This window comes from Sesamum indicum, linkage group LG6, assembly GCF_000512975.1.
Source record: "Sesamum indicum cultivar Zhongzhi No. 13 linkage group LG6, S_indicum_v1.0, whole genome shotgun sequence".
NCBI lineage: Eukaryota > Viridiplantae > Streptophyta > Magnoliopsida > Lamiales > Pedaliaceae > Sesamum > Sesamum indicum.
Genome location: NC_026150.1, coordinates 6,108,688 through 6,173,369, shown reverse-complemented (window position 1 = coordinate 6,173,369; position 64,682 = coordinate 6,108,688). Strand labels below are relative to the sequence as shown.

The 64,682-nt window shown below is 36.8% G+C and overlaps 5 protein-coding genes across 5 annotated transcripts in view; 2 read left to right on the top strand and 3 right to left on the bottom strand.

The window, feature by feature from the left end:
- The window catches only part of LOC105163877 (acyl-coenzyme A thioesterase 13), a 2,787-nt gene extending 1,975 nt beyond the window's left edge, over positions 1 to 812 (top strand). Inside the window, exon 3 of the mRNA XM_011082386.2 lies at positions 350 to 812. Coding sequence (XP_011080688.1) covers positions 350 to 493 — 144 coding nt within the window. The 3' untranslated portion in view covers positions 494 to 812. The remainder of the gene's footprint in view (positions 1 to 349) is intronic.
- Positions 1,296 to 3,441, bottom strand: LOC105163878 (sugar transport protein 8-like). The gene is made up of 3 exons (XM_011082387.2): positions 3,101 to 3,441; positions 2,705 to 3,024; positions 1,296 to 2,516 (listed from the first exon to the last, which is right to left on the bottom strand). The coding sequence occupies exons 1-3, from the start codon at positions 3,228 to 3,230 to the stop codon at positions 1,449 to 1,451; spliced, it is 1,518 nt and encodes a 505-aa protein (XP_011080689.1). The 5' UTR covers positions 3,231 to 3,441; the 3' UTR covers positions 1,296 to 1,448.
- LOC105163876 (sugar transport protein 8-like) lies at positions 13,959 to 15,899 on the bottom strand. The gene is made up of 3 exons (XM_011082382.2): positions 15,767 to 15,899; positions 15,371 to 15,690; positions 13,959 to 15,179 (listed from the first exon to the last, which is right to left on the bottom strand). The coding sequence occupies exons 1-3, from the start codon at positions 15,894 to 15,896 to the stop codon at positions 14,112 to 14,114; spliced, it is 1,518 nt and encodes a 505-aa protein (XP_011080684.1). The 5' UTR covers positions 15,897 to 15,899; the 3' UTR covers positions 13,959 to 14,111.
- LOC105163984 (protein NUCLEAR FUSION DEFECTIVE 4-like) lies at positions 24,996 to 26,697 on the top strand. Its single transcript, XM_011082520.1, has 2 exons — positions 24,996 to 26,098; positions 26,265 to 26,697. The coding sequence occupies exons 1-2, from the start codon at positions 24,996 to 24,998 to the stop codon at positions 26,695 to 26,697; spliced, it is 1,536 nt and encodes a 511-aa protein (XP_011080822.1).
- LOC105163873 (DExH-box ATP-dependent RNA helicase DExH11) lies at positions 33,517 to 58,581 on the bottom strand. Its single transcript, XM_011082380.2, has 23 exons — positions 58,307 to 58,581; positions 57,734 to 57,991; positions 55,772 to 56,032; positions 55,586 to 55,654; positions 55,348 to 55,423; positions 54,175 to 54,374; positions 53,453 to 53,560; positions 52,965 to 53,066; positions 52,586 to 52,786; positions 52,340 to 52,450; positions 50,986 to 51,053; positions 49,319 to 49,700; positions 48,997 to 49,152; positions 48,815 to 48,925; positions 47,335 to 47,388; positions 45,081 to 45,338; positions 43,622 to 43,731; positions 41,176 to 41,329; positions 40,242 to 40,689; positions 37,950 to 38,164; positions 37,585 to 37,823; positions 35,839 to 35,965; positions 33,517 to 33,946 (listed from the first exon to the last, which is right to left on the bottom strand). The coding sequence occupies exons 1-23, from the start codon at positions 58,439 to 58,441 to the stop codon at positions 33,734 to 33,736; spliced, it is 4,056 nt and encodes a 1,351-aa protein (XP_011080682.1). The 5' UTR covers positions 58,442 to 58,581; the 3' UTR covers positions 33,517 to 33,733.

The window sequence follows — 64,682 nt, the reverse complement described above, 5'->3', positions numbered from 1 at the left end:
GCAGTCAAATAATTTCGAAGAACTAAAGCGAAAGGTTGACAGATGAGAAGTGGCCAGGAAAAAGGGGAAGAATGCAAGTAAGCAAGGAACTGAGAATTAAAGAAAGGCCAGAAAACAAGGATCAAGAAATTGTTTGGGATGCTGGTAAATATCAAGAGAACTTGGTGATTCCATTTGAATGAATATTTGAAAGGGGCGTCAAACCATTACCTTAAGATAATTTCCATTTACGGGGCACGAAAGGCTCGAGTCTGAAGAATTTTTTGTTTTTTTTGGTGAATCGAGCTCAGAATCGAAACTAAAATCGACTGCTTTTAATCTTTCTTTCTATATATTGGTTTGTTGGCAGGATGAATTGGAGATTACCTCGAGGTGTTTAGGTCGGGTTGGTCGTTATTTCGGAACAACTGTTCTTATTCAAAATAAAACAACTGGGGAGGTTGTTGCTGAAGGGCGGCATTCATTGTTCAGGGTACCTGCCAGCAAAATGTGAGTCTACATACTGCAATAGGAACATCCTCAAGGCGCAACCCCTCTCTGTAATTCTCTGTAATGTTAACTTGTAACGTAGATGTGCTGATTGTATTTTCTGCAGCCATATTGTTATTCAATAAGATGCCTTAATGTATACCTGGAAGCTTCCTGACTAGGACTGACTGCTCTAGCTAGGGCACGGGTCCTGCGGCCAGCCGAACCCGATCCGGATCGGGCCGAGCCGATGCCTCTGGCTGACTCAATAGACATGTTGCAAGGACTAAGTTATTTTGTACATAAGCATGTTACAAAAACTAAATATATATATTTTGACAAAACTATTAGGTTTTTTTTGTGGCCATGCAAAAATATTACTTTTGATAAAAACATTTTTTTTTCACATGCAAAGATTACAGTAAAAAATATTTTGATAGAAATATTATTTCTTTCTATGCAAATTTATGCGTAAGGGACTAAATTTCAATAAGGTAATTTTTAAAAGGGTAATTAGAAAATTTATATAATTTGGGACTAAATTTCAATAAGGTAACTTTTTAGAAGGATAATTTTCGAAAAGTTATATATATGATTTGGCCAGAAGTTTGTTGGAGGGGTTTAATCTGAAGTCAATTGAAAATATATGGATGGTTTTAAATTTGATCTGAAATATTAGGCTGAATGAAGTTTATCCACTTAGAAGGTGATTACTTTAATTTTTCGAGTTACTAAAAGTAATAATAAATTCATTAATGATACAAAATTTCATAATGATATATATATTTTTTAATTCTAACATATATAAACTATTTTATTGAGGCTGATTAATCTCTGAAGTAACTAATTTTAATTGTCATAATACTTATTGACTAAAATATTCTACAATGTATCTCTAATTTCTTTAACTAGATAACTATTGACTAAAATATTCTACAGTGAAATTTTAAGGAAAAAGGCGTAGGAGCTGCTGCTCTTCCTCAACACTTGGCTTGTTCCTCATCTTCAGGCTTGAAGAACCTATGCCAGAACCAGTGTTTCTTCCAAACTTGTTCGTTCATTTCATCAATGGGAACTCCCTTCGTTTCCGGCAGCAAGAACACAGCAAAGCTGCCCATTACCACGATCCACGCCGCGAAGAAGAAGAAGATGCCCGACCTCATCTGGCACAGCATTGTCAGAAAAGCCTGTGCTATGATGAAGGTGCATATCATGTTGCTGCTCACCGCAAAGAAAAATCCAGCCGGCCGCGTTTCCAGAGGGAATATTTCACTCGGAATCAACCATCCTAAAGGACCCCATGACCACGCAAACCCCATGACGAATACACAGATTAGAAACACCGTCAAGTAAGCGTATGGCAAGGGTATCGCGTTTGTTGTCTTCAGATGTTGTGTGAGAATTGTTCCTACTAAAACCTGAGAAATAAGCATTTGGACAGCAGCTTGTATGAGCAATTTCCTTCTTCCAAACTTATCGACCCCAAAGACTGCAACCAATGTGGAGACGGAGTTGATGGATCCAGTGACGACTGCTGACAACAAAGACGCATCTGCACCGAGGCCCATTGTTTGGAAGAGCACCGGAGCATAAAACATGATGACGTTGATCCCAGTGAACTGCTGGAATACCTGTAGTATAGTCCCACAGAACAGCTGAGGCCAACTCGATCGTTTTATGATCAGGTTCCTGAAAGGATGCTTAATCTTCTTGGCAGTCTCAGTGGCTTTAACTATTTCCTCATACTCTTTCTGGACATCTTCTACACCCCTGGTTGTCTTGAGAGCCTTGAGCCCTTCTTCTGTCTTGCCACGCTCTATCAGGCTGGTGGGAGTCTCGACGATGAGAAGAGATCCCAAGCCGAGGAATATGGCTGGAAATCCAGCACCACCAAGAGAGATTCTCCAGCCGTTAGGGTGTATCTTGGAGGTGAAATAGTTCACCACATTGGCAATCAGAATCCCAATTGTGATCAGCATCTGAAAGCAAACATTAAGGCCTCCACGGTACTGTGCCGGGGCGATTTCTGATATGAATAGTGGCACTGCCTGCATCATCACAGTGCATATTGATTCAAGTTTTCGTTAGTCATGCAGATACGTGCGAATATGAACTTCGGCTAGTCAGTTAGAACGACCAAAAACTTCAAGATTTACAATTTAAGTAGTTGAAAAGTAGATTGTTCACAGCACCAACTCACACCACCTATAATTTTGGATGGAGATGATGAACATACCTGATTTCCGAATCCGATGCCGGCACCCAAACAAATCCGCCCGGCGATGAGCATGTAAAGATTAACTGAGGCGGCGTTGAGAACAACTCCGACCAAGAAGAAGGCCGCCGCCATCTGCATGGTGCGCTTCCGCCCAAACCTCTTGCAGCAAAACGCCGCAGCCCAGCTGCAGACGACCGCCGCCAGGTACAGCGACGACGTGAACAGTTGGAGCAACTGGTTATCGTATTTGCAGTAGTTATTCTCCTTCGCTCTGTGCTTCGCTTCTTCTCCACTTGGGAAGAACTCCAACAAGAAGTCATCCATCGACGTTACTCCGCCTGCACCACACCCATCAATTCATTACTACTGAATCGAAAAAAGAAAACCAAAGCGTTCAACCATTCAAGAATGTACCTGATATGCCAATGTCGTAACCGAACATGAGACCCCCGAACGCCGCGATGAGGGAACAAAGGACGACCTGTTTTGTGAGCATGGCCGGAAAATTCCCGCCGGAGCTTGGCGCCACGATGTGATTTGCCATGATGGAGATATATTGTATTCGGGTGGATTGGATATATATATCATGAACTTCTACAGGTAACAGATACGCGTGTATATATATATATAGAATCGAAGAAAGAAACAAAGACTAACATTTGAGTTATGACTCAACTGGTAGTAGGAGTAGGACTTGAAATAGGATTGGAGTTCTGTTGCAGTTTTGATTCTTTGTAAGCCAATTCAGTACCTAATTAATCATCCTCTCAACAAGTTTAATTTCAAACGAATTTTGCAATTCAAAATTGAATACTTTTATACATTAATTTACATTTCTATGGGGGGATGTTAATTTTGTCCTTTAACTTTGCCCCTAATTATTTTTCCCACCAATTTACAAATCTTGTGAAATGTAGTCCTCCGATGATGGGATTTCAAATTTTAACAAATCAAATCAGCTATTTGGCAAAATTACACTTCTGGCCCATAAGTTGGGGGTCGACAGATTTAGTTCCACACTCTCTGACATTTTCCATAAAAATACTTAACGGCATACCCAAATGACCTGCGGGTGCCCATTAGTGGGACTAATCGGGGTAACAGTCAGTCATGTGATAGTTAGGTGTGGCATTTGAAGGAAAAAAATGGCGCCATTTTTAACCCCTTTCACCTATTTCTCTTTGATTTTATTCTCATTCTCAACAAACATTTATGCATGGGCAAAGTCTGTAATTGCTAGATTACTTGTAAAGTACGTATTGTTCCAAGTTCGAAGCCAAGGTCTAGAAATTGGGGAAGCATGAGGATGTGGTTGATGAGTGATCCTGCTCGAAATCAGCGATCTGAAATGAGAGACCTCACGAGAGTTAACCAACTCCACCAAGATCAAGTGTTGGGCTCCTGAGAGTAAACAAAAAGAATGAGCTCGTCGGGCACGTCCTCGACAACAACCCTCCGACGCTCAAGTTAGGTTGATTGAGGTTAAAGTGTGCGATTAAAGGCGTAGATCGAATAGAATTAGCATTAATTACCTCGTAATTTGGCGTCTCGGGGTATTTATAGGGCTTAGCCGATTACTGTAGAAGGGGCCACGTGGCCTCATCTGGCTAGCTTACGTCCTCGATCGGACGACTGATGTTGCCTGGGTCTTCAAAGGGGATAATCGGGCCCGGGTCAAGCCGAACCCGACCCTGTCGATGGAAAGATGCGAATTCTGCAAAAAGGACTAAAATGCCCTTCATTAAGGGTATTATAGGTATTTTTGTTATATACCTATCATTACTCCCTCACTTATCCAAAGTGCAAGACATTGCTCTATGAAGAAGTAGAGCGGTCGTGAGCGTTTGATCAAACTGGAGACGAGTCCACGTGTCATCATATGGTTGCTTCTGTTAGAGGCGCGTTTGCCTGAGCGTATCGCCTATAAATAGGCCTTCATTTAAACAACATGACTTACCCCACTTGCAAGCTTCAGCGATCAATACCCAGAATATGACTTCAATTACAACCTGCAACTTTTTGAGCCATCCTGCTTTAAGGTACGATGTCTTCAAGCTTTAGTTCTAATTCTAAGTCTCTGGGTCTGGCTCGAGGTCACCTGCGACCTCGCCGAACTCGACTGAAGCCCCTGCACCTCTTTCATTGCATCTCCTAAGAGGAATAAAAAGTTCGTAATTCCCAAGAAATCCCAAAAAATCACGAAAGCCCTAGATGAGCAGGCTGGTCCTTCCACTATAGAGAAGTTCCAAGATAGGATGATTAGAAATCCCTGGGAAACTGTGGTTAGTGTAGTCAAAACTCCCATTCATAAGATTAGGGATCGCTACTTCATTCCCCATGATTACGAAATCCTGATTCCCAAATCTTTTGATCGCATGCATCGGCCTCCGTCAGGCTTCTGTGCATTTTCTATCAAGCACTTTGACGCCGGTCTGAGGTTCCCCTTGTCTTCTCCTTTAGCAGCCATTTTTCATAAGCTCGGGCTTTTGCCTATGCAGCTATCCCCTAATTCAATAAGCCATATCATTCTTTTCATAATAATAATAAAATTTTTGCGTTTAGAACCCAATTTTGACAATTTTTGGTCTCTATACTCCTTTACCACTTCCAAACGCTCAGAGGATAGGGGTTTTTTCTATCTTTCTGCTAAAACGGAGTGTAGGTATTTAGAACCCTTAAAATCAAACGTCGGCCCCTGGCGTGAAAAATACATTTTTGTTCGACCTCCTCCTAGAGTAGTGTGGCCCTTCCGCCTAGAATGGAGTAAATATAAACCTTCACCGAAAACCAGTGGAGGGGGGCTGGAAGATGACCAAATAAATAGCCTTAGGGCTTTTAAATATGATCCGAAGAAGCTTCTAACTGAGAAGGTACTGCGGCTCGCGCGTCTATCTCTAGCACCCCTCCACATCAAAGAGACCCTAGGTGATTCCTGATTCTGGTGTTGATTCATCATTATTCTGTGCTTGGATCGCTAACTCAAGTCTTTCCTGTTTTGCAGACGAGTTAGTAATGAATTCACGGCTAGCCCTACGGTTGAAGGCCATCTAGAATAACACGAGAGGGCCGCCGGTCGCTCCTAATGCTGACACATCTACGACCGCGACCATGTGCCCATCACCTCTTCGAGCTCAAGTTCCGACTGGTCCTCCGGAGGCCGAGCAAAGCCCGAGACCTAATGCCCCCATCCAGATCGATAGTGAGGGGACTCCCCTTCATGAATATAATTCTAAAGACCTGGATCTGCACCTCGATGATGATCTAAGCGAAGGTCAAAATATCAATCAGGGAAAAAGTTTGGGCGACCAAGGCGGAGAGGGAACAAGTTCGAAAAAGAGGAAGATGCAACATAAGCATAAGGGTAAGAGCCCTGCCGAGCCCTCTGACTCGTCCAAATCTTCTAAGTCTTCTCTGCACGAGGTGAACCGATGGGTTAAGTCGCAAAGCAGGATGGCTAAAGAAGCTGCTGAGAAGTCCGATCAGCAGGAGGAACGTGAGCGCTATCTGCGGTTGGAGAGGTTCTCAGCCTGTTGGGAGCAAACTCGAGAAGAGCTGAAGGGAGCTCACCATCCAACATCCGAGCTGAAGGGTGATCATTTGGTCCCATGCTGGAACATATCTGCTAACAGCTTGATCCTTTATACTGAGCTCGGGCAAGATTCTTGGGATCTATTTGATGCCTGTATCCTTCCTCGCGATCATGCTTCCTTGTTGGTGAATGCTCCTACCAGGATCGAGGAACACGGGGCCCACACTCTGATGCAGGTAATGACCTTGGGAATTTTCACTATAGCACCTCAAGACCTGACTTTTGATGCATCTGCCTTCTGTTCGTTCCTTTAGATAGCGACCTTCTTCAGAAGCTAATCTATGAAGTGTGCAAGCTACAATAGGAACCAGATTGCTGCCAGTGTCAAGGTAGGGGAACTCTTGGCCAAGTTAGCGGAGAGGGATAAAATGGACCGAACTCACATCAAGGAGATGCAAAGCCTGATCGAAGAAGTGCAGAAATTGAGAAGCCAGGTCGCAGCAGCTACTGAGGCTAAAGAGGTCCATTCTCCAAGGGGAAAAAAGAGGGGTTCGATGCTGGCAGAGAAGCCGGGCTTGTCGAAGGTCGCAAAGAAGACTTCCAGTCTGGTCATACACAAGGAATTGAAGAAGGCTAGGCTGGTCGCATTACTCTTGAGGAATATCACCAGGCTCTCGTTAGCTCCCGAGTTTCCATAGCTCGTGATTTCTTGAAGTCCGGCTAGTTCAAAACCACGGTTGAGATCAAAGCTGTCGACTTCTTCAACAAGGGCTACAGAGCTTGCGAGACCCAGCTCGAAACCCTAGGCGGCTTTGCAGATTCCTTCGACCGAAGTCGAATGGACATAACTTTAGATGGGAAGCTGCAGCCGTACCCTAAAGAGCCTGCTCCTGCAGATGATGAGTTCTCCGCTTTGCTTGACGAGATAGAACCCGACCCACAGTTAAGTGCTTATAGTTCTTGGGATATTTTTGTAAGATGGGGTCAACATCAAATATTTCTAACTCTTTTTATACTAACCCCCAGAACAGAAACAATTCTTGATGTAATCACATTTTTGTCAATACAACACTTTTGGGTTCGACTTTTAGATTCGCATATTTAAATATCTGCTTCATTTCTGTCATTACGAATATCTAATTTTCTTGAGCTTAATCTTAGTTAAGTTTCCCTAATGCATCTTTTTCAGATCACACTTTGTTGAATGCCTCTTTTTCAGTTGGCATGTATAGTGCATCTTTTTCAGGTCGCACTTTGTTGGATGCCTCTTTTTCAGTTGGCATGTAGAGTGCATCTTTTTCAGATCGCACTTTGTTAGATGCCTCTTTTTCAGTTGGCATGTAGAGTGCATCTTTTTCAGATCTCACTTTCTTGGATGCGTCTTTTTCTGACTGGATTCTCTCTTAAGCGACAGGTTATAGCATTTTCGAGCCTCCTTCTGGTTGCTGGTTACTACTCCTATTCCATTCTCCGTGGGGAACTTCATCTTCATGTGATACATGGAAATAACCGCCCTAAATAGGTTCAAGCTCGGTCTGCCAGAATCACGTTATATGCGAACGGGGTATCGACTACTAGAAATTTTACCATCAAGGTTTTTCGCTTTGGTTCTTCCCCCATGGATACCGATAGCTCGACCATGCTTAGCGTGCTACCTCACTTCCCCCGAATCCCACAAGGGGGGTCTTCACCGACTCGAGACAAGCGTTTTCCAATCCCATTTTATCGATCACACTCTTGAATATAATGTCCGATGAGCTCCCGCTATCAACAAGCACTTTATGAACCGTGAAATTTGATATATCCAGCTTTATGACCATCGGGTCGTTCCTTACACCATTGCCCACTGGTCTATCAGAACTGTCAAATGAGATAGCTTCTTCTTCTTCAACCTTCAACACAAACTCCCTATCCTGGCTCGATCCTAGGGTTCTGGAGCATCTTTTCCTGGTCCTTTGCGAGTCTCCTGCACTCGAACCCCCTGCAACGTATATATAACCCCTTTGATCCGGGCATTACTCGTATTCACTGGGCATTGTCTGTTTTAGGGCTAGGGTTGCGATCCTTACTTCTCGATCGGCTCCTCCTCACTTCATCTCTTCAAATCCTGCATTCGTCGGGAATTTGATCGCGGAAGTACCCCTGGCGTACCAATCTTTCTATCTCATCCTTCAATTGAAAGCACCACTCCGTGTTGTGACCCCTTTCACGATGGAACCTGCAATACTTGTTAGAAAACTTCTTAGAAGGCATATACCTGGTGTGTCTCGGTCATTTCAGTACATCGGCATTTTCCACCATCATCAAGGCCTTTTCTCGCATCATGGCCAGTGGAGTATAATTATGATAATTAAGTTGGTATTTAGGCTCCCTTGGTCTGTCAGTTCTTATCCTCGACCCACCGCCTTCGATGGGTTCCTGCGGCTTCTTACGCGCTGGCTCCCTATCTCTTCGTTTTGCATCTTTCATTGCATTCTTTTCCTCCTCGTTAATATATTTCTGGGCCAGGGCCATCAATTGCTCTACATCATGGGGGATCGCGTGCGAGCGCGGACGTGAACGAGCCTTCTTCAGTCCATGTATCAAGATACTGACCATCATATTAGTGCGCAAATCTTGAACTTCCAACGTTTCATTATTAAACCTTCCCATGAAACTCTTCAAGGTCTCTTCTTCTCTCTGACGTATGTTGAAGAGGTGAGTGACCGACCTCTTCTGCTTCCTCTTACTAGCAAAATGGAAGAAAAACTTCTGAATAAGTTGTTCGTATGACTCAATGCTACCCCGAGGTACGCTGGTGAACCATTCCCGTGCTTTCCCTGCAGGAGTAGTGGCGAACAGTTTTGCCATTATGGGACCCGGCTGTCCGTACAAGTTCATCACCATTTCGAATGCGGCGACATGCTCGTGAGGATTTTTCGTTCTGTTGTATCTCTGTAAATCGGGCACTCGGAATCCTGGTTCCACCACTTGAACCAATATGTCGTTATTAAACGGGAAATTTTTGTTATTGGCGACAATCCCTCCTTGCTTTTTTAACTTGTCAATTTGCTTGCCCAAAAGTTCTATCTGCTTTCCTACACTTTCCATCTCAGCTCGGGATATCACTGGTTCTCTTGCTCTGGTGCGAGCTTGGCTATTTGAACCTGCTTCCTAGATCTGTCTTTTGCTTCGGTACTCCCGTTCGCTCGGTTCCCTGGACTCTCTCCGGTGCTCCCTGTTCTCAAACAGTTGCCTCCTCGCCGTCTCTTTTTCTACTGGAGTCTCAGTCCTCCTCTCATACTCCACTATAGCATTCCCGCTTGCTTGGTCAAATGCCCATCAATCCTCATCCCTTCCTTGCTGTTTCCTCCTCTCCAGCATTTCTCCTCGAAGAACCTTCCATGTCACTCGCGATTCTCAGGCCTTCCCACAGACGGCGCCAACTGATCCTGCTCGAAATCGGCGATCTGAGATGGGTGACCTCACGACAATTAACCAACTCCACCAAGATCGATTGTTGGGCTCTTGAGAATAAACAAACAGAATAAGCTCATCGGGCACGTCCCCGACAACGACCCTCCGACGCTCAAGTTAGGTTGATCGAGGTTAAAGTGTGCGATTAAAGGCGTAGATCGAATAGAATTAGCATTAATTATCTCGTAATTTTGGGTCTCGGGGTATTTATAGGGTTTAGCCGGTTACTGTAGAAGGGGTCACGTGGCCTCATCCGGTTAGCTTACGTCCTCGATCGGACGGCTGATGTTACCTGGGTTATCAAAGGGGATAATCGGGCCCGAGTCAAGCCGAACCCGACCCTGTCGATGGAAAGATGCGAATCCTGCAAAAAGGACTAAAATGCCCTTCATTAAGGATATTATAGGTATTTTTGTTATATCCCTATCAATGAGAGTTGCTAGCATTTGGTTAGTAGTGTGAGAGTGTTTTGGATCTTTGTAATAATGTATGTGTAGTTTATGTAAGCATTATTATGCATATTTTTCCTTTATGGATTTGAAAGTAACAAACACTCAATATATAAATCTATGTATATTATATGGTAGAACCTTTATAAATTAATAAACTTTTTAAAATAATAAAATTATTATGTTCTCCGCTTTGCTTGACGAGATAGAACCCGACCCACAGTTAAGTGCTTATAGTTCTTGGGATATTTTTGTAAGATGGGGTCAACATCAAATATTTCTAACTCTTTTTATACTAACCCCCAGAACAGAAACAATTCTTGATGTAATCACATTTTTGTCAATACAACACTTTTGGGTTCGGCTTTTAGATTCGCATATTTAAATATCTGCTTCATTATGTCATTACGAATATCTCATTTTCTTGAGCTTAATCTTAGTTAAGTTTTCCTAATCACACTTTGTTGAATGCCTCTTTTTCAGTTGGCATGTATAGTGCATCTTTTTCAAGTCGCACTTTGTTGGATGCCTCTTTTTCAGTTGGCATGTAGAGTGCATCTTTTTCAGATTGCACTTTGTTAGATGCCTCTTTTTCAGTTGGCATGTAGAGTGCATCTCTTTCAGATTGCACTTTCTTGGATGCGTCTTTTTCTGACTGGATTCTCTCTTAAGCGACAGGTTATAGCATTTTCGAGCCTCCTTCTGGTTGCTGGTTACTACTCCTATTCCATTCTCCGTGGGGAACTTCATCTTCATGTGATACGTGGAAATAACCGCCCTAAACAGGTTCAAACCCGGTCTGCCCAGAATCACGTTATATGCGAACGGGGTATCGACTACTAGAAATTTTACCATCAAGGTTTTTCGCTTTGGTTCTTCCCCCATGGATAGCGATAGCTCGATCATGCTTAGCGTGCTACCTCGCTTCCCCCGAATCCCACAAGGGGGGTCTTCACCGACTCGAGACAAGCGTTTTCCAATACCATTTTATACATCACACTCTTGAATATAATGTCCGCTGAGCTCCCGCTATCAACAAGCACTTTATGAACCGTGAAATTTGATATATCCAGCTTTATGACCATCGGGTCGTTCCTTACACCATTGCCCACTGGCCTATCAGAACTGTCAAATGAGATAGCTTCTTCTTCTTCAACCTTCAACACAAACTCCCTATCCTGGCTCGATCCTAGGGTTCTGGAGCATCTTTTCCTGGTCCTTTGCGAGTCTCCTGCACTCGAACCCCCTGCAACGCATATAACCCCTTTGATCGGGGCATTACTCCTATTCACTGGGCATTGTCTGTTTTAGGGCTAGGGTTGCGATCCCTACTTCTCGATCGGCTCCTCCTCACTTCATCTCTTCGAATCCTGCATTCGCCGGGAATTTGATCGCGGAAGTACCCCTGGCGTACCAATCTTTCTATCTCATCCTTCAATTGAAAGCACCACTCCGTGTTGTGACCGCTTTCACGATGGAACCTGCAATACTTGTTAGAAAACTTCTTAGAAGGCATATACCTGGTGTGTCTCGGTCATTTCAGTACATCGGCATTTTCCACCATCATCAAGGCCTTTTCTCGCATCATGGCCAGTGGAGTATAATTATGATAATTAAGTTGGTATTTAGGCTCCCTTGGTCTGTCAGTTCTCATCCTCGACCCACCGCCTTCGATGGGTTCCTGCGGCTTCTTACGCGCTGACTCCCTATCTCTTCGTTCTGCATCCTTCATTGCATTCATTTCCTCCTCGTCAATATATTTCTGGGCCAGGGCCATCAATTGCTCTACATCATGGGGGATCGCGTGCGAGCGCGGACGTGAACGAGCCTTCTTCAGTCATGTATCAAGATACTGACCATCATATTAGTGCGCAAATCTTGAACTTCCAACGTTTCATTATTAAACCTTCCCATGAAACTCTTCAAGGTCTCTTCTTCTCTCTGACGTATGTTGAAGAGGTGAGTGGCCGACCTCTTCTGCTTCCTCTTACTAGCAAAGTGGAAGAAAAACATCTGAATAAGTTGTTCGTATGACTCAATGCTACCCCGAGGTACGCTGGTGAGCCATTCCCGTGCTTTCCCTGCAAGAGTAGTGGCGAACAGTTTTGCCATTATGGGACCCGGCTGTCCGTACAAGTTCATCACCATTTCGAATGCGGCGACATGCTCGTGAGGATCTTTCGTTCCATTGTATCTCTGTAAGTCGGGCACTCTGAATCCTGGTTCCACCACTTGAACCAATATGTCGTTACTAAACGGGAAATTTTTGTTATGGGCGACAATCTCTCCTTGCTTTTTTAACTTGTCAATTTGCTTGCCCAAAAGTTCTATCTGCTTTCCTACACTTTCCACCTCAGCTCGGGATATCACTGGTTCTCTTGCTTTGGTGCGAGCTTGGCTATTTGAACCTGCTTTTGAGATCTGTCTTTTGCTTCGGTACTTCCGTTCGCTCGGTTCCCTGGACTCTCTCCGGTGCTCCCTGTTCTCAAACAGTTGCCTCCTCGCCGTCTCTTTTTCTACTGGAGTCTCAATCCTCCTCTCATACTCCACTATAGCATTTCGACTTGCTTCTTCGATCAAATGCACCATCAATCCTCATCCCTTCCTTGCTGTTTCCTCCTCTCCAGCATTTCTCCTCGAAGAACCTTCCATGTCACTCGCGATTCTCAGGCCTTCCCACAGACGGCGCCAACTGATCCTGCTCGAAATCGGCGATCTGAGATGAGCGACCTCACGACAGTTAACCAACTCCACCAAGACCAATTGTTGGGCTCTTGAGAATAAACAAACAGAATAAGCTCGTCGGGCACGTCCCCGACAATGACCCTCCGACACTCAAGTTAGGTTGATCGAGGTTAAAGTGTGCGATTAAAGGCGTAGATCGAATAGAATTAGCATTAATTACCTCGTAATTTTGGGTCTCAGGGTATTTATAGGGTTTAGCCGGTTACTGTAGAAGGGGCCACGTGGCCTCATCCGGTTAGCTTACGTCCTCGATCGGACGGCTGATGTTACCTGGGTCATCAAAGGGGATAATCGGGCCCGAGTCAAGCCGAACCCGACCCTGTCGATGGAAAGATGCGAATCCTGCAAAAAGGACTAAAATGCCCTTCATTAAGGATATTATAGGTATTTTTGTTATATCCCTATCAATGAGAGTTGCTTGCATTTGGTTAGTAGTGTGAGAGTGTTTTGGATCTTTGTAATAATGTATGTGTAGTTTATGTAAGCATTATTATGCATATTTTTCCTTTATGGATTTGAAAGTAACAAACACTCAATATATAAATCTATGTATATTATATGGTAGAACCTTTATAAATTAATATTTTATAAATTAATAAACTTTTTAAAATAATAAAATCTTTCGGTTTCGACTTGAACCTTTGTAACATTTTTTTTTCACATGCAAAGATTACAGGAAAAAATATTTTGATAGAAATATGATTTCTTTCTATGCAAATTTATGCGTAAGGGACTAAATTTCAATAAGGTAATTTTTAAAAGGGTAATTAGGAAAATTATATAACTTGGGACTAAACTTCAATTAAAATTTCAATAAGGTAACTTTTTAGAAGGATAATTTTCAAAGAATTATATATGTGATTTGGCCAGAAGTTTGTCGGAGGGGTTTAATCTGAAGTCAATTGAAAATATATGGATGGTTTTGAATTTGATCTGAAATATTAGGCTGAATGAAGTTTATCCACTTAGAAGGTGATTACTTTAATTTTTCGAGTTACTAAAAGTAATAATAAATTCATTAATGATACAAAATTTCATAATGATATATATATTTTTTAATTCTAACATATATAAACTATTTTATTGAGGCTGATTAATCTCTGAAGTAACTAATTTTAATTGTCATAATACTTATTGACTAAAATATTCTACAATGTATTTCTAATTTCTTTAACTAGATAACTATTGACTAAAATATTCTACAGTGAAATTTTAAGGAAAAAGGCGTAGCAGCTGCTGCTCTTCCTCAACACTTGGCTTGTTCCTCATCTTCAGGCTTGAAGAACCTATGCCAGAACCAGTGTTTCTTCCAAACTTGTTCGTTCATTTCATCAATGGGAACTCCCTTCGTTTCCGGCAGCAAGAACACAGCAAAGCTGCCCATTACCACGATCCACGCCGCGAAGAAGAAGAAGATGCCCGACCTCATCTGGCACAGCATTGTCAGAAAAGCCTGTGCTATGATGAAGGTGCATATCATGTTGCTGCTCACCGCAAAGAAAAATCCAGCCGGCCGCGTTTCCAGAGGGAATATTTCACTCGGAATCAACCATCCTAAAGGACCCCATGACCACGCAAACCCCATGACGAATACACAGATTAGAAACACCGTCAAGTAAGCGTATGGCAAGGGTATCGCGTTTGTTGTCTTCAGATGTTGTGTGAGAATTGCTCCTACTAAAACCTGAGAAATAAGCATTTGGACAGCAGCTTGTATGAGCAATTTCCTTCTTCCAAACTTATCGACCCCAAAGACTGCAACCAATGTGGAGACGGAGTTGATGGAGCCCGTGACGACTGCTGACAACAAAGACGCATCTGCACCGAGGCCCATTGTTTGGAAGAGCACCGGAGCATAAAACATGATGACGTTGATCCCAGTGAACTGCTGGAATACCTGTAGTATAGTCCCACAGAACAGCTGAGGCCAACTCGATCGTTTCATGATCAGGTTCCTGAAAGGATGCTTAATCTTCTTGGCAGTCTCAGTGGCTTTAACTATTTCCTCATACTCTTTCTGGACATCTTCTACACCCCTTGTTGTCTTGAGAGCCTTGAGCCCTTCTTCTGCCTTGCCACGCTCTATCAGGCTGGTGGGAGTCTCGACGATGAGAAGAGATCCCAAGCCGAGGAATATCGCTGGAAATCCAGCACCACCAAGAGAGATTCTCCAGCCATAAGGGTGTATCTTGGAGGTGAAATAGTTCACCACATTGGCAATCAGAATCCCAATTGTGATCAGCATCTGGAAGCAAACATTAAGCCCTCCACGGTACTGTGCCGGAGCGATTTCTGATATGAATAGTGGCACTGCCTGCATCATCACAGTACATATTGATTCAAGTTTTCGTTAGTCATGCAGATACGTGCGAATATGAACTTCGGCTAGTCGGTTAGAACGACCAAAAACTTCAGGATTTACAATTAAGTAGTTGAAAAGTAGATTGTTCACAGCACCAACTCACACCACCTATAATTTTGGATGGAGATAGATGATGAACATACCTGATTTCCGAATCCGATGCCGGCACCCAAACAAATCCGTCCGGCGATGAGCATGTAAAGATTAACTGAGGCGGCGTTGAGAACAACTCCGACCAAGAAGAAGGCCGCCGCCATCTGCATGGTGCGCTTCCGCCCAAACCTCTTGCAGCAAAACGCCGCAGCCCAGCTGCAGACGACCGCCGCCAGGTACAGCGACGACGTGAACAGTTGGAGCAACTGGTTATCGTATTTGCAGTAGTTATTCTCCTTCGCTCTGTGCTTCTTCTCGTAAACACTTGGGAAGAACTCCAACAAGAAGTCATCCATCGACGTTACTCCGCCTGCACCACACCCATCAATTCATTACTACTGAATCGAAAAAAGAAAACCAAAGCGTTCAACCATTCAAGAATGTACCTGATATGCCAATGTCGTAACCGAACATGAGACCCCCGAACGCCGCGATGAGGGAACAAAGGACGACCTGTTTTGTGAGCTTGGCCGGAAAATTCCCGCCGGAGCTTGGCGCCACGATGTGATTTGCCATGATGGAGATATAATTGTATTCGGTGGATTGGATATATATATCATGAACTTCTACAGGTAATAGATACGGGTGTATATATATATATAGAATCGAAGAAAGAAACAAAGACTAACATTTGAGTTATGACTCAACTGGTAGTAGGAGTAGGACTTGGAATAGGATTGGAGTTCTGTTGCAGTTTTGATCCTTTTGTAAGCCAATTCAGTACCTAATTATTCATCCTCTCAACAAGATTTGCAATTCAAAATTGAATATTTTTATACATTAATTTACAAATCTTGTGAAATATAGTCCTCCCATTGATGGGATTTCAAATTTTAACATATCAAATTAGGTATTTGGCAAAATTACGCTTCTGACCCCATAAGTTGGGGGTTGACAGATTTAGTTTCACACTTTCTGACAATTTCCATAAAGATACTTAACGGCATACGCACATGACCTAAGGCATTTACTAATCCAAAGACAAATGTAGCACTAAGGGAGACAAGGAAAGTGTTGAGAAAAAGGGTAGCAAAATAGAACTCCAGACCAAGGAAAACAAGCTCAGCTGGAGTCATCCCTAAGCCTATACTCTGCCCTAAGAACTTGACGCTAGACCATGGCCAATATCTCATGACCCTGCAAACACCTTCCCATTGCCATTTCTATAAGACCACAAGCGCAATCATGGTTCAATATATCGGATATCGGCCAATACGTAATGAGAAAATCGATCAATAATAAATGTTACCCAAAATTATTATGCATCGACGATATTATCTGATATCATTCGATTTATCAACGATACAATAATATTATCGTTCGTATCCAATATTGTCGTTGATAATATCCGATTTTACTGGCAATTTCTTTTTTTAAAATCCTCTACAAAATACTTTGAAATTCTATTTAAAACAGTTTGAAATTGAATTAGGCATAACTAGTTTTGTGGTTTATTTTGGTCATTTAAAGTGTTGAAAACATGAATTTTAGTTTTCTATTGGAACTCATATAGTTGACACAAATCTGAGAATGTTTGTGTCTACTTAAGATTGTTCGTTTTGGCTAATATTTTGTATGGATTTAATATGAAATTGATCGATGGCATCAAGCTTGACGACGGTGAGGAATTATATGAACTTACTAAACATCCTAAAGAGCCTCTTATCATTATTATCGGACCTACACTCCTAGATAACCTTGACAGAACTTTCTAAACTATCGTTAATTTGAGAAATAAATATAGTCAAGAGAACCCTGACGCACAGTGTGTTTCGTGTGCTTATATTTTAGTTTTATATAAGTATCAATTTCTTAAGCACTTGTATGATTAATTTAACAATACTTGATACCATAAAAGTTTTTGTTAATATTAAATAGTTTTTATAATTTTACTAATTTTTGTAAAAAAAATTAAGTCTATAACATATTTGTTTCATAATATCCCAATACGTCGTGAGGTGGAACAATGCCCGTCGATATTATCACCAATACTGCAACTTTGAAGCATGAGGTGAAGTGGGTGAGTAAAAAGAATTCATAGCCATGATTGTCCAAGTTATGTGAAACACCCTTAATCCAGTCCACTGGGCTTACGGTGTTGTTGGAAATCGAGTGCCAATCGAGCCCCCTCTACGCAGCAGATTAGAAAACGGGTTGGCAACGAATTAGTGCAGGCAGGACCATCCCCTGGTAGTGCCGGTCAAGCACACGAGAGCTTGCACGCACTGCGGACTAGGAATTTCCCACTCTTCTCGTAATGCCATACCACAACATTCTGCCTTGAATGCATTGTGAGTGATTCTCATCCCGACTTTCTAAATTCATACACAAGTGCAAGTGTGTGAGGCAAGTCTGAGTAGCTTGTGCGAAGCTAGGCTTGGTCCCACCGGTTTATGCCTGGGCCCTTGTCTGAGTTGGGCTATGTTGCTTCTTTTGAGTTGTCCACACGTGGATAGGCTACATGGGCCGTTCCATAATTTTTCTATTTCACGGACTTTTGGATCTCTTTGGGCAAGCTTATTTTTTAGAGCATGAACTATAAAAATATTGCTCTAAAATATAATGTTGTTTTTGGTATTATCAGATTTTGATTAATTTAAATTTTACTAACTTAGGCACATTATGCAATGTAATTATTTGTCACCCGTGATAGTGATAAACAAATACTAATTTCCATTATTACTAAACTCGTGAGAGCTTGTTTCAACAAAACAAAAAAGTTATTATTATGTAAGGGTATTTGGAACAATTGAAAATAAGTATTATCATATTTTATTGAAAATTGAAAAAAATATTTTTAATTTACAACTTTTGCTCTTAAATAGTTTAAACTAAATTGATTTAAATTAAAAGTACATAGTTTCGTACTAATTTTTCAACTTATTAGGAACATTATAAATATTAAATATTTTCCGAACATCTCCACTATGTTTGATTTCATTTTTAACTTGTTTTGATGTGTTTTGTGGAGATATAGAGAGAAAAATAAAGATAAATAAGTATGTATTAGAGATAATGTGTATGTTTAGATTTATTTTTGGAGATAATATAAAATAAGTATGGTATGTTTGATATTTTTTAGTAGGAGACGGAAACTACTGTTCATTGTCAAATCATGTCTCTTTTATATATATTTATATATATGTATGAGTATGTATATAATTTTTTTAGTTGTAGGGCTTATAATTAGTGTAGATTTATTTTGACAAAACACTAATAAGGTACTGTTCCACAACATCTCAAAACACTACAAAAACTTCCAAAACAAATCAAGACAAACATTGTCCATGTTTTGAACTATGAAACCAAACATTATGCTCAATTTCAACATCTTTCCACTTTCCACTTTTCACTATTCAGTTTTCTTTTCAAATAATTCCAAGTTTCACTAAATTGATTTTTATTTAAAACGATAAACTATTATTAATTAAAATAATCAATTACTCCGATCAAATATCAATATTTAATCAAAATTATATAGTAAAATACCATCTCTAGCATATAACGGGATTTGACTCCATAACCTTTAAAATCATGGGATGTTAAAGGTGATAACTGAACCAAACCTCGTTGACTCGATACAATTAATCTTATAATTTTTTCTACCATTAATTCTCACCGCAAAAACATAAATTATTACAAAAACACCCCATTAGTACACATTAATTATTCATATATAACAATTTTCCTAGCTATTGCCACTTTTCGCTTTATCATTTCGTCTAACCGAAGCTAGCTTGGCATAGATAATTTGACGCAGGTACATGCACGACGTGGTCTCAATCCTCGTACCCAGAAGCTTCTGCAATATTTCTTGCCCAATGCAAATACACATCGAAAGATGGTATATAAGTACGTTGTGTATAAATTCTTGAAAAATATAATCTTTTCATCGTACTTATAAGTTGATTAATTATATTAATATTTTAACCCACATGATTTATTAATTTTACTTTCGATCTCGTATGAAAAGGTGGTTTGATCTATTCATAATATTATATTTTCTAGTTTCTACCATGCATGCATATATAACTTCACGAACGAAACAAAACACGAGGAAAAATATTTTTGTTGTCTTCCCGAATTAATTAACTCAGCCGACCTAAACTTTTTTTCGGGATAATTTCACTCTTTTCTCTTAAACTTTGATGTAATTCACGTAAACTTTTTGTGGTTTGAAAAATCACATCTAGTATCTCTGAAGTTTGCTTTCGTCTAACAAATAGGTTCCTCTGTTATTCAAAATTTACTAAATTTGTGGGTAGCAACAAAAAATTGAATGAAAATTAATATTGACATTCGACTGACTTATTATTGATTTGTTGCAGGTCGAATAAATTTTTTCTGACTAAACTACTCTTATAATTAATGATGAAATATACCCCCTCAAATGCATTAACGTGTGAAGATGTATAAAGGTAATTGATTATAAAAGATTTATTTGACTTGTAATAAATTAGTAATAAATCGGCCGAAGGTAAATATAGATTTTTATCTGATATTTTTTTGGTAAATTAGCTAATTCGATATATTTTGACTAACGGATGGACTTATTTATTAGGTAAAAGTAATCCTCAGAAGTATTAAATGCGATTTTTCAAATCATATGGAGTTTACGTATAATTATACTAAATCTTAGGAGAAGGGATTGTGATTATCCCTTTTCTTTAACTAATAGTAGTGGCAAATATGATGTATGTGCTTGAATTTATTGTATACTAAATTAAAAATATTATTTATTTTATGTGATAAATGCTTTTCTATTACTTAACTATTTTCATTTGAAATAATTATTTAAAATACATAGTTTTTAAAGATTTTTTTTCTTTTGAAGGAGAAAAGTTGGAGAGGAAACAAGAAATTAAATTATATGATCAAAGAACGAGAGATAGATAAGCAAATACAATTTGGAGGAGTAAGAAAAAAGACCGCAACCGTGGTCGTGCACATGAGATGTGACATTGTTGAGAGCTAATGTGGTTCTATTTTGGAGTCATGGTCAACTGTTAAAATCTGTACGTAAGAAGACAATCATTGCTTTAGGACAGCGACAAGTATAGTGACTCTCCACCAGTGCAGCTTTCTAATTTGTTAAGTTTATTTTGTTTATTTTCTTACTATGTATAATTATGATAAAATATGTAATGATATTTTATATGTGAAGTTATTTTGAGATATAATTATACATACAAATAACATAATTTCCATAATATCTGTTGCGATAAATTCATATTAAATAAGACAAAAATCTATTTTGATAAACTTACACTAAGTGAGATCAATACTCACACACTTGATGTGACTCGAACTCATGATCTCGAACTTATCAAACTTCAGTCTTAAATAATATGACCCAAAATAATTATTCTAACTTCCTCTTTTTAATTAATACAAAATATACTTTTTTTTTAATATAATATAAGATAAGATATTACAACACATGCCATAATTCCTATTAATTAGGATCGCAAGAGGACAAAAAGTTTGGGAATTCAGCCTACATAGCCTTTGAGTCATATATAATTAATTTGTCATTGAAGAAAATGAAAAGTGAGAACATCTAGATTACGGAAAATTTCATTTTATGTTCCATAATATTTTTTTTTTTTTGAGATAATTACACTCTCTTTGTTTTAGGTACGGTGTAATTACACTTAAATTCTCTGTGGTTTGGGAATTATATCTAGTATCTTTAAAATATGCTTCTATCTAACAAATAAGTTTTTTCGTTAGTCAAAATTCACTGAAATTGTTGATATTAATAAAAAACTTAATCAAAATTGATATTTACCCTTGATTGACTTATTACTAACTTATTGCAGATCAAACAAACTTTTTCGTCTAAACTATCCTTATAATGATAAAGATATATTTCCTCATATGTATTAACCCGCGTAGACGTATGAGAGTAATTTGGTCATAAAAGGACTTATCTAATATGCAATAAATAAGCAATAAGTCAATTTGAGTTAAACACAATTTTTCTGCCGATTTTTTTGTTAATATCAGCAAATTTGATGAATTTTGACTAATGAATAAACTTATTTGTTAGACGTAAACAAACCTCAGGATGCTAAATATAATTTTCCAAACCATAGGGGATCTAAGTATAATTACACCAAACCTTAGAGGAGAGGAGTGTAACTATCCCTTTTTTTATGATTTTGATTCCATTATTTTTTTAGCTCAAGATATTGTATTTTATAACCTTTTAAACAATTTACAATTTTAATCTCAAGTCTTAGTTCGTTAAACTTTTACCGGAAACACAACGAGCGTGATACAAACACCGTTAACTCTTAAGAAGCATAGACTGATATTTCTGTCATAAATTTAGCTAAATTAAGACTTGGAACTTATTTGCCTCTCCATCTTCGAGCAGTCCATAAGAAGTCAGTAGCCCAAGCTCTTTTGGCCTCATGTGTGTGCTATATCTGGCGTGAGCGCAACATTAGGCGATTTGATAGAGTATATAGAGATACACGCACAGTGGGTGCGCTGATGGTTTGAGATGTGCAGCAGAGGATTCTTAGTGTAGAATTACCTATTGCTATTAGCACTTGTGCGCTGGCCTGTTGAGAAACCGCTTAGATTAAGCAAATTGTATTGTACTATTATATTTTTTTTACTTAATAAAAATTACCTTTATCGAAACAAAAAAAAGTTATAAATTTCAAAATTCTAAAATTATGCGAATGCAGTGAGTTAAAAAATTCCTCTAAAATATTAATTCCTTTGGATTTATAATGCAGTTCATCCGTACACATAATTTTGTAATAATAATTCAGATATAATTGATAAATTAAATAGTGTTTTTTTTTTTAACAAAAAAAAAAAAAAGAATCACATGTACATGTCTCCTAGTACTTAATGAAAAAGTCGGGTACGTCGATCTCTAGGAGGCACTTCTATTGCATACATTGTTATGTACATTATTAATTATATACAAAAAGGAGTCAAAAAAATAGGGCTGTAATAGTGAAAATAACACGGGAAGTTGTTCACTCCGCAAGGAAATGTGCCACATCCAAATAGCATATCTTTTATCAATGATAATAAGTGATATTATGCATTGACTATATATATTATTTGGTAAGAGTAAATATTATTTAATGGCCCTCGTAAATCATGAAAATAGTAAAATAGCGTTAAATCGAAGCTACCCGTGAAAATTGAAATATACATAAGAAAAGGTCAAAAAGAAATTCGTACTATTTTGAAAAAGAAGTATTTAATCCTCCTCGGTGATGTTGTGTTCTTCACTCACACGAATTGTGGTCTTTTTTTCATGTTTGATTTGTATAGTATCTATTTTGCTCTTATTTTAGTGCTAACTATGAACATCGAGGCCGATTCAAGGAATAGTGTCAATTTTGATCTAATGCTTTATAGTTTTGTAGTTCGTTTGTGTGATACGTGGTTGTTTTGCCGTTTGATTTTTATTGTACTAAAATGACTTTCTTTTTTTCTTTTTCTTTTTTTTTTTGGAGGGGGGATGTGCTCCAACATTCGGAATGATGTCATCATAGTACGAAGGATGCTTGTGCTACGTTGTTTTTTTATCCATGTGGTGTAGTTTGGTGGTCTATTACTTGGTCACATAGTTGGTAATCACATGTGGTGTTAGTAATGTGTTGATACTAACACTGGAGATGGAGGGATGTGGTGCCCTATGATTTTCCAATCGGTATCTTTTTTTTTTGTTTATTTTTGCTGCTCTAATAGTTAAAAGTAAAATAAAAGAAGAAAAACAAAATAAGAAAAAGTATTTGTGGTGCACTTGTTTTTTGTTGGTCTGTCTTTTTTCTGTTGAGGTTGTATTTCTCTTCAACATTGGAAAATATCTATATTAGATCTCTCGTAAAAATCATATGGGCACAGATTGAACCTACAGTACATACAATATATCACTAGATGTCAAAGATGATACAATACAATTGTACAAAGGCCACCCATTTTCAATAAAAGAGATACAGAACGAGGGTATTGGTAATGGTACTATAACATAACATGAAATTTCGTGTCGTCATCTACTGATAGACATGTGGAAAGCGGGTACCAACCAGGAGACGCACCTGTGTTGCAAGGTGTGATACATATATAATATAATATACTTTATTTTAAATATTTTTTTACAACACAACATTAATTATTTTTCTACATTCTTCAGGCAGAAGAGATAAATGCCCTTGAAATTTTGTTTTAATGTAGACCACTAAGTATTGAAGGGTATAGCCAATTGGTGGACAAATTCAAACACAAGTTACATATTATCAAGAAAGCCCTAACCCATCAGCCACAACAAATTCCTACGCCATCCGATGATGCTCCCAACACATCCCACAAGCAGAAAAGAATTTCTAGCCGAATGTCTATTGGTTCAGTTGAACGTCATGATATTAGAGTGGATATAGCTGGTCCTTCTACAGTGTATACAGCTCAAGATTGCTACGTGCTCCAACCGCCTCAAAATTATTACATGCCTCAACCGCCACAAGATGATTGATTTCAATCGGCTCCATATATGCCAACCCATGCAAAAGATTATGCTTCACACGTACATCTTGACATTGGCCTTGGCATTAATCGACCATATGCACTAGGATACAACATTTTACCAATTCCATTTCCATCATTTAGTGCATATCATAATAATGTGGAGTATAGTTCTGCAACAATATCAAGTCGGTTGGACATTAATCCCAGTGGTGACAATAATGAGGCACAAAATGAGCCAATATAAAATGTGGGCGAGAAAATAAGAAGACCTCGGCATCAACGATACAAATGCAATTATGGAACGGGTGGACATTTTTTACACTTGTATTTTTTCTGTAATATGTTTTAACACATTGATTGTAATTATAATCATACAATTTTAACATTATGATTTTTTCAATTTTATTATGTTGTTAAAAATTAATTGAATATAATTAATTTATGTAAAATAAACTAAACGAAAAAAAATAAAATACAAAAGTGGTGTCGTGGATGACATACATGATTAATGTTGCATACACGACTAATGTTGGGAGTTTGAAACAAAAGTGAGAAACAAAATTTTTTTAATATAATAATTTAATTAATAAACTGCCAAAATTTGATGGAAAGTTGCTTATAACTTTTGACTTCAACCATGTTAATTTAACTATTTCAAAAACAAAAATTATGAGAAAAAAATAATTTTGAATAATAAGTTCCCTCATTTATTTTAAACCATTGATAACAATCCTGATTTGTTTCCATATTCATTCTCCTATATATCACACGCCTCTCTCCCCCGTCTTGAATTAAATTTTCTATACTTATAAATTTTAATACATCATTCTGTTCCATTAAATACATACATACCATATATATAATATTTTTTCCTTAAATAAAATAAATCATAACTATACATAACATACATTATAGCAAATAAAATAAAACTATATATATAATAAAAAAAATTAAAATAGAAAGTCCAATTCATGCTCCGCCCCCCACGCCGCCCCTTCCAATAAAAGAAGAAAGCATCCCCCAAACGTTATTCCTCAGAATTCCATGCACTCAGTCCAGACAACATTCACCTAAAATTGCAGCCACCAGCGGTACACACCACTCTCTTTCTCGTCAATGGCCCTCCAATGGCTGAGTCTTGTTGCCACAATGTGGCTGCAATCTATCAACGGTACCAATTCAAATTTCCCTGCTTACTCAACCGAGCTCAAGCGAATCCTCTCCATATCACAGCTACAACTCAACAATCTTGCTTCTGCTTCCGATGCCGGCAAGCTTCTTGGCTGGATTTCTGGGATTGCAGCAGCCCATTTCCCACTCTGGCTAGTCCTGCTCATCGGTTCCATCCTCGGTCTCGTTGGCTACGGAATCCAGTTCCTCTTCCTTGCAGGCCGAGTCTCCTCTTTATCCTATTGGCACATTTTTTTACTAACTGTTTTGGCAGGAAACAGCATTTGCTGGATTAACACAGTCTGCTACATTATCGCCATACGTAACTTCCCCCTTGATCGCCAGATTGCTGTCAGTTTGTCGACCAGCTACGTGGGATTGAGCGCAAAGCTCTACACCAATATAGTGGACGTTGTGGCTCCACCTTCAGGCGCTGAGAGGGCCAAAGTGTTTCTCCTTTTGAATTCCGTGTCACCGCTAATAGTTTGCACTGTGGCGGCCCCGTTAGCAAGGAGTGTCGATGGGGGGAAATCAAGGAAACTTACAAGAGGGTTCTCTACCATGTTTGTGATCACAATTGTCTCCGGACTGTTTGCTGTGGTCACCAGTTTGGGGTCGGTGGGTTCGAGGTTTATGCCTCAGTATGTGGTTCTTGTGGGCATGATTGCGGTTCTGTTCTTGCCGCTGGTTGTTCCACTGGTGGAAAGAATCAGAGAAAAGCTACAGCAGAAGTGCTTGATTGTTGTACATGATGAGGGTCTTGCATCAATTGAGAATGGGGAGAAATCTTCAGATATTCAGAGGGATGTTGTTGAAATTGGAGTGGTGGAGGAGATTGGGGCAAAGCTGATGGTGAGAAGAGTGGAGTTCTGGCTCTACTTCTTTGTTTATTTATTCGGTGCTACACTTGGCTTGGTGTACCTAAACAACTTAGGACAAATTGCTGAATCACGAGGCTGCTCTGGGACTTCTTCACTCGTGTCCTTGTCTTCTGCTTTCAGTTTCTTCGGCCGTCTCCTGCCATCTCTTCTTGACTATTTTTTCCCAAAGTATGTTTCTCTCTCTCTCTCTCTCTCTCTCTCTCTCTCTCTCCTTACAATTTACAACTACAAGTACTCTTTCTCTATGTATGTGGCTTTCGCTCACAGCCAAGCAAGATTACATAAACACACACAATACTTAATATTTCTAACGTATCGCCATCAATTGATTCAGAAGCAAACACGTGGTTTCAAGAGCTGGAGCCATGGGAGCCGTGATGGCCCCAATGTGTGGAGCATTCTTCTTCCTACTCAACATGCACGACGTTTCACTCTACGCCAGCACAGCCATTATAGGCATATGCACTGGTGCAATCACCTCGATCTCGGTCTCGACAACCACCCAACTCTTTGGAGCCAAGAACTTCGGCGTGAATCATAATATCTTGGTTTCTAATATACCTATAGGGTCTTTCTTGTTTGGGGACTTTGCTGCACTGCTCTACAACAGAGAGAGGAATGCCTCTGGAGAAGGGGATTGCATTGGTCAAAAATGCTACCAGACCACATTTATCATATGGGGTTCTCTATGTGTATTAGGGACAGTGCTAGCCTTCATCCTTCATGCACGAACAAAGAAATTAATGCATTCACATAACAGACTATAGAGTGCAGTTTGTCTTATTGAATATGATTAAGTTCAGATCATCGTAGAACTTATAAAGAATTTAGAAGGTTAATCAACTCTTGTCTATTACCTTTCGTGAAGATTAATTAATTATATAAGTGGTATTCTGTATATATTTGTACTTGTTAGAAAATTCTGTATTGTAACAGGAAATCCAAGAAATCTGTCGCAAAGTGTAATTCATAATGCATGTAAGGACGAGTTGGAAAGAATATTCACAATATACCTCGTAGTAAGAATAATTGCAAGGGAAAAGGCCATCCATCGATCGCAAGAATTTGCAACTGATGTCACATCCATGCAATGTCTGTGTTTTCCAACAAAAAAGAAAAACTATTTTGCAAGGGTCTTCTGCTAGGTTGCGTGCAGGTTGAGAGTTGAGGTGAGTGGAGTGTGGGCACTAGGTAGTGTAGTGTGTAGCCATTGGATCCCAAGGTACTGCAGCATCATCAACCCCACCATTTGTTGGTGGTCTTAGAGCTCGTGTTGCATCTCTTATATGGCTTGACTTTCTGATGGAGGTGGTGCAATTGAGGCATTTGGCACACTAGTGAAAAGGGAATAGGCCTCTAAGCCTATATATCCAGCAGTTGGAGAAAATCTTATATCAACTTCAGTGGCTTGCCTAGCTGTTTCTTTTATCCAAATATTATAAAATAAAAAATAAATCATATATATAAGCATTAATTGTTTACTTAAATCAAATTAGAATTAATTAAAGTGTTAAAACTTATCAACTTCCTCTTGTGCTGGCTGTTGGAGAACAACCTACATCGGTATACAGTCCTAGCGGACTATGTATAGGCTACACGGTTCGCTTTGTTCTTTAAGATGGTCGGAATTAGGAGCAATGCCACCCAAATCTCGTCCGTTAGTCAGTCGCTCTAGCTTCTTTTGGTCTTTTCGAGCTCTGTTCATGGCACATTAAAGCCATGTAGCTTCCTCTTTGTTGAATACCTTCTTGGTCTCGTGGTTTACGGCAATCCTAACTGTAATTTTTTGACAAAAAATGAAATAAAGTTATATAAGTTTCAACAAATATTATGATCATTGTAGAAATTTTGGGTCAGATTCAAACATATGGTGCCATAGACGAGACTGAAAGATGTTAGGAATTTGAGGAAGATTTTGAGAAGAAAAAAAAATATTGACGTATTGGAGAGATTTTTGTACTACAAGTATTTTCATTCACTCATTTATTGCCACAACTTCAAGATTACAAGCCTTTACATAGAAGAGCAAACATTAAATTTGTAACATATTCATATGGATAAATATTTGACTAACACTTTCCTATGATAAAATATTAATTTCTTATGGATAAATTTTTTAACTTGATAATTTTGAGGAGTCAAATACATGCATAGTACTTTGAGAATTGCTAATTATACTTTCCAACACCCCCTCTTAATTTATAATTCCAACCCGATTTCGAAACTGCTCAATCTTTTCCGAACTTACAACTTTAGTGAAACTATCAGATAACTGCTCATTTGTGTAGATGAGGTTCAATGTGCTTTGACCGTGCATGATAAATAGAATTCTTCCTCATCACAATAGTAAACATATTATCCCACAAAATTTTAGGAGCTTCCCCTTTTTGCTCCATATCACGTAAAATTCTTCTTAATCAAATTGTTCCACAAGCTACGTCAGTCGCGGCAATGTATTCTGCTTCTACTGATGAGAGTACTATTAATTTTTGTTTTTAGATACCCATGAAATTATTTTCGTTCCCAAGCAAAACACGTAACTGCACGCACCTTTCAGATCATCTATGGATCCAGCCCAATCACTAGCTGTATATCCAATAATCTTATTTTCTTTCTCTTTGAAATATTTAATACCAAGCTTCCTCGTACCTTGAAGGTAATGGAAAATTCTCTAAGCAGCTGGAAAATGCAATTTGTTTGGTTCATCAATGAATCTTGTGCATACATATTTTGTTCATCCTGCAAGTCATTGCCCTATTTTTCCTATTTTTTTGAAATATTTACTTTTCCTTGAAAAGCTTGCTCCAAGTCTTGAGTTGTAAATCTGCTCATCCTTTTTTCATGAGTTTCAAGGGAACATATGAGTTTGTAAAAAGTCAATAATAATAAATCTTTATATTCTTCGATTGTTGCAACGATATGCTCGAATTTCACCGATAAGCATCGTAGAACTTTCTCAACAATTTTCTTCTCTTCTAAAATGTCTCATTGGCCTCTTATTTGATTTACCAAGGAGGAAACTCTAGAAAGAAATTCTTGCACATTGTCCGAGTCTTTCATGGATAGATTGTCAAAATTTCGTTGTAAGTTTTCTAGCTTGATCATGATCGCTTTCTCATGTCCTCCAAATTGATTTTTCAAAATTTGTCATGCCTCTTTGCGGTCTTGGCACTAATAATACGCGGAAGAATTGATTGACTCACTCCTTGGTTCATAAAAGACAAGGTTTTTGCATCCTTTGTCTTGTTCTTTTTATGCTATTTTTTTCCTATGCATTTGTTAATGCGACTACTTTCACCAAAGTATGAGAAGTAAAAAACCCTCTTCAATAATGTCCTAAAAGTTCATGTGAGATGAACTGAGTCTTCATTAGAACACTCCATAATTCGTAATCTTAGCCAACAAAGATGGGAATTCCTTGTTGGGAATATGTTAATGCAAGCTCTCGGTTGTTTGATGATGTCATAGAGATAAAATAGAGTAATCAGAACCAAAGATGACTCTGGTACCACAAATATGTTAGGAATTTGGAGGAAGATTTTGAAAAGGAAAAATCATTGATATATTCGAGAGATTTTTGCACTACAAGTATTTTTCATTCATTCATCTATTGCCACAACTCCAAAATTACAAACCTTTATATAGGAGAGCAAACATTAAATTAGTAACATATTCCTATGAATAAATATTTGACTAACACTTTCTTATGGATAAAATATCTATTCCTATAAATAAAATTTTTAACTTGATAACTTTGATAAGTCAAATACATGCATAATACTTTGATAATTATAAATTACACTTTCCAACAAAATAAAATACCCAAGAAACCACAATTGGTGGAGAGGTTTATTTTTTTCTAACCAATGAAACCACAATTGTGATAAAACTCCAATTTAGCTCAAAGATCACTTGTTTCAATATCCTATACTAATAAATGAAAAATTCTCAATAGAATCAGATTTGGTCGATCACAAAGCAAGTGTATTACACTTTCTATATATGTAATTTGTCCCTTTTTCTGATGAACTGTGCACCAATCACAAGACAAGTATATTGTACTTGTCATATAATTTGTTCAAATTTAAATGAATCGGGTGTTGATTAAAATTTTTCCTGGTAAATAAGGGGGAGGTTTTCAAGGTTTTGACTTCAATAAAGAACCCACCCTAATACAAACGAGACTTCAATTATTCTAGTTAATCTAGTGCAGAAAGTCCAATCCTTAAATCTCCGAAATTACATTTAGTGTTAGGCATAATGAGTATAAGGTCCTCAAAAAATTGTCTCTTCCAATTCCTTTTTCATTCTAAATTCAATATAATGATACAAAGTGGTTTTTTCTATGTCAAAACTGTGAAAGCCCAGAAATATGCATACCCAGATGTAATGTGATATGATTCTTGATGGAATGCAGAGACAGGGTATGTTGGTTACACCCTTCATGACCCATTTAGGAATAACCAATTCATGTTCAATTTATGGAACATTAAAACGTGACTAAATTGGTCCTAATTACTCTTCCGAGCAGAGCGGAAGAAGTGAGGGGATTCTCGAGCTTGAACTCGCTGTTCTTGGCCTCAAGCACAACCAACAGCGATTCGAACTTCTTTTACTCATAGGAGTGCATCTTGGATCTGTTGTACCTGTGAACCAACCCCCTAAAGCGAAATAGGCACAATGAAAGAGCAATAAGTCGGACCAACTTCTGATTTAAGTTCCAATTATTGGATTCATATAACCATTATAGAGATTTTGGAACTCAATAGCCTGAAATTCAGCATCCATTTTTGTATAGTAATATATTGATTTTGAAAGAAGGAAGGTCCCCCGGCAGCACTAGAAACTGGTATGGGTTGTGCATATTGACATTGTAAAATCATAGCCCCAAATATTTAACCTTAAACTAATAGTTTGTTTTCTTGATCCTCTTTAGCTGGTTTGCCAGTTGAGCATTAGGTCTCTATTGGCCTATTGTTTGCATAATTAGTCTCCAAAGTGTTCTAACCACTGCTCCCTTATTGATCTTCAAATGTGATTTTGAATCAGTTCTAATTTCCGTTTGCTCTTAGGAGTACTCTAGATCAAGATTGTCAAAATTGTTCAACCAACTAGGACATATATGTATATATATATAGGGGTGGACGCAGGTCATGTATTTCGAATTTCAGATTTTTTGGGTAGGGTATGCGATTTTGTCGGACAGTATATTATGATACTCGACACAAATCAAGTAAAATTGAGTACCCGCTAAAGTCGGGTACCTGAAATCGGATACCCAAATTTATTTTTTTTTATTTTTGTTAGCTTAAAAGTGAAGAAAAATAGGGGCATCAAATATCTATTTGTTTATTTTTTATAATTTTATACTTATAATTGTAGTTTGTATGCATAATATGACTTTATTTAAAATATTATACAAAAAATTAATATTAACTATGATATCAATTTATTAATGTTAAAAGACACCATAACATCACAGCTAATTCAAAATTGATAGACAGATAAGCTAATTCCTAATATCAATAACTGGATAAGTAGATCAACCAACTCAAATATTATTCTCCTTTTAACTTTACTATTTTACTAGTAACAACAAATAATTCTATTTTTTAATTTTTAATTTTGTCTTTTTATTATTCTTTAATTAAATATCGGGTACTTGATTGACCTGATCAAATATTTTTTTAACCTGACTACTTACCTAATTTATTCAAAAGCAAATTGAGGTAATCCAAAAATTATAAAAATTATCCAACCCAATCTACCGGAACCCACTTGAATCGGATCAAAACATGAACAACCCGATCCGAATGTCTGCCTATATATATATATATATATATATATATATATATATATATGGTGCGAAGATGGTAGGTGTTCATTTTTCATTAGTAGGTGGAGTAGAGAAGTTGTACAAGTGATGAGCACTAATTTCACAGTTTATTAGTAGGTGGAGTAGAGAAGTTGTAATATGACATTAAAGGAACTATATACATTACTAGCCGCCTCTAGTTTTGCCAAAATTTGCATGCATTTTTCATTTACTTCCAAAATTGAGTATAACCCATTAGAATTTTGTCAAGATCATCCGACAAACGTCTCCAGAATGGGCTTTCGGATGATCTTGACAAAATTCTAATGGTAGTAGATGAGTTCTACATCGAATTGGTATATTTTTTTATGCTTTTAACAATGATTTTCGGTCATCGGGCTTCTAAATTTTTTATATTCCAACATGTATTATGATCTATACAGAAGGCTATTTTTTTAATTAATAGTTTAATAATCTAAATTATTTATCATATCAACAAGATTGTACGAGTTGATCCAAAAATCATATCAAAAATTGACATTGCATCTAATGTGGGGGTACATTTTATGAAAGTCGTATCAAGATCTCTGCACAGCATATCTATGATTTTCAAACAAGCTTTAAATTCATTTTGTAAATTTAGGTTCTTTATGACCCGACCCTGGGTACATACTAAAACCTAATATGTATTAACTCATGATAATCATCCAATCATTTTGATGTATGTGGTTTACATAAACTTATACAAATGAAAGAAATTTATAAATAGTCATCCTCCATCCACAACTTATGTTACTGTAGCATCGTTACGACATTTACTTATTTTTTTCTTATGGTCTATCTAACTTAAGCATTGACGGGCTGTAATCAATACTATCCTGATATAGTTGTGATAGTGGTTTATTTTGCAGGCTTTACAACTAAGACAATTCAAGAAGTAACTTGCTCATTGTGGTCAGCAATTTCCTAAATTCACTCTAAAAGACCTTAACTCAAAAAATCAGTACAACATTTGGCATATACTATGAGAAATTGACCAGATTATTAGTATTAGGCACAAGATCAAATCGCGATGGTTGGCGCAATTCTGATGCTTGATCGTTTTCCATGTTTCAATTGTTGAGAAAGTAGTTAGAATGCTACACTCCAAATCCCACGGTCTATGACAAACCAATAGTGAAGTTGAAAGGACAGAGTATACGAAAAAGAATGAGACGAGACTTCTCCAAGATTACCATCATACTGTAGGCTTGTAGCATGTACTTTCCATCCGTTTTAGACTAGTTCTTCCTTAAGTTTGCAGTAATCACAGATAAAACAGTTCTTTCTGAATAGTTATGCATACCAATACCAAGATTAACTAATAACATGATCCCATCGATGCGGGAATATCGGTACCAGAGACGATTTTCCCCTTATGAAACTTACAACGGAAAAGCCGTTTGATGAGTGAGAATGAGCGAATGCAACCATTTCACGGACACCCAGCACATCCAGGGCAGAAATCATCGATCAAGGAGTTTCTTGATGGAAAAAGATGGAGGTTGCATCCCTCCAATTGATATTTACTCGTTCGACGTGCACGCAATTGGAAACCCAAACCATCATCTAGCTATCATCTTTTGTTTTCTGAGAGCAACCTCTTGCATAGTCTTTGCTTGACCAACCGAGTATACAGCTTCTAAAAACCATCGCATCACTGATAGTTACGAATGAATTCAATTGAAGAGACTCAAAGAAGCGAGATTTCAGTATATACTGCTGCAATGCCTTTCTCCAGAAAAGTAATCCAATTTAATAGCACAAAAATTAGAACATCTCCGTCAAAGAGCTAATATTTCTTTCCCTGTTCTCTCAAACTTAAAAAATATTTTTCACATGATAAAAGAAGTCTCACTTTGCACGAACTTAGCAAAAGCATTCATAGTGTACAACAAATAGCTAATATTAGAATTCGCATGAACCAATGCCTTTGGACTTGGATAGAACTAAACGCCCGTAATGTACAAGCTCGCAGCAAAAACAATATCCCTCTTTATTGCATTAGAAGCAGTTTCCATTTTCTTGTAAAGAGCAGAATTACCCATGATTGCTGCTGCATTTCTGAATTCACGGCATGTTTCGTCCAACCTTACTATCGTCCTGACAATCATGCCTTCAGGAACATCGGTAAGTTCACATATATCAGCAAATGGGGTACCCTGTCAATTCACAAAGCAAGTAGCATTACTGAATCTGCATAATCAAATGGGTTAAATTCATTATGAACCCTAAACCTTGGCTTGATTGTTCATGAGATTAGACATGCTTGATGATTTTGGGTTGTGCTGCTGGCTTCAGGTTTTGTATAGGTTTTATAGTCTATCTTGCAAATTTCTCCTTTTGCCCTGATAATACTGAGAGAAACTTGACTCCGACATTTATTTGTATCTAAGTCCAGCAGGGGAAAGGGGTGACGATTGAGAAGATACATAACATAACGGCTAAAGTCTACATCAACAGCTTCCCAAACATCCTGACGTAAAAAATTAGAACTACAAGTCTGAATATTTTGGTCTCAGAAAATTCGATCAGCTGGGCCAATCTTCTGATTTGCAGGTATTAAAATGTCCCATTCAAAATTCTAGTGGAAGAGAAAGTTGTGAGAGCAGAAGAAAACATGCAAGGATGTTTTGGTATCTTTGATGAATTTAGGTCTAGTCAATTCTTTAGCCAACTCCTAGGACATCCTAATTATCCTTCAATCTTTTATTAGAAACCTCAAAACTCCAAGAAGAGATGCAAGATGAGCCAACCTTGGTGGGAAAAAGTTCAACTTCAGGTTGAGGTGTTTCAAGCACTCATGAATTTTGAGCAATGAACAATAATTCCACTGCTACTTTAAGGCAAAACTTTAAAAATACACAATCTCTGTCATTTTAATTTTGACCCAGAACATATATATAATAAGATAGAGGGGATATATTGTTAATTATCTAACGTATTTATTGTTATCATGATAAGTACAAAAATAAGAACATTTCATAAATTTGACTATAAAATGAATACTAAGGAAATTTTGGAGGTTAAGAAGAAAAAATATGTTGCGTACTTCGAAAAAGATGCAACTTTATTGGATTCTCGTAGGATATGATACTTCCAGTTACTCTCAGATAGACTTCAACACACATCCAAAATATTTACAAAAGAATATTTCAAATAAAAACTCACACTCAACCTCATCGGCACATGTATTAGACGTCTTAACATTAATAAAATGTTAATTATGTGACAGAGGAATATAATTAATTAACATTTCATGAATTTGACTATTGAAAATTTATATCATATATATTTCTAATTACATATTGTTTTACTAGTATGAGATGCACATAGTCCGTAACTATTATACTATTTTTTCTTTAATCTAAATAAAATTATATGTGTTTTAGTTAACATATCCAAGGCGTATCTTATAATTTTTCATTTTTCTGTATCCGTGTACTATTTCATATTGTATCAGTATCCACACAGCCATGGCCATACAACATAGGAGATGTGTGAGAGGCGAAACAGAGAAAAGAGAAATAAAGCTTACATGCAGCTCAAAAGGAATGCAAGGACACCAACTCTACAATAGTCAAATTTTAAGAAGAGGTTAAAGTAATAGACAAGAAAAGACATACCCACGTTGTCCCCTCTTCAATTATATATATAGCACATATTATTATGTACTTAAATATCATTTATAGCCTAATAAATATGTAACCATAAATATATTAGTGGGAAACTAATGCACCTACAACTTCAATCATCCAATGGGAAACAGGTAGAAAAACTTAAGGCAATAAAAATCCGAACCTAAAAATCGAATTTGTAAGTCAAGCATGAGCTTGAATTTTTTTCGGAACTTCTGCTTGACCTTGCCTTATTGGCACTCATACCGAAATATATTCCTACTTTTGTGCAATTCATCAACAGCATCCCAAGCTTCCATTTCAGGGTGGTCTTTGAAACAAATTCAACCTAAACTAAAATGACATGCAAAAGGCGAAACCAGACGTTGGGATTAGGAGCCAGGGAAGGGAGGAAGCAAAGGGAAAAGAAAGAATACCTTTGCCCATTCATATACAACTTCAACTAGACCAAACTTAAGATTCTCTTGGGCATATTCCTGAGGATCAACCTGCAATTTGAATTTTGCCTGAAGCTCTCCAAGTCTTATTGCCGTATCGTACAATCTGAAAATACAGGGCACATATTTAATTAATTATTTATCCCTTGAAATAAATTAGAAAAAATTACAAAACAAAAACCTTTAAAAATAAAATTTTGCATCCAAAGAACCCATTCCACAAACTTTATGTTTCAAAACCCCAACTGTTAAACTTTACCCCACATTTTGATGAAATTACCTTAACTACTTACATTAATAAATTATGTCAACTTACAATTAAAAATCTCATTTATTACACAAAACTTCTACAAGAAATTATCTATGAACTTTGATAATCCAATTTTAAAAATTAAAGTCATCTTTAAAATAATTCAAATCTCTAAAGTTTCAAGAAATTATTTTTTTCCAAAAACTTAAATCTATTAGAATTAAAACCATCTCTGATACAAATCAATCAGGACAACCTAAAGAAAAAGTTTCTATGGGAAACAAATTATTCCTTAATCCAATAAGTCAAAGGTAATTTTGTAAAAAATCAACTATGGGCTTTTCATAATGAAAAGTTGAAGAAATGAATTCTCTACATTGGAAAAATTTGTGGGTTTCATGGACAGTTTAGCTTGAGGTAATAGTAATTTTCCAATATAAGAGCAATTAAGTTTGTGATATAAGTAATCTAACTCAACACACCAGCAAAAAGGTAAAATTTTTTCAAAAACTTTGGTGAAGTGAGTTTAAACAAATCTAATTTAGCAGAAACAATCCAATCACATTATATCCTTCAAAAGCAAACAACGACCAAAATAATTTTGGATTGGAACACTAACACTATGTTTGGACCTTGGACTTTAATAAGATATGTTTGGTTGCAAAGGAAAAAGTGATGGCTATGTTTTATACAAACATGATTATGGTATGCATTGCGATATCTATTTCAATGCTTTTCTGACAAGACAGTTAAACTAGAAACAGTACTTCAACTATGAGGAAGGCAATGTCGAAATACCCATTCCTGTGGGTACTTCTCATTTTCCTCACCTTTTGTGAGGAAAATTAGATTTCCACAATTACTTAAAATTTTCCCTCAAATTTTGTTTTTGAGAGAACTTTCCATGCCAACCAGAGAACCAAAATTATTTTCCTATACATTTTCTTTCCCACACCAAATCCTTGTACCAGAACAAGGTGTTATTTTTCCATGCTTTCTTCCTCTGCTTCATTTTCCAACTCAAACCTTTGATCTTAACACGGTGTAAAGAACTATTTGGAATGTTTCAACAACATTCCTACAGAAAATTGCTGATGAAGTTTGTTAGCATTTTAAACCAAGGCATCTTACCTACTGAAGCAACAATTAGTAGGAACAATAAACACAAAAAAATTAACTGTTTCTTTATTTCCCCTTAACAGGTATCGTATTATCAAGATTGTTGCATTCCTTAACAAGCTTCAGGTTTTGTCAAGGAAATCGTTTGAGATAACAGAAAGCTAATGTAAGGAAATGCAATAAAATATATAAATCATAATACTAGGTATAATAAACAAAAAGAAAAACGACAAAACTGACAAAGCACATGTCATGAAAATGTCAGCAAAGATTATTGTGAAAACTTCAGACATACAATATCCATGAAACACTTTGCGAGTATATGCAAAAAGTGAGCTGTTGAAAAATTAGGATACCTCTTTTTAGCTTGAGAGAGCTTTGGTGTAAGAGAAGGTTCAGAAGTGCTCTTCTGCTGAAAGACAAAGGCGGACATTATTGCCACAGCTTCTTCTGGTTCCAAATCATTCAGTTGATTCTCAAATAAGCACTCTGTACATATCAACTCCTCCCCGGAATTCATTTCACAGGCAACACGACCTTTAACTTGCACTACAAGATCAGAATCTATACATCCAATTTCCTTCAAAACATCAATCTACATTGACAGGACTAGTGTGTTAAATAAAATCATTAGGATTGACATAAATACTAAAGTAAGCAACCCAAACTAGTGTATCAGTTGCTCAGAAAAGTATTGATACGGAGAGATGAACCCACTTACCCGACCCTGGAAGTCGGGCATCTGCTGAAGTGCTTCATCTGACATTTGAAATTTAAGAGCATTCACTTCCTCCCTATGTCGTTTCAATTCCCGAGCTAAAATAATGTTTTCCTCCAGTTTGACACAACCATGGCACTTACTTTGTGCCATCTTCTGCAATAAGTTAGTCCATTTGTAATAATCTTCAACAACCTTTATGTCTCTCAGCTTCAAATCTGCCCAAGGATTTCTATTGTCAAGTAAACCATTTAGGAAACCAGAAAAGAACAGGTGACAACACAGAGTCAACTTGAACAATTACTTGACCGATTTTAGGTGTGGTGCGTTTTTGGCTATACATATATTATCACAAATAAACTGCCAAAGACTCATTAATATAGATGTTTTTTCACAATAATTGGGGTGAAGAAAATACCAATTCAAATTGAAAATAATGTTGCTGAACGGATCAGGTTTATAAACTTTTGCACTTTTTGACCCATTAAATAATATGTAGAAAGATTGATTAGTTGAAAAGTCTGTTTTAAATTGTCAAGTTGGAAATAGTTATTTACCAAAATCTGATTATGAGTTATTAAATGGTAATTCCTAAAGGCCCCGGCGAATTCTTAACTGGAGTTAGAGTTTAGTTCCAGGAGACTGAACAAGATGGCCAACCTAAAGGCTCGGCCCAGTATGAAAGTAGACCTTGTAGAAAAGTGGGTAGGAGAGGAGCCATAACTCAAGCGACCAGCTTGATGCAAACCCACCCCCATTCCATGTAGGTCAGTTGAGTTTGATTCGACCAGATCCACCTAGAGAGGAACCTGCTTATTTTTTAGGTTCTCTTTGGTGTGGGGACATTACAGAAGAGGAAACCAAGACTCTTGCAAGAAGAGGGGGTTACAAAAGTAGAACAGTAGCAGTCCTTCGACGGGATATTAGCTTGGTAGTTCAGAGTCAAAAACAAAGAAGAAGAATATAATGAGGTAAAAGATATTTGGCTGGCCTAGTTGAATCGGAGCAGCTAAAATGGGTACTAAATCGTATTGATACAAAATTCTTTATCTTTAGATTTGCTCATCACAGGAGATATATATAGCAGCATTTGGCTCTGATCTCCATTAAGTCTAACCTAATTATCCATCACAGAACAGTAAATAATCCATATTAGAAACTAAAAAGCATAAGACCGGCTTCATTTGACTGGACACCTAAAGTATGTCATCAACCTGATCGCTAGAAAACCTAGACGAAACTAATAAGCATGAAGTGTTCGTTTTCTCCCAAAAGACAATATTTCTAATTAGAGTAGATGCTAAATGCTTCATTATATATTGAGAAATCAACGATATAAATATAGTTTAATAGGATGACTGCATTTGGACACCATCAAGAGATTGAACCAATATCTACATCCTTAAACATTCTCTCCATTCATTTTCATTTAATTTGTCTTTCATCTTACCAAGAGGTTCAGCTTCAAGATTCATTAATCACCTTTCATTTCCCCTATGGCATTTCAAGTCTTCATATCTCTCATCTACTCTCCATAGAAAGAATCAGAAGAATATAGTAAATTAGTTCAGGGAGCCTTAGCTTCAGGTTATTTTAGAGTCAGATTTGGGTGTTAGTGTGAAATCAGAATAGGTCACCCATTAGAATACCAAGTCCGAAGTGCAATATGGACAAATTGATACACGTGTTGGAGTGACCTCTTTGGTTAGATTCATTGATTTCATGTTTCAGAGCAGGAAAATGTGGGTTCGGTCCCAGATCCTACCAAGGTAAACGGGGCAAATCTCAAGTTTGTCAACCCCGCTCCAGAATCCAGACCTGCCCCACGTCCATTCTTAAGTAAAACTATGTTGGCTCGGGGTATTGACAATCACAGAGAGGCTTGAGCTTGATCAGCCCTGAAAAAGCAAGGTTGGTAAAACTTAACCTGAGCTCAAAAAAAAAAGACTCTAGTACTAGCAGCCTTACTTAACCGGGCTCGCCAGGCTTTTGAGCTAGCTTGGCTGACATGCAAGCACGCGAGCCCTTTGAGATAGCTTCACTGACATGCAAGCATAGCCCATAGAATAAACGAGTCATCAGTGATGACATCAATTTAAGTAGCTCAATAGCTATACTCTTTAGCTGTCACGAGAATTCATAATTTTCCCTATTTAACTCCTGGATTTGGAGACTTTTAACATGCTGTTAAGAGAACAATGAGTCTTCGCATTGGCCATGTGGCCCAAGAATTCATTTATTAACTCACCAAACAAACCAATTATAGACGTAAATGCGAAGTAGTATTTTGCATACCTTTCACAGGATCCAGAGCTGGCGGATACTTATTTCCATCAGACTTCAGAGTCAACAACTGCTGCACTGTATTTGAATAGGCACCAGCACTAACATCTTCAAGTAGCCGAACTTGATCTATCCTTATTTTGCAGTTACATATCGATAAGAACTCATTATTCTCAACCCCTCTAACCTCATAATTCACTCCTGCAGCAGAACCACGGTGAGGTAATTTTATATTGACAATACCAGATCCTCTGCGGGATGTGACTGAAGAATAATAATCGTCTTCCAAGCCACGTTTTGATTTTGGTACTAATACTTGGAAATCAGCACTGTTTTTCTCTCTACCATCGGATGAAGTCTTCAACATTGAAGGCAATTCAGGAGCCAGCACCAAGACTATGTATTGCTTATAATTAGCTGAAGGCGATTTCACAATGACTCCTAGTAAGTGATCTTGGGCCTGCAAATCATAAAAAGACAAACATTGAAGATCCATTCTTGTCCTCGTACTTTATGCAAAGTGTAGACAGAAATAAAAAAGTAATGAAGATGAATTGATATCTAGTCTACTCAACTGAACGGAACAAGGCCTTGAATAATGTAGGACTTTAATATCCCACGAATCTAAAAGTTTCTATCCTTTCATTTAACCACAAGAATTGACTTCATAATCTCAAAAAATGACAACAAAAGAGTATCAGTCATATATGAGAATAAAATACTTATAAATATTTAATCAGATTTTTTTATCAAAGAATTTGCTAGTATTAACTTACCCTTTTCTTTTAATATTTTCCCTTTCCTCAATAATGTCTGAGGTCCAAACAGAAACCTAAGTATTTCAAATTCATCATTTATTGTCCATCTTCCCAAATGAAACAGTCCCATTTATTATAGTGTTTCATGCATGCATATCTATAGATTATAGTCCTTAATGTAAACTCACCAGTTGTGCTTTCACCACAACCACCCTTCCCGGTGTCAGATATTGTTGGGAAACTGGGGACAGCATGATTCCCTCTGTGATCTTGTTGCTATACCTTTCAGCCTCTGAGTACATCTCGTAATAATCCTCTATTTCTGGTTCGCCCTTTATGCATCTACATACACAGTGAAAAAGAAATCACCATACTCCCTGAAAGTAACTCAAACATCACTGGTAGCTTGGAATTTTGGGGCATTAGCCATTCATTATAAAAAAGATGTTTACGAGTTCCGGTGGCAGAGGTAAGGACCATATGAACTGAATGAAACAATATATCAAGAGTAGCAACTTGGATTTCGTAATGATCTAGTAAGAGTTGCAAAGCTGATTTGGAGATTTAGATATTATGGAGTTACAAATGAGAAACTATTGCAAAGGAAGCAAAACTTGAGAAACAATTCAGTTGACAAAATCTGTTAATCCTATATGCAAAATGTAGTCTTATAGACAAGTGCATAGAAAGACAAATAAAATATATAATTAATCTCAATTCAAAGTATTTGCAACTTCACTAAAGTATGAATGCATTGCATAAGTACTTTTAAACCATTCAAAGTAAACATGGATCTCATACCAGTTTGAAATAGTTCTTAAAACACAATTTCTTTGAAACTCGAACTTTCTGCCATTGAAAAATGTAGGAATCTTAAAAAGCGCCTCATCTCAGAAATATATTTCCTCTTCTAAATGCTAAAAACAATTCTCTAACTTCATCTAATACATAGAAATAATGACTTTTGTTCATTGCATGAAGTTTAAGTCAAATTGGAGACAATAAGCTACATGTCTAGAATGAACAAAGGTTAGCAACTCCTTTTCCGAGTATACACCTTTTATAAGCACAACAAGGTAAGTATTATTTACTCTGACAATAATTAGTTGACATATCAAGAGATGCTCAGAGAACTTCAACGCTGATTTTTTCAAGGCATGAATTTGATCAAAATCTACTGAATGCTAACTATAATGAACTAAAATATAGATAGAATTTATATCACTACACCTAAGGCCAATTTGATATCTTGATTTAACCAGACAAAATGAAACAAGTAGCACATACTTAAAGACCAAGCAGATGCTCTTAAATATGGAGTTAGCATGTTTAGAAATGAGAATATCGACAGCAGGTATAGAGATAGCTTCGCACTGGACTACAATGGATTGATGGATATGGGACCATTAATAGGTTTCCCAACATGATGCATGTTTCTGACTAAATGCAGATTATGCACCTGAAACTGCATGGGTAGCAATTCCGTTCTACTCATATTATCAACTAAAGAAGATAATAGATCAATTTCAATGAACAATAAGGTTTCGACCAAGAAACAAAAACAAGATAACTCCATCCTCCAAATGAATGACATATGAGGCAAAAGACTAACACGAGATCACATAAAACAAAACAAAAAGTTTGAGACAGCACCAGGGTTTTCTCCCACCAACAATCATTAACTCACAAGGATCAGTCAACGATATCAGATGATATGGACTTTCATATGGATATTCTTTCTTCTTGGCGATAAAACAACCCATAAAGTCTCAACTATATGGTAACTATTCCTTAAACCTAAAATGTATAAGGTCGCGAGTCAGTCTGTAACTGTACAGGCATCAGCAGGCTCCTCTATTTCATGTGTTATCTCTGCATCATCATCCATCATGTGTTGATATAATCATAAAGTAATCCACAAACTACTTAAAGTTGTCTGTCATCATTTTTGTTGTTGTTAGCTTTATTAGTTTACTAGCTCACCTTGGATTATTCATCCTTTTGCATCCATGCAGATCTTTTAGGTGATAAAAATTTCTTTGCTCAGCAACTTTAGTAAACTAAAAATTTGGCATCTAAACACCAAGGGATATACTGAACCAAGTAAGCCATATCTTTCTTCGATAATAGAGATAGGAAGGCTATAGGGTATTTCTTGGAGGTTAGTTGGTCTGTTAGACAAGAGTAAGACGCAAAGTACTAGATAAAGTGCTGAAAGTTCAAATGTATAGATAGGCTAGAGAATATGTTAAAAGACTCTCAGAACTCAAAATCTATGAGTTCGGCATGTCTCGATGCTGCAGCAATAGCTTCCCAAGAAATGCTATATTGCAATACACAAAACCAATGTACCCTAAATTACTGATGTATGCAATGACATTGGCCAAGAATATTAGTGACATAAAAAGAAAAAGTCTAAGGGAAATAACAATCTGAGTTTTAGAGTAGGACCCAAGTTCTTCATTGAGGAATAACCACACCAACTGAAAGCAGCTTAGAAACATTCATGATTCTCAAGAAACCATTTAATATCAGCAAAGCTCAACTCTTCAAAGCAGGGAGCTATTCAAGGAGCATGCTAACTAGTTTATATCATTCAAACTGCTATATGAAAGTACGTTCTTCTATGCTTACTCAATATTTTTTCTAGGTTGAGCAAGCTTTCGCATCAGAAGTTGTTCTTTCTCTGGAAGTTTCTTCTGAGCATGAAATTCTGCAAAACTTCTTTTGAGCATGTCTTCCACCTGCAGTGACATTGCCAAGAGCACCAGGAAGATGAATACAAAATTTAACAAAGCTAACTTAGTCGAGTAAACTAATATCATAATATAGATGGTAACATGAAATCAGCATCCATTTGCTCACTAAAGTGCATCACAACAAATCACCATGTGCCCTTACATGCATAATTCGTTTATATATATAAAAAAAAAAAGAAAAAGAACAACCAGAGAAATAAATAAATCAATAATGAATATACGGTAATTCCTGAAAGTAAAAGCATGTTCCTTAAGTCAGCAATGTTCTGAATGCTGAACTTCACTGCAGCTCAGTTTAGATAGTCAGCGGGTATTAAGTTAGCAGAAGATATAACAAGATTGAATGCAGACAAACCTAACTCCACTGAAAGTTCAGAAAAAACTAAAAGGTTTATCTCTTTTAGGTAACAATCATTGCTGCTCATTCCCTTGCCATCATCTTTCCCCTTATTTTTGATGGTGCAAATTTTTTGGGATGATGATGAAAGATGAAAGCTTCTTTTTATCTTTTTAGCAATGGTTTTCCTGGTATGACAGTCCGTGGAGGTCCTGCAATGCGGGGGGTCAACAAACGTGTTGTCAGCAAGCATGGTGGCTGCTGGTTTGGTGCAGACAAGCATCAGAACAATGAGAGAGATGAGTGTGAGACTGGCACAAGGTGTGGTTAGTAGTGAGCCGCTGTGATCGACATCACAACATCTTGGTTTCACAGCTGAACTAATCATTTTCACTATGCATACCTATCGCTTCACTTGGTAGACTAGCTGCTGTGTTCCATCATTTTGAACATTACCCAAGAATTCTTTTCCCATGTTACAAAACTCTCTTGTTTTCTTCCAAAACCATACCATCAGAAAATCAAGCTTCCTTGACCAATTGGATAGCTCAACCAAAACGCAATAACAGCTATGGAATGGACTTTAGCATCAGATATAGCCTGATGCTAAAAGATCTTGCCTATGTCTGCTTGCTGCACCAGAGGAATAGGTAGATTGGAGCTGGGGAAAGTACTTTGAACAACAGAGATTCAGATAATAAATATCACTGTGGAAGAGCTATACTATTTAAAGAATGGCAGTCAGTGCCGCTTGACTGGCTGCTACAACCAAGTGTTTGAATTCGGAATATAAGCAGGCATAAGTGTGTACTGGCTAAGATGTTCATGAATATAATTTCCTAATTGCTCTTCAACTTGGGCCTTTTTAAATAGGGGTCATTGCTTCAGTTCTAGACGAATGCTCCAACTTCGCGCATTTAAATTATATTATAAACTGTCTAGCATCTATTGCAGTGCAGAAAACCTCTTTTCTCTAGTAAGTCAGAGCAATTTATACCTTTAATTCTTCAACACGAAGCAGATGCAAGATCATAATATAGGTGAGTCGAAACTGAGATTCAAGCCGAGTTGCACTACCAACTATAACATGTTTCAAATCCTTCTCTTCAGGAATTTCATCACGGCACAGAACAACAACCGTACCAATTTTATCAAGTCCTCTCCTGCCCGCACGACCAGCCATCTGGGTATATTCACCGGGCAGTAATCCCCGAAATTCTTTGCCATCAAATTTCCTTAAAGAATCAAAGACAACCTGCCGAAGCACAAGAGAGAGTCATTTAGACATAAAAGAGTAGAGCATATTTGCTAACATCTTAAACCTAATTCCGAAAACATTATTGCAAGATCATTGCTGTCGACTACTATTTATCTTATGAAAGATCATCTATGCTTGTAAACAAACAAGGGTGCATCCAGCCACAAAATATGTCATACTATCAATTAATAACCTTGTGAAGAGGATATTGGGATCAAATTGGCAGATGAATCAGCTTGTAAGGCTGCAAGATGAGGAGACATGGAAGTTTCAACTCAGTACTTTATGTTGCACGAACGAAGTGAATCGTTCCACTAACATTCTGTGAATTTCAGGAATTTTTATAGGTAAGGACAAAGATAAGGATCAAGGACTGACAGTTTCAGGGAGTTGTACTGCTATTAAAATAATCTCTTCAACAGTATTTTTGTATATAGAATTGGAAGATTTTTAATACAACTGACACAAATAGCAAAAAGCAAACTTTTCATAGAAATGATAATGATATAAAAACATATAAGCAATACTTATAAAATTTGTCAAAGCTCGGCAAACTGTTCCTTCATACCATAGGATTCATCAATTCAACTTTATATCAAATTTTCTACAGTGCCTCGTGTATTTTGATAATTGTAAGGTAGTCATTTTCCATCTTGTTCTAATTCTATTTTCACCAAATAAATGGCTTGAAATTAGAGTTAATTTACATTATAACAAGACGGTGAATCAATCGATTAATTAGAGATCAATTAGAGTGAATCAGACATCCGAGGCATATTTATACATTGAGCTTAGTTGATGAGGGGATCATTAAATTAACTCTAGTGGCCAACCCATATGAAAAGATATAAGTACAGAAAGGGCCTTCATGTATGTCCAAAGGGTCCCAGCTCCCCTTCTCCCTACGAAAATCTGTCTAAGGAAGGACGATTACCACTGTTGAGGAGCAAAATGGTCTCTACTATCTATCAAGTCTTGACTCTCTCAAAATCTAATAGATCTACTATCTTCTCTATATTTCCAATATAAATGTTGAACTCTGGCACAATAGACTAGGTCATCCAAGAAGAAGTTATTTGAAATACTTATATCCTCAAATTCTTCATCAATTGATTCCCTTTTCTCATTGTGATCGATGTGTTTATCTAAAGCAATCTCAAGCAGATCATCCTGTTAACTGGTACGAACAGTCTAACTCATTTCATCTTATTTCCAGAATGCAGTGTCAATCTGAATTTCATAGTTTAAGTAGGGGATGTTGTTTAGTGATATTTATGAACGACCATATTCAAGCTTGTTGAGTTTCCCTAATTATAGATAAGTCATAAGTGATCCTAGTGAAAGAAAAGTAAGAAGTCACCACCACTTTTAAACATTCCAATACTTTTTAGCACCCATGTCTTTTTAAATTTCCCATTCATATTCTTCGCAGACATTCTACGAGGAAGTGCTTTTCTCATGAACTAAACCAATATCTTGTAGAACATGTATGGTATCTTCACAAAAGCTTATGTGCCTATACCCCCAACAAAATGGAGTTGGAGATGGAGAAGACATTCACTTCTGGTTTCCAGCTCTTTCATGTTGCTTGTCATGTACCACATTCTTTTCGGAAAGAAGCCATTCTTACGTCAGCTTATCTCATGAACCACCTCAATCTGAATTTCTATGGTACCGTACTTCTCTTGCTGACTGATTGTCCAATTTTCTCTCTTCTCAAGTCCACAACACCCTCCAACTCCATGTCTTGGGTGCGTAGTCTTTCTTCATAATGTTCAACCTAACTGGAGCAAACATACTTTATCTTCTCCCTTTATTTTAGAACCAAGCACAAAAAATAAATATGCAATTAATAAACAATATCCTTCATTACCTACTAGAAACAAAAGCAAGTACTTGAAAATTCAAACTCGTAATGTGTTTGCTGTGCAGAAAATCTTCTGAGGAAAGTGATTATACATCATTAATTAAAGCCGTCTTTTTCACAACTTACCGTCCTAGCTGGAGCATTCACTCCCATCGCAAATGTCTCCGTTGAGAACAGAATCTACACATGGCACAATGAGTACAAACATTAGAAGACCCAGAGAGAGAAGATAATACATGCATGAAGTCTGAAGATATGCCTATATATCAAAATACAATAGCTTGAAAAAAATTGATAAAAGTAAAGGAAATTCGGCAGAGTATACGTAAACAACTGAAAACCTACCAGATTTGGCATCTGTTCTTTTTCAAAAAAAAAGGCACCAAGGCTTAAATGGGAGGTTAGGTGGAGCCCTATCCGTGTATTAAATATCAAACCATAATCAGTATATGTAGTTTCAGGAAAACGAAAAAGGAAATGCAGATATTAGAATAATAAATGCTACTCCTACATTTTTCTAATTCGTTTAGCTTTTATTTGGATAAAAAATTACATTGTGAAAAAACAAAAGAAAACGTTTTCTTCTGTTAGGTTTTCCAGGAAACACAAAGGGAACGCTGTAAATATACTGACACATTACATTAGTTTTCTTTTCCTTCTATACATATACTTGCACAATAAATTAATTTTCCCTAACTCCTGATATTCAACTACATAAAATTTTTCTCATAATGTGTTCTTTTTGGTTTTCATTCTCAAAATATTTTTAGAATGCCTAGGAAAATGTCCAGAAAAGATACCCTCTATTTTCATTTGAGAATGAAAATGTATTTGGAAGAATTGTTTCTGAAAAAAGAATTTTGTTTGAATATCAAATTCTGTCAAATTTGATGTGTTGTTATTCTTGTATCACTTTAAGACGGGTTAATCGAATGCTAAAGGTGCCAACAAATTGGTTATGTCCTAATCAAATAAAAATAAACTGATAATAACTATGGGAATAATGAGCATTTAAGTGTTGCTGTAATAGCTAATTTATTTTAAAAGAGAGAAAAAAGTGTGTATTCAACGAACAAGAATGGCAATACTTGGTTTATTGGAAAAATGGGATATTTCCAAAATGAGTTTCAATTTTTGAGAGTATTTTCAAAAGATGGTATAGAGATAAATTCAATTCCATTCTTTTCACTGTTAGGACTTGGATTTTTGTCCAAAAACTAAACAAAGCCCTTATTTCTCTGCAAAGGAAAATAACAAGCTCTACTGCCATCAAACTATTCAGTACAAGTCCCATCATAAAAATGAAAAATCTAGTCAAGAATTTTCAGGCACGAGGACGTCACACACAAACATATTTTTATAGGTATGTGTGTACGTATTTACTTAATATATTAAAATATAGCCATGCAAAAGAAACAGCATCCTAAAGTTTTCAAGAATTACAATATTTTCCATATTAACTTTATTTCATATACCCTGGATCCAGTTGACTCTAACTCCCAGAACACGAGATCATGCAAAGCCGAGACATGGATTTCCATATAGACCTATGAACAAGCTGCAAAAAGCTTTTCTATCCAAAATTAAGACAGATTAACAACTTTACCTTGACTACACCACGACAAAAAAGCATTTCGACAACTTCCTTGACAATTGGAAGAAGCCCTGCATGGTGTACACCAATTCCTCTCCTGAGAAGTCCCTGAACTCTAACAACCTGTAAGAACATGCACATCAGATTCCGACATCCCCAACAGTGTTGCAACTAATAAAATTTGAGTACAACACCTGTGGCAGATTTCTGTCTGATCCTTTGAGCCTTGAAAATGCTTTATCACAAAAGACACGAATTTCACTTTTCTCAGAGCTAGTTGTGAGGTCAGTCCCAGTCAAGTTGTCAGCTGATTTATCACAGCGGTTCTTCGAAAAGCAGAATATAACCACCTATAGACACAAGTCAACCATTAAGCTTCTTAGTTCCCAACAAAAAAGCAAAATGAATTCATGTCATAGTCTCACCTACAAAAAGTATTGAACATTAAATAGTCTCTACATACACACTTAAGGCATAGTTAAAAGTTATTCTATGAATGTAACTTATAACACATACAGGTAACAGAGATCTCTTTGAGAGCTTATTTATAAGCGACAACCATATGGAAGCTTCTGATCTCCTCGAACCCCAATTGTTACTACCACTGGTTTGAGTCCCCCGATTAGCCCCAGAGGAGTCTATCATGTTCTGGAATCCAGAATGCTTGTTCTGTTTTGCATGAAAAGAATTTTCACGTCTCTGATTCCTGGTTCTATCATTGGATGCTGTCCCCCCAGAATGAGATCCTGTGCCAGTCACCGTGACTGAGTTCTTCTTCTTGTGTGCATCTTTGGCAGCTTTTAACCCCTGAGGGATAATCTTTTCATTTTCACAAATTTTATAAAGCTCTCCGGAGTAGAAAAGGCAGTGCTCCAGGGGTACTGGTCTTTTGGTTGTCCTGTTTCAAGAAAAATGCAGTATTATAAATGAAAGCTAATAAGTTCCATCCTCGGAATAATAGGGTTAGTTGCAGTACTCTCTTAATGTTTGTCTGATATACAGGCACCTCGTATGTGGTGTGTCCAACTGCACTTACCTCCCATGAGGTTTGACAACGATTTTCAAATTTCCCTTCTATTATGAAGTTATAACAGAAGACATTAGCAAAAAGACATAGCGAATATCCAATTTTCCACTCAGCATTACTGTTTTGCATGAATGGTAATCTCAAACACCTGACTTTTTATCCAAAATTACAGTAACTTTGAAGTTTGTGCAATATACAAAACATTCTATTGCCTTTAACATTAGTTACTCATCATTAAACTTTTGAAATAATACTATATTATGTAATAAGGACACTTCAGAAAATTGTAAATTTCGCTTTTACTTGTAAAAAGTTGAGAAAACTCATAGTGTATGCATAATAATTGTCAATATTCTTTAATCACATTATCAGGACCAAGCAGGCACACGTACTTCTTTTCTATAACCTTAGATACTTTTTAAATACCTTCTTATTTTTATACTACAAAATTTGAAGAAAAAGAAAGAAGCATTCCATGTTCTTGAAATTAACAGATAAAAGTAAATGAAAAATATATCTAGTTGTAATTCATCTTGTTCTCCTATTTCCACAACTTAAACTCAAGACGGCACCATCACTTAAGTTATCCTTATTGGCGTTATCAATCAGCTTCCCTGAGCAGGTAGGAGGGAAGAAGAAGTGGAGTAGTCAATCTAAATTTGATTTTGCATTCAACTAGATTGTTACAGCCCAAATTATTTAGACATTTGATTTTATATGTTAATGCATGAGTGAAGGATAAAAATGCATTCACTTATTGGTGTGTATTTCTTTTGGATTTTTCTTAGACAAACTACAAGAGGTCTATTTATAAATTGGATAACCCTAGTGGCATGGAGGTTGTAATTCGGAAGACCACAGGAAAGGACCCTGTACTGAAAAAACCTCGAGAGAAATTTGTGTACATTTTGACATAGGGTAAATGACGCTTTCATTCAAAATCATTATTTTTTTTTTCTTCCTGTAGAAGTTTGTTTCATTGAAGGTAAATTTAATCAACCACAGGTGAGGTGCTTATATATTGGACAAACTTCAATGGAACTTCAACTAACCCTTATAAGTATAGAGGTTTCCCCTTAAGCACGCTAAATACGCAGTCATATAAAAATATAAACTAGTGGATTTTTAAATTTCATCTCAATAAAATGCAACTAACCCAGTAACACGAATTTGCTTTTGCTTTGTCCTACCAATCCAATCAGCAAATTCAATTGTGTTTGGTACCTACATAAAAGAAAAGCTATTAAACATTGTAAAAGAATAGATAACTGGCATTGAAATAGAGGAAGAGCACCTTGTACAACCTGACAACATATCGTTGTAAGAAAACTAAAATGCTAAACAGAAAACATTTTATATCATAAATTAATTATCCTAAGAAATTGACATTATTGAACAATATTATGATTGAAATTGTTGTCATCATATTTCTTGGAAACAACAGTTTGAATATGTTGTTTCATTGCTCATCCTTCACAAGAGCCCTCAGGCTCAATCCAACACCAGATCTGAGCAGTAAAGTTTGCAGTAAATCAAATTTTCAATTAAATTATTTAAATGATTAGTTGGCAAAATTAAAAATAACACCGGAATTCATCCTTAGTCTGAAATAGTTTGTGCATAAGCAAAAAGTTGGATGCTATTGAACAATATCAAGATTCCCATTAATGTTTCATGGTTCTGGAACGAGTCACAAATGATGGAGAGGCATGAAAAGATATACGATGTGACAGCAACAGCTGACAACAAACAAGTTTGCATTTAGCTTACTACAAATATTTGAAGTATTTTCTGCCATGCATTCACCATGACTAGATGATTTGTGACAGGAAAACGTTCAGTCATCACTTAACCTTTTAAAAAGCAAAAACAGGCATGTAAAAATGGAATTCCCCAGGTAGAAGGAAAAGAAAAACCTTGGCAAGGTTTAGGCAAAAGCTCAAAAGTGCTAAGAGGAGCAGGCAAGAAAATCTAAACGCACTGCTACTTACCAAATAGAGATACATAAAACAACTTATCTTGTACCAAATATGTTGATCATGTAATAAAGCATGCACCAGCATTGTCGCTAGTCCTACTAGTTAAAGTCTATAATGGACTGCGTAGGATACCATACTGCGGCATTTTACAAAGAAGGTAGCATATGGCATCAATAGAACATATTCAAATCCGAAGTTTCCTTAAGCTACATTAGCTTCAATTTATCTGTGGCAGGAACATATATCTGTGCACCACCCGGCCTATGAAAATGTTTCCACCCCCTATGCACAACCAGTATGATTGGAAAACATTTTAGTATTAAGGCATGAGAATGAGTGGTAGACTCAAATTCAAATATGCATATGGCCTGATTTATTTTGGTCATAAGCAATGAACTTAACAAAACTCTCCACAAAACAAGAGTAAAGTAGATAGCAGCGGAAGAAAGTTAACCATTAACCCAAAAGACAACTTTAGAGAATAACATCAATTTTCAGTAATAACCAATATGATTCAGAATTGATACATACCGTGGCTGAAAGTAGCACGAAATTGATATGCCTAGGAAGCATGATGATAACTTCTTCCCAAACCACACCTCTTTCGACATCATTAACATAATGCACTTCATCAAATATAACCTATCTTTCCACACACAATACAGAGTAAAACAAAGAGTCTCAGAATTATAGCCACAGGCAGAAGCGATGTAAAACTGAATATATGTAAGACCAGATGTTGCAAGAAGAAAATAAATGCCAATAGAGAAATCTGACCCATTCTATGTCGCGTATGATATCAGCACCCCTATAGAGCATTGATCTTAATATTTCAGTGGTCATGATGAGACAGGAGGCCTCGGGCCTCAAGCTAACATCACCAGTGAGCAGGCCAACATCAAATTTTCCACAAAAATCTCTGTACTTCTGATTGCTGATGGTCTTAATAGGAGCAGTATATACAGCTCTTGTGCAGTGCTGCATTTGATCAAAGCTTTATCATAAATTATGATGCATAAAGTTCACAGACCATAAAACCAATATATTCAAGTTCAGGAATATTTCTATACAAAGCTTCTAATAGAGGTACAAGTGAGGAATGCACATACAATCTAATTACTAAACATACACAGACATCAAAAAACCAGTAACTCACTTTTGAAGCCAGAGCAAATGCATATTCTGCGACAACTGTCTTTCCAGCTGATGTATGAGCTGCCACAAAAACAGAATCCCCTCTTTCAAGATAAAATATGGCCTGTGATTAGTTCAAAGAAAACTTAGTCCAGTAACATGATTAAGTAGTCAATCCAGAATATTTCAGAAAAATAATGGAATACCCACGTTAAATGTATACCCAAAGGCAATATCAGTAGAATTCTCAGATTTTCACTTAAAAGTAGCTATACTGAAGAAAATCAAATGAATTTATGATAATCAATGTAACCATCTTCACCTTAAGTGGACTTACATTTTGACCCATTAACCCCAGCTCCCACAAGAATGTCAGCAGAAAATGTACCCCCTCATTCATGTCATTATCATGATTCCTCATATTATAATCTTTACAACTAAAGTAATTCAATTTTGCGCTAATTGAACAAAACCAAAGTATGTCAACATTAACATAGCAATGTCCAATACCTCCTTTTGGAAAGGATCAAGTTCGAAAGGAAAATTAAGCGCCATATCAGGAACAAGTTCATGGAACCGTTCTGCAATTCCTTCACTGCCACCACTAAGAGCCCAACCCTAAGAAGAAACCATTTGACTTAGCATCATTCATCAAGGAATAACTAAATGATTGATAACTTGTATAAAAATTTCAAGCATGTAATTATCAGTTGATCTACATCTTGAGAAACTGTGAAGTGTGACTGAATTGTGAGAGAAATTTGCTATATTTACGAATGATCTTTATGATATAAAATTATATTTTGCACCACTTTATATAACTTACTTGCTTGTCTCCTGTGAAATATGCGTAACTATTTTTAAAGTTAAATTTTATTATACTCCCACCAGCAGAAAGTTCAATTGATACAATTAAGTAATCAATTGAATTATGTTTCTTATAGCAATAATAAATAATTTCGTCAATTTTCCAAAAGATGAAGTGAATAAAACACAAAATCATCAAAGATTAATATGATAAGTCACTCAAAAAACATGAAAAAGTTTGACCTGGTACTACAGCAATGGGGGCAATTATTTTTTAGCAGAAGTATTTTTTAACTCTAATTCTTCATGAAAATTCGATTGAATTGAATTCTTATAGTTTCTAAAAATCTTATGTAGCAAACAGTAAAGCTACTTGGTCCCACCAAAGCTTCATTCCTTCACCAATCGCTGTTGAGACCCATTACCTCTTTCTGCTGTTCCCCGCTGATATTCGTATCTCCATCCAATCTTGGTTTCGAGTCTGGAGAGCCAAGAGACAAAATTTCATCTAGAATTGATTCTTTCTTGATAACATCATCAACTGCATGTAACTCTTCTTCTTTTGTTTTTATTTGAAGAAATTCATGGGCAGACTCCATCTGAGGTTCTGACTCCGGCACATGACCTGAATAAAAGCTGTAACATTGGCCCCATAGAATAAAAATAAACCATATATTGCTATACTACGAGAAATGTTTGGATCACAAGCTTTCAAACTAGATTCATCTATTGTGAAGCTGCAGTTTCATTTGATGGGCTGTTGAAAGTCACGTTTTAAAAAAGAGGAAAGAACAATGGAGAATCTCGAACATAAACCATTTGAAGGAATTATGCAAATGCAAGTCAAAGTTTCAAAAAGTTTCTTATGGCCGCACATGCAGCAAATTTTGCAAGAAGACTAAGAAAATCCTCTTCTAGGAACACAATTTTGTAAAAATTGGCATACGGAATAGCACGCTGAAACGGGAATCTATGATTTATCTCTCCTCGAGTACACGGTTACCAGTGAAATTGGCATACGTCACCAAGCTGCCAACTATATGAAAAATTAATAGAAGAAACACCACCTACACAAGAACTACCAAAAATTCTCTCTCTTCCTATTTTCCTTCCCTCATGTGCCTTATTTCCCTAAAATCACCACATACACGAGTATATTAGTTGCTCCATTCAAAGTTAACGCCCTAGAAGTTCCAAATATGAACAAAGAACCAAACCTTTTTTTAGACCTTTGGTTCAAACTATATCCACACAGCTTCAAAGAAATATATCAACCAAGTTGGATGCTTTAACTAGATGTCAATGATTATAATGTCCAAATTTTATAAAACTGGCAATAATCTAAAAAGTGGATATCGCTTAAACCCAACTCTGAGCGAACAGTTCTTTTATGTTTCTTAATTTGTATATATCTATAGCCTAAGTTGGAAATAATCACTCTGGTCTAGTAAGTAACCAACCATTAAACCTAGAGACCTGATCTTTTCAGTAGAGCAGAAATACAATCTTAGCCAAGCTCAGAGCAAGGGATTTTCCCAGAAAATCACCCCTCATTATAATATATGGAACCACAAAGTTTATCCGTACAGAGCACATACCGTCTTCCATGAAGTTCATGACATCATCTTCCCAAGCTTTGTTGAACAAGTCATCGAACTGCACCGATATCTCGTTCTGCAGTTAATATAAACAGATAACATTAGGAAGATAAAGGAACAATGTTAAATCGCAATTGATTCCCTGTAAATCAGAAAAAAGGAATGAATAATGCCTTAAATGCTAAATATATTGCTTTAACAAATTAATACAGAAAATCATACGAGTACTGCAACTAACCAGATTCACATCTGACGTGCTCTTGTTCAAACTTGTTTCCTCATAAACATTCCACGTGTAAGAATGAGCCTAAAAAAATTTAACGAGGACAAATTTGTGCTAATATTATTGAAGGATGAATAAAAATAAGAAACTTAATGCATTGACTGACACTGGCTCCTTCATTAATGGAGTAAGTAGTGTTACCTCAAGCTGACCTAGATCCAGTCCATCTCTAAAGCCTGGGGGAATGACTTGTGCTGGACCCCCATGGAGAAGCTCAAGTGCCCATTCACCATTGCAAGCACCATCAGGTAGAATCTTCTCTAAAGAATCAGTCTTACCCAGCCCACCTGGGCGAAAGGGACGATTATTGATACTTCCTCTGACAAAATCCTTTGCAGGGCCAACTATACGTGGCAAAGCACCAGAATCCTCAGCCCCTACTGTCAATTCTGATACATCCACCTAGAAGTACAATAAAATCAACTCTGAGATGAGTGTGAAATTTGTTGTCAACAATACAAAATTCAAATGAGTGAAAACTGTGAAGAAACTTGAAATACAGAGAAAGGAGTGCTCTTTACAAATTGAGAACATCACAACATCAGAAACTTTCTCATTTTCTTATGAAAACAACAATGTAGTTTAATGAGTGAATTATGAACTGAACACCATAGACCACCCAATTCAGTTGCCATTACTGTCAATCACAGCATCAAAATCATAGGACATGGAAGATAAACAGAATTAGAAGAATCACGGAGTGGTGGAAAAAACTACGCCATTTCTATGAGTTATATGAATTGATCTAGGAATCTTCTCTTCATAGAAAAGAAACCTAGTCACTTGGATTTGAGTACGGCATGTTTACAGGCTTAACTTAGCACATTATGCATATACCTCTTCAGGTAACATTCCTGAACAACTTCCAAGGCTAACAAGGAATAAATTTGCAAATCAAAATTAAGATCACACCTTAGTCAACTAAAAGGCCTTACAGGTCAAGGAACATGGTTACAATGATTGTATAGATTTTAGCTTAGGCTTTGTATTCTTCATTTGATGGTACATTTATAACATTTCATCTCCTGTAATTTTGTTTGAAGAGTCTAAGCTTAGAATTCTACTATTATTCGAGTGCTACTGATGTTCTGCCATCTAGGATTACTCTTATAACTAAATAATAGCAGTTCCTACTTTAGAGTCTGAAGCTTGCTTTGAATAAGTCTTCAGGTCTAAGCATTTCGGATAATCTCCTTATTTAACAGGCTTAATAACTACACAGAAGTTTTTTATTGGATCTCTTTTCATCCTTGCAAATATAACATACAATCCCTCCTCTCTTCTTCACTATTTCTTTTCAGGTTCCTCTTAATTCCAAATTCAGCTGATATACCCAGGCCTATTCTCTCTCAGCACTATTGGAACAAATTTAAGCTCCATTGCCGGTCATTGGGTGCTTAAATTACGTATAACTAACGTAGTGATGCACGTAATTCTTTCCCGTTTTGCTGAATGTTCTCCGTGCTTCTTGTGACAAAAAACTATATAGGAGAAACAAACTTGCAGTAAGAGACAACACTTTGTGAAAATTTATGGGCATTCTCCTTTTATAACTCCTCTAATACCTTTTATGTTAAATAGATGGCACGGTTTATAGATATCAAACACAACAGACACTGAGACTGAGAAGTACTCATTATAGTTTCAGGATATTATATGTTAGGCATGCAGTCGTCATATTATATGATAAGCATAAACAATGCCTTTGTCATGCTTTATGAGTTTACATTTTAAAGAGTTTTATAATCAAGCAATGGGGAAGCTCACATTAGGTATTTGGGCAGAAAAGCTCTCTCAGTTTCCTTATAAGCGTGGGTGTCATTCTGTTTTTGAGTACATAATATTCAACCAAAAATAAAGGCATGGCCTCATTTGCAGTTTCTGAACCTTTATGGATCGATTGAACAAAAGAAAGTTAGCCCGACACAGCTTACTACCTGTCATTATCTAACCAGTTGGATTCCTATTTCTGTAATGCAAATCACATGCTATAAAACTTTATTCCATTTTCAGAACTCCCGATATTAGCAAGATATGTCACAAAATAATGAATGATTCTTTACACGAGAAACAGAGAGGATGGAGAAAGCTATCATTTCATACCTCCACCGACTCAGGCTCCCACCTATCCAACGCTGATTTGTATTTGTTCCGCTTTGAAGGCATTTGCCAAGATGGAACAATTACAGTCCGCGGAATTGATGGCTCCAGCTGAATTTCAGCTCTGTCAAACCAGTCAAATTCCCATTGTCTACCAGCTTTCTGCGGAGAAAAAGCATCTTCATCCAACCTGGGAAGTAAATATTTCTCCTTTATATGCTCCTTTATTGTTTCTGGTGTTTCCTTAGGGAATGCTGGCGGCTGTCACACAAACATGCAAATTCAGTACAACAAAGTTCCAAACTAACCTAAATAAACCCGGATTTACAAATTCTATCTTCAAAAGCATCAAACATAAACAAAAAGGAATTATTAAAGAAATAAAACACTTTGAACAGACATATTCAGATGCATAGAGCACAACCCAGAACGCTGTGCTGCCCCAATATATCAAAAGGCAACTAAACCTAATAACATACTATGCTTCCATAGAACTTCAAACAAAAATTAAGAAGCAACCACAATTACGGTTCTCTTCGAACATAATTATTCATTGCATAAAAAAGAAACACTCACGAGAATGAAATCGGGGAGAGAGTGGAGAGGACTGGGGCGTTCAACAGGAGGGAGAGGTTCAATCCGCAGGTGGCCACTGTGCCCGGTGAACCCGACCCGGAAGGAGAGGTCGTTTGCCGCAGGGACCCGGTCCATTTTCTCTAGTTTACTCTTTCTGAGAAACTCATTGGATTCTCTCTATGAAATTGTACTCGCGCGGGTTCGGACTTGGCAGCGAGTGCGAAGAACTACTGGGAACAAGAAATTGCAAAACCACAATAAACCCGGGGGCAGAATGGTCAAACAGAAGGCAATGCTATGGACTTTGGGTGGACATGTAAAATGTTGTCACCTCCCCAATAACTATGCTTTCTTTCTAAGGGTTCATGTGATGGGTTATTTGATTATAGGAAAAAAAAAATAATAATAATAACTAAATTCAATAACTACAAGTTGTTGCGGGGCTACTAAATTATCTTTTTAAATCAAATGATTCGAGATTGTTGGCTAATTGATTTAAATAGAATAGTTGAAAAGAATTCAATAATTGCTCTATATTTGTGTGATCGACGATTTCTGAAATACTTCAAAATAGATCATGCGCTTGCAGTTGAAGCGCATTACATCATCTGTAGTCCATGTTCATGGATTGAAATGTTTTCCATCATGCAAGTAACGGAAATCTCCTTGGACACATGATATCTAACCACTCTTGTATGTTCACTATATGACTTTGTAAGGGGATGTGGATAACATATGAATGGGGCGTGTGCGCATTTTGTTTTGCAGCTGACCGAGCTTGAAAATCATCATCAACTTGCTTGCAATGTTCTTTACACGCTTCCTTTGTGGCATCCTTTGGAGGATTTAGAGGTGGCGTCACATCTAGGACATAAGCACTCTTTTCACATTCAAATTTTAAGATTATGAATCCAATCGACGTAGTGTGTTTATGTGTGTCAAGAATGCTAGCAAGTGTATTTTTCGACAAGTTCAAAATATCCACAACACAATCGAATTGCAGAGAATAAACATTCATTTGTATTTCACATCACATATATAAAATGGTCTTTATTTATAAATATCTTCCACTATTTTATCAAGATTCTACACCATCAAGATGAAAATCAAGAAATCTTATTTCTTAGTTGGCTTGAAACCCAAATAGAATCACCATAACCCCAATATTGTGAGCCTATATGGGGAATTTAAATGGTAAGCAACTTATACTATTCCATCCCTATGGGTTTGTTTACATTTATGTATAAGTTTGGATTATGATATTTATCCAATTGTGTAAATCATTTTCTTTTATGATATCGACTCAATCCGAATCCTACAAGCCCGAGACAACCCTTGATTGGGCTTGATATGAAATCAGACCACATGTGGTCTGAGAAATCCAAATAGAATTCCACAAAGTATTCAATATTTTTACTATTAAAACTTTTTCATCCATCACTCAATCTTATCAAGTAAACAACTTATAATTTGTATTAATTTATCAAATCCTACAACAATCCATTCGAGTCCTGTCAACCATTTATCCAAACCATGAAAGTAAACGAGCCCTTAAGATATTTTGCATTGTCTCTCCCATAGACCTAATAGTATGAGTCATCTATGGTAATCAAATGTCATGCAAGACTTATCATACGCCTGTTTAGGTGGTACAAGAATACGTTACACGAGTCATGACCAATGTAAAGCCTGTCCAACTATAAGCATTAGTAGAAGTCACAACTTTCGGTTACCTAATATATCCCACAAGTTGTAGCTAACAAATCAAGTAGGATAGGCTGTCATGCCAATTACTTATGATGGAAAGTATGAATTACTGAATCCAACTCTGATGTCCATTTGCTTGATATTTGAATAAAATATTAGTCTAGCTTCCTTAACTTGAAACATTTTCTACTGAGGGTTCCAAAGGCATTTAAATTTATTGATGCAATGTCTCATTGCTCTTAAGCTTCATTTATTGTTATTTCTATCCTAATGCATTGGGCAAGCTTGCAACAAATGAACATTTAATAAAGCATAGTAGTAGATTACTTCATCAAGTAGGTGGAACCGAGTCTTTTACCAAAATTACAGAGAACGAAGGTCTCATATATTTGTGGAAGAACATTATCTACAAGTATAGCCTTCCTAGGGAGTTTGTACATGATAATGGACATCAATTTTAGGGTGAAAAGAGTCAGAATCGATGCCTAGACATGGGCAGTCAACAACACTTTACATCCATGGTTTACTCTTAGGCCAAAGGCCAAGTGGAAGCCATCAACAAGATATTGGTCCAGCACAAAGGCAAAGTTGGAGCAAGTTGGTGGATAATGGGTAGATGTACTCCTTACATATTGGTCCTATAGGACCATACCTAGATTGACCATAAGAGAGACCACGTCAACTTGGTATATAGTGTTGAGTCATACCATCTGAAATGGCATCAAGAAACACACTGGATTTGTCATGTGCCACGGGCTAACCCCAACTTAATTGATGAAGTTTGCGAGAATGTAATAGCCTAGATTGAGTGGTATAATTATAAGGCAGTAAATGCCTATAACAGAAGGGTGAAAAGGATAGAGTTTCAGATAGGAGATTCCGTGCTACGACTAGCTAGTCAGCTAAAACCGGTAGGAAAGTTAGCCAAGAATTGGGAAGGCCATTCAAAATAACTAAGGTGATATGAATTGGAGTATAATAGTTGGAAGATACAAACTAAATGAAGCTATCATGTCCCTAGAATGCTTACAATCTCATAAAGTTCTATGTTTAAATTTTTAGTGTGATAATCTGTTCTTTAAAAATAATCCCTTATCTTGCTTTTAAGGTTGGAAAGGACAATCTATGCCTTATTGTTATCAAATTTTGCTTTTACTTAGCTCATATGCAATTTTACATATAACAACTCAATTCAACTTCGTTAAATATGCTAACATCAGCTAAAGCAACATTCACACTAAGGCAGCATGTGTTTTGTCTTTACTATAGCTCATTTTTTTGACTTCGCCTATATGTCATTACATAAGTGAGAACCACAAACGATCCTAATACCCAAGAAGTAAGAGTAGCTAATAAGTTAACTCTAGCAAAGAACATTTTTGGTCCAGCACAAAGGAGACCAAGAAATTAATGATGAGAAAGAATAATTAATGAAAGTTAATGTAATTAACTATTTATCTTTATAGAAATAAGTGTATGTGAAAAATCAGATAAAAACTAACTTGTCTACCTCATATGAGATGTAGGAGAGAGATAGGAAAATTGGTTAGTTCTCATTTTAAATAATATAATATGATTTCTCTAAAATGAATTTTATGTTAAAATTATTTTTAATTGAAAATCCATCATATGTAACCATATTTTTTTTATTATTTCAAATTATGGTAATTTATTGTTCCATATTTATGGAGAATATTAAAGATTAATTTTCTTAATTTTAGACTTCACCTTTATGATTTTTCAAACTTCCAGTATTTAGTTTTCAAAATTTATGCATTGTTAAAATATTTATGGTAAATAACAATGCTTCGTAAAAAAGAATAATTATTTTCTAACAAAATTGCAACATATTTTACTCTTTCCATATGTTTCAAATTCTTAAATTTGATATATCTTTATTAATGTCTTTTCGTTATGTTCGGCGTATGTCTTATTTATACACATATATATAACATATAGACAATATATGAACAAAAGTGACTTTCATAAGCCAAGGTACGGGGAAATAAATTCTCCCATTGCTTTTTAATTTTTATGTTATTACTTATTTTATTTCATGAGTACATGAATATATTCTCATTTTTTTATGACTTCATGTTTCTTATGTTCCAAAAATTTTTTCATTGACTTTTTATTATCCATTTTTGTTCCATTAGATCATGAAAGATTAAAAGTTCTTTCATTGCTTTTTTTTTTACTTTTTTTAATCATTAATTTTGGTTTCATGAGTTCATAAATCATTATGGCACTCTGCAAGGTACTTTTAGCTGTTCCACCTCTAGTGTCGGAGTTTGCCACAATGGTAACATTTGTGCTCAGTCTTCAATTTCTTGCTACCTTGGCTCTTTTATTTTTATTATTGTTCGAGGAATGCTTCATCGTTTATTTTCTTTTCTTAGGCTTTAATGTCTTTGGAGTAGAGGATGTTAGCAAGAGTAGAGGACGAGCTAACAGGAAAAACTTATGGTAGGAGTACAACAAAGGTTCAAACGCAGCTGCCTTGGAAGTGACCTCTGTCACCCAACAAGTAAAAGCTAGTGCTTTCTCCCAGGGGCTCTTGGACGGGGACTTTTTTAAGTCTTTGGCTAAGAAGCCCATGACCAAATTTGATCATTTCTAGCTTGTACCGCAAAATATATCAACCTGGAGGATGTCCAAGCCTCCAAGAGGGAGAGTCGTGGAGAAAAGGGGAAGGAAGCGAAGGATGAGGCCCCCTCCAAAAAACCGCAAACTGATTTTTCAGATAAAAAGCGAATTCTGCTTTTTTACAATGATTACAGTCATACCAAGAATGTCGCACCTCAATAATGATAATGAGAGATTATCCAAAATGGATACTTGCATGAATATGCATGTTGGGAAAAGACTCGAGGAACATAACTTTATCAGAAACAAGAGGTTGACAAGTCAAGGAGACAAAAGTTTCTAGCTCAAAACCCCTCTCTAAAGAAGGAGCCTAACATGCTTCTAGTAGTAGGATCGAAATTAATGACCCCCCTCGCAGAGGGTCATACGAATGATAGTTGAAGGACCTATTGGGGGCGACTCCCACCATGCTAGAAAGCCACAAGTAAGGAAGCATATGATGTATCCTTGAAGGAAGTACTGAATGTGGACGTGATGGAAGACACCCCCATCATCTAGTTGAGCGAACAAAGCGATTAGAATTCACAAACTCTCACAATGATGCTCTAGTCATCACAGCATTGTTGGCACTCTACTAAGTAGAGTGAATTTTCATAGATTCTGGGAGCTCGGTAGACATATTATTTGGGAAGCTCTTGACCAGATGCAGTTGGGGGATTTCCCCCCTAAAAAACGTGAATACCTCCCTGTATGGTTTCGTTGGGGAGGTAATCATCCTTGGGGTATGATCAAATTTTCTACACCCGGAGATATAGGAGACGTTTAGGGTGGCCCCCTCCAATACGAAAATGCTATATAGAGGTCAGCGGAGAAGCAAAGGAGGGTGAGGAGACGTCCCCAAGGTTCAGCTAGCTGAAGAGTTGTTGAATATTGAACTCATACCAAGAGATCCGAAAAAATCACATGGTTTCCAAATGGATGATGCAATTTAGAGAGAAACAATCTAGTGTTTACGCCGCAATATAGATAACTTTGCATAGACCCCCAAGACTTGGAAGGGATCGATCCAATTGTTATTACGCATCACCTGATTATAGATCCCAGCATCAAGTCGGTGAAACAAAAGAAAAGGCATTTCAGGCCTAAAAAAGATAAGATAATCCAAGCTGAAGTGAACAAATTAACGGCGGTGGGCCATATCAAGGACATACAATTCCTTTAGTGATTATCTAATGTGGTCCTAGTACTTAAGTCTGGAGGAAAGTGGAGGATGTGCATTGATTTCAGGGACATCAATAAAGCGTGTCCCAAAAATTTCTATCATTTGCCCCGAATTGATCAACTAGTTGATTCTACATCTGTTTGTGAACTGTTGAGCATGATGGATGCCTCACAAGGATACCATTAAATTATACTGGCTTCCGAAGATCGTAAAGGAAACATGCAGAATCCTGCCGAAGGGGGACACCTCTATAAATACAGGTTTGGTCCCGAGGCGGGGGACACTTTTCACACTCTAAAATCTTGCTGTCAACTTCTACTTTGCACACCCTTTTGCACTTTGAACATGATTTCTCCTATGAACTTGACTATCATACCACGATTTTTCATTATAAGTTATTTCTTATGATTATTTTTTCTTAATCTAATACTAACTTGAGCATAGAGTGAGTGCTGACGTATTGCTTTGGAGGTTCATTTTCTCAAGTTCTTATATCTCTTGGCCCAAGTTTAGATTCGAATCAAGACTTGTTGGACCCGTACTATTTTCGCATGCATCAATTTTGATGTTGATAATATATTTTTGGAAATTTACTACATACTTCTTTTGAGTTTTGCCAAATAATTATCATAAGTGGAGAATCATTTGCTCATTGGTCTAATCTATTTAATTGGAGAATTTGAAACCAAAAAGAAAAAAAGGGGTTACAAATACAAAAAAGGACTCGGAGAAAGACTAACATACCCCCAGCTACATTCCGAAATTCTTCCCATTTCGACTCCACTGTCGACATTGCTCACTTCACCTCCCAAAAACCCCCACAAACCCCACAGCCGAAACCGTAAAAAAAGCTAAAACCCC

Bases quoted from the DNA above. Each gene is read 5' to 3' on its own strand.
- LOC105163878 (XM_011082387.2), bottom strand. From the start codon at position 3,230: ATGGCAAATCACATCGTGGCGCCAAGCTCCGGCGGGAATTTTCCGGCC. The intron at 3,025-3,100 runs GTACATTCTTGA...GGTGTGGTGCAG, and splicing joins TTACGACATTGGCATATCAG to GCGGAGTAACGTCGATGGAT. The intron at 2,517-2,704 runs GTATGTTCATCA...GTGATGATGCAG, and splicing joins GCATCGGATTCGGAAATCAG to GCAGTGCCACTATTCATATC.
- LOC105163876 (XM_011082382.2), bottom strand. From the start codon at position 15,896: ATGGCAAATCACATCGTGGCGCCAAGCTCCGGCGGGAATTTTCCGGCC. The intron at 15,691-15,766 runs GTACATTCTTGA...GGTGTGGTGCAG, and splicing joins TTACGACATTGGCATATCAG to GCGGAGTAACGTCGATGGAT. The intron at 15,180-15,370 runs GTATGTTCATCA...GTGATGATGCAG, and splicing joins GCATCGGATTCGGAAATCAG to GCAGTGCCACTATTCATATC.
- LOC105163984 (XM_011082520.1), top strand. From the start codon at position 24,996: ATGGCCCTCCAATGGCTGAGTCTTGTTGCCACAATGTGGCTGCAATCT. The intron at 26,099-26,264 runs GTATGTTTCTCT...CAATTGATTCAG, and splicing joins CTTGACTATTTTTTCCCAAA to AAGCAAACACGTGGTTTCAA.
- LOC105163873 (XM_011082380.2), bottom strand. From the start codon at position 58,441: ATGGACCGGGTCCCTGCGGCAAACGACCTCTCCTTCCGGGTCGGGTTC. The intron at 52,451-52,585 runs GTCAGATTTCTC...GTGGAAAGATAG, and splicing joins TCATACGCGACATAGAATGG to GTTATATTTGATGAAGTGCA. The intron at 47,389-48,814 runs GTAAAGTTGTTA...TGCCATGTGTAG, and splicing joins TTTGTCGTGGTGTAGTCAAG to ATTCTGTTCTCAACGGAGAC.